The following is a 72,089-nucleotide window of genomic DNA, read 5'->3' as shown; positions in this document are numbered from 1 at the left end:
AAATAATTAGTGCCCAGTTTTATTCAACACACACTGATGCATGACTGATTAAACTTTGGCTGATAATAAATGATTATAACTAAGTCCAAAATGGCGACATTTTCTGATCACTGACAGCTAGAATCTAAAGGAAATGAAGTATGCCACTTGTTATATAATCTCTTTTTGAAGATCTTCCAGGGCTTTGGTGAGCTAAGATAGAAAAATATAGCTCCGGTTCTGCTGAGTTGTTCCCAAGGACTATAATTATACTTTATAGTATTTAGCTCAACCAAATCATTTTCCATTTTAAGTATAATGTAGCAACAATAGCTTGAAACCTTTGAATTTTGCCCCAAATATTACTGTTTTGTCATATATGTCCAAAAGCCCCACCTGTACCACAAAAAAATCCCAATAATATGTTCTTCCTGTAATATAACTCTGAGAAGGGCCTGTCCTGGTAGAATTTCCACTATAGAAATTATATTTTTGTCTTTACTAAAGAAGGAAACATTTTGGACTAGAAATGTTTGGACCATGGAGCCTTTAGGCTCTCTAGCTTCCACTTTTGTCTTTATCTATATCTACTATGTGATATTGGAGAATTCATACCACTTCTCTGAACTTTATTGGCTCTTATATAAAATGAAGGATGGATTTAGACTCTGTAAGATGCCAATGATAATTTTCTGATTCCATGAATACACAGACAACTTACCAATATAGATGATACTTTCCAGCATATATTAGACTTGTCTGGTAAAGAGATCTATAGAAGTGGTAGAAGTCAGAACTATTGGCTTCTGCTTTTGATGTGATTTTATTATTAAAAAAAAAAGTGTCTCTGACAGAATTTTAGGTGACTCACTTCAGCAAAGTGTAGAGAGTTAGAGCAAATAAAGAGAAAATAATTTCCACTGGGTGACTAGAGGAATGAAAGTGTCATTAAAAACAAAATTTAGACTTGGGAGAAAAACCTTTATGTGATCAGGATAAACTTTGAAATGTGACAAAAGAATTATAAAGTAAGAAAGATGTAGGGCTTACAAATTTGGGAAAAGAAGGAAGAAGATGAAAAATATCATTTAGGAAGATGTTATTTTCTACTTGGGGTATGTATATATATGCATTCATTTATATATATGTAAATAAAATGTGTATGTATGTGTATATATACATGAACATACATATATATGTGCATATACATAAATATAAAAATACAGTCTCTTTAATGTGTACACATACTGTGACTATGGAAGATAGAGGGAATAAAAAACTCTTTGTTCCCTGTCACCTGAAGTTGAATTGCCCCCCTTATTCATTAACCCATTTATCTAACTTTGTGCCAGACATGATACTAAGGTGCTTAGTATCTGGCCTAAAAATATGGTTCCTACCTTTAGGAGTTTATAAATTTAACAAGTGAGTATATATACACACCATAATAATGTCAATTGAATGTGATAAATGCTGATATATACACACATACACTATATAGTATTGTATAATATGTATATGTTATATATTCTATTTATAGATTATACACACATGGCCACACAGACACGAAGAATATATTCTTAAATACATTCTCTGCTCCTCGGTCTCTCCTCAGACCCCAGAGAATGAGGGTAGCAATCGATTAAATATTCCTTAAAGTGTTCTCTTATGAGGAAAACATGAACTAGTCAACTAAAATGAAATTGCTAAGGAAACAAGCATATGTGTGGCAAACTGGCATTGGGCAACTTGGCTTTCAGTGAAATGGCCATTTGGTGGATTGGTCATTTGGCGAACTGGCTTAAAACAAATGGGTCTTTGGCAATTTGACCTAGAACCAAATGATTGACAGATACTCTGTGTAAGAACTGTGACAAATGTCATCCAGCCTCAGCTGGACCAACCAATTATAAGAGATTTATTGCAATACAGGGCAATCCAAAACAACTAAAAACATTTGTTTTTAAATAATTGCATTATATATTGCCTCCTTATTTTGGATTTATTAAATTTTGCCTATTGGTCCTTATCTGGCCCTCAGAAACAATATAGAATTTTTCTAGTCTATTCTCTATATGCAAACCTATTACCAGAGGTTAAATGAACTATTGTGTCTTGCCTAAATTTTCTCCAGCCCAAAGAGCTTGAGTTTCTTTAAGTGTCCTTTCTGTGATTTGATTTCTGCATTCCCTTCATCATCTTCGTCACTCTGCCAACATATCTCTTAAGGATCAACATCAGGATAGAACATGATCCCGGTCTGAGTGCTGCTGAGAACATGATCATGAACTTTATTCTGCAAAGTATCGTTCCTGGTATTTTGAACAGGCAAACCTTTGGGATAATCAAAATGGAACGTTCTCTTTTCTTTTCTTTTTAGTCTCTCAGTGTCCCTTTATAATGTTTCAGCAGTGCAAGTTCTCTTCCCTATGAATGAAATATTTGCCAGGTTTCTGAATTTTCTACTCACTCTTAGGTATTATAGAGTTCTTTCGCCTCTGTAATCCACCAAATACCATCTTAATTTGGTAAATAAGATTTTCGTAGTTAAAATAACAACTTTTAGATCTTCATTCAAAGTTAAGATTTGCTTCTCTTCTTCCACTGAGCAAGGGCTTGACTGTAGGCAAGCAGCCTGCTTTCTGCGAAGTAATGTGGTTGGCTATTTGTCTACAGCTCACCTCCTTCCCCAGCAACCCATGAACTGCTCTTTTTTAATCTCTTCAGAGTCTACTAGATGGGGGCAGGTTGGCAGGGCGGAGATAGAAGTAAGAGGGTAGGATATTTCTTACCTGATAGTTTCTCCCACAATGGATGATTTCTGGGTCTGAAATATGGTGAAAATCTTTTTCCATTCTAGATATTTTGATGGATTTTTCGTCTCTCCCTGCTGACCCATCAGAATACCCGTGATTTAAGTTATGCAATAATTTTTCCAACTGATGCTCCAGACCCCAACCTCAGGCTCTGGTTTTCCCAGAGGTCTTTCCATGTAAATACCCAATAGAGGTCTCTTACCTTTTGTGTGATGCTCACTCAGGCAAAATCTCATTTAAAATGACCCCACTTGGTCCCAAATAGAATTTTATTCTTTATCATTTATTTTTTATTTTGATGAAGCACAAGTTATGCATGCAAATCCCAATGCAGCAGCATCTTCCTCCTGGCTCTGCCCTCAGACTCTCACCTCTAGATCCCCAGGCTTTTTCGGCATAAGCACAGCGCACTTCCCAACTCTAGGGGACACACATGAAGCTCTCTGCAGGTCGCCTGAAGTCCTGCTCTCTTGGCTTGGGGCTAAATGAGAAGCACCCCACTTCCTGCTGCAGGGGACACTCACAGTGCAAAAGCAGCTCTTTCCAAAACATCTCTTCACAAATCTATTTACTACTGCTATATCTTTTTATATCTTCCTTATGGAGTTTAAAGTCTTCAAACCTGTCCTAGCTCACTAAGTTAGAACCTTCCACTCTGTGCCCTAACAGCTTACTTTGGAATCTAACATCTTTTCTATGGAGTGACCACAGTTGAAACTTTCAGTTTAACCTCATCTGTATGCTTCTTTTAAATGCATTCCAAGATCAAAGTAATTGTGTTAGCATCCTTATGCCTCTCTATACTTTCTGACTAAAGCACATCACTTTTCTGTCTTGTTGTAACTAAGGGTGTTCCAAAGAAATGATGATTTAAAAATTGAAAATAATAATATGGATTAAGCATGTGTTATATACTTATTAAATACATCCTAAAATCCCCTTTGAAGGGCTTAAGGGCTTACATATCATAAACAGTCTTAAAAATCATGTCTTTTTTTTTTTTTTTCTTTTTTAGCCACTAGTGGGGCATATGTAGGTCCCCAGGCCATCAATCGAATCCGAGTCACAGCTGCAACCTACGCCACAGCTGTGGCAACGTGGGATCCTTAACCCACTGTGCTAGCTGGGAATTGAACCTGTGCCTTCACAGAGACAACGCCAGATCCTTAACCTGCTGTGTCATAGTGGGAACTCCAAAAATCATAGCTTTTTGTGCAGCTTTCCAGCTTTTTAGAGACAGAAAGAAAAGGAAGAAAAGGAACTAAAGGCAAGGAAGGGAATGACTTTAGCCCATGCACCAACAGAGTAAACAAGCCAAGAAAGTATCACCTTGAATCCTAAGAACATATTTCAAAGGCTCTGTGTATAGCCCTGGGACACCAGTTGTTTTCCAAATAAGGTCTATGCACGGTGAAGGACAGAGTGGAACTAGTTCTTAGGAAGTTCAGTCAAATGGAAAATGAATTCTTGGATTTAATCCCATATAAATTATCATTTAATCACATGAGGATATGTTCCTATATCCATATATAATAAAAAATCTTGAACTGAAATAACCCATACCCAGAAGAGAACAAATCCCCAGGAGCCATTTTCCACCAACCTGTTTTTATCTCCTGGAATTCATTCCCTTCCTTTACTAAGAGATTCCTGTGAAAGTATGACTCAGTTCCTCCAGCAGTTCTTGACAAGTATCTCTGAGACAAATTTCAAGACTAATCTTACACGTTTAAAGACCACTTATTCACGCAGCATTTTCTGACATATTTTTCAGTGTTCTGGAAAGTCAACAGCTTCTTCATTCCACTCCCCACTCCTTACTCCTCTGATCCTTTTCCTTTATTTTTAGCCCCTCATTATGAAAGCATTACATATTCATTAAAAAATAAAGTGCAGACAAGAAAAATAACATAAAATACACCCATGATTTAGCTAGAGATATCCACTATGAATGTTTTTTGGAATAGTTTTCTAATTTTCTATATAAATGCATATGTTATTAATCTATGTATAGGAACCACATTTTAACTATTTTAACCAAGTGTAACAGTTTTTCACCATTTGGATTGTTGCAGATTTCCTTACCATAAATATGGAAAAGAATAATTAGATTTAAGTGAATTACATGAATATAGCAAAGACATATGAAACTTTGAATACTCATTTTGAACAAATTTTCATTTTCATCAAATTATTTTGTTCACTGTCATACAAGCTCCTTTCCTAAGTTCAATTTGGTTTGTATTTTTCCATATTTATGCCCATTCTTATACACACATGCACACACTTTTTTTTCTAAACAAACACATATACACACATGACACCTCAGGAACTTACTTCTTTTCACTTAATATCTTTTGGACATTTTTCAGATCAATAAACACAGAGCTATGTAAGTTTTTGAATAGTAGATTGTAAGCTTTGACTTTATTCTTCAAACAATGAAGAACTTAATATTTATTTATTAATCTAGTATACCAGATGGACAAATAAATTCATTGATTTTGTACCATAAGTAGTCTCATAGGAACAACACTTTACTTGTAGATGGAGACATTGCCGGTTAACTCACTGTGGCTGACTATTATTCAAAGGCAAGATGTGCAACACCATTTTATACATCAGTGTTGATTTCTACTTCACAATACCCAAGACCTGAACATAATACATACTTTTCTAAATTATTTTTCTGTAAGTTAAATTTTAGAGCATACAGTAATAATAAAAAAAAATTTAAGGGTGTGCGTTGTTGCATTGCAGTCTTTTTAGAATGAGACAAATAATAAAATTAAATTAATAATAGTATTTAAATAACTCCAAACACAAAAGATTTTTATCTTGGCTCTTCTCTGTGTGTATATGTGTGATTTGTGAATTTTTGCAGTAAAAAGGCAAAATTGCTCTAGTAATTTACCATTTTTTTTACAAATCAAAAAGTGAAAGCTAAAGAAATATTTAAAACTGTTAAGACTTTTCCTTACTTGAGGTTTTATCCAAAAAGCTGATAATGTAACTCCAGTAATCTATTCAAACAAGATGGAAAATGTCTTGTAAGTTAGCAGGTGGCATAGGGAAAAAAAAAGAACACCAAGAACTTTTGAGCAACATGTGCTTTTAAAAATAGTCACAACCAGCTATTTGCTTAAATCAATGATACTTCTTAAATTAGAGTTGATTTACAATGTTGTGCCAATTTCTGCTGTATAGCAAAGTGACCCAGTCATGTATATATGTATACACATATATACATTCCTTTTTTTAATATTATTTTCCATCATGGTCTAACCCAGGAGATTAAATATAGTTTCCTGTGCTATATGGTAGGACCTCATTGCTTATCCATTCTAAATGTAATGGTTTGCATCTACTAATCTCAAACTCCCAGTGCATTCCACTTCCCCATCTCCCAGCAACCACAAGTCTATTCTGTGAGTCTGTTTCTGTTTCATGGTAGGTTCATCTGTGCCATATTTTAGATTCCACATATAAGTGATAGCTTGTGGTTATTTGTCTTTCTCTTTCCGACTTACTTCATTTAGTATGAGAATGTCTAGTTGCATCCATGTTGCTACAAATGACATTCTTTCATTTTTTATGGATGAGTAGTATTCTATTGTGTATATGTACCACATCTCCTTAATCCATTCATCTGCTGATGGACATTAGGTTGCATCCATGTGTTGGCTATTAGAGATAGTGCTGCTATGAACATACGGGTACACTGTATATTTTTGAATTGCAGTTTTGTCTGGATATATGCCCAGGAGTGGGATTACTAGATCATATGGTAGTTCTATATTTAGTTTTCTGAGGACCCTCCATATTGTTTTCCACAATGGTTATACCAATTTACATTCCCACCAACAACATAGAAGAGTTCCCTTTTCTCCACACCCTTTCCAGCATTTGTTATTTGTAGATTTGTTAATGATCCTCATTGTAGTTTAGACTTGAATTTCTCTAATAATTAGTGATGTTGAGCATCTTTTTAGTGCCCACTGGCCAGCCATATGTCTTCTTTGGAGAAATGTCTATTTAGGTTCTGCCCATCTTTCAATAGGGTTGGTTTTTTGTTATTGAGTTGTATGAGTTGTTGTTTACCTTGGAATTAAGTGTTTGTTGGTTGCATCATTTGCAACTATTTTCTCCAATTCTACAGGTTTCCTTCCTTCCTTTCTTCCTTCTTTCTTTCCTTCCTTCCCTCCTTCCTTCTTTCCTTCCTTCCCTCCTTCTTTCCTTCCTTCCTTCCATCTTTCTTTTCTTTCTTTCCTTCTTTCTTTCTTTCTTTCTTTCTTTCTTTCTTTCTTTCTTTCTTTCTTTCTTTCTTTCTTTCTTTCTTTCTTTCTTTCTTTCTCTTTCTCCCTCCTTCCTTCCTTCCTTCCTTCCTTCCCTCCTTCTTTTTTTTTTCCATATGGTTTCCTTTGCTATGCAATAATTCTTATCCTGGGGTGATTTTTACCTCCCCTCAAATATTCAACAATGTCTGGAGTCATTTAAAAGTAACTTAAAAAGTATTATTTCCCCATTCTATAGATTGGGAAACTAAGATTTAATGAAACTATAGTAGTTACAGTAATAGATTTAGCAGACAGTGTAATATGTATATGGTTGCATATACTCTAGGAGGGAGTATAGATAAATCCAGTTGTAGCAATGCTACAGGGTGAATCAGTTTGGCAAAAATTGAAGGTGGAGGTTGCAAAGGTTTAATTTAACTTTGGTTCTTATCCCTCTTCTCATACTTCCACGAAGTATTCTTAAATAAAAATAAATTCAAGTTAATTGTTCTATATCTGCTAAATAAAAGATAAACTACATTAACAGCATGCAGTCCTACATGTTCTTCCATGAGAAAGACATAATACATACAAACTAGAAAAGTATTATAGAAGGTCCTAGAAGTCATGACTTCATGATTAACTTATGGCAATTTGATATGTCTCTTGGGACATGCACATTTCCCCATTCTATGACTGCTAAAATCAAAAGTTAACACCCTTAACTTTTGTTGCTAAAACAAAAAGAAATAGATTAGTTTCATCAGAATAAGACAGTAATAATAAAAACACTGTGTTTTATTTCTAAGGAGTACAGTAATAAGAAGAATACCTTATTTTATTTATAGACAGGGCATTTCCAAGTATCTATTTTGACCTTGTTAAGCATTCATGTTCTGTTGCTATTGATACTGAGTTACCTGGGTTGCCTCTAGACAAAGGGTTAATGATGGGCCTGAACTGATTGGGGAAGAAGCAGAAATTTTTTCTTACATACTGGTGACCACAATGTAACATCTTGCATGTTTGATAGTTTCTGTGCCTGCCCATCAAAATGTCTTCAACTTTCAGACAGGGGTTGGTGTGGATATGGGATATAGCAACTATAATTTCTAATAAGCAAGTTGGATCATAGAATGTAATAAGCACTATTGGCTAGTCTTTTGGCATCATCATAAAGTGAAAAAAATACAGGGTTGGCTGCTGCCTGAAGTTGGCAGGAACAGAAATGAGAAACATGTTAAAGAGGCAGATGTTTTTAGAAACCATACTAAATTAAAGATTTTTCTTTATGTAGCTTTTGTGACTTGTTTCACCAAGTTAGGTTTCAAGTGAGGCCACTTCCTCTTTATTTCCCCAATTAACTTCTTGAGCACTGGTAAGGGAGATTTGGGGGAAATTCTCCCATGAAGCGCTCCTGATGATTTTAACACGGAATGATTTTAATTTGGGGGGAAGAGAAAATATTAAAATTAAAACTATTCCCAAGGCTGAGTAAGCCAAAGATTCTTGTCATCTTCCTATATGATATTTTTACAACCACAAAGAGAGGGAGAGATTTTTTTTAAGCAATTCTGTACCACTTGCCTTCAAAAAGTTAGGGAGATCTGTGTCTGTTTATGGATTTCCTTGAAACTTTCTCCTCTGCGAGGTCTAATGGATTAAACTGGATATTTCATCAATAAACTGAAACCTCGGTTCTCTCAGCTTTGACAGAGGTTAAAAAATAAGGGAAGAGGATATTCCTTTCAGCTACTGTAGTGATAACTCAGAATTCCGGCTAACCTTTAGTCACAGGCTGCTGTGAAAGGTGAAATCAAGGCCTCAGAGGTGTCTACGTCCCAGTCCCCAGACACTGTAACTACGTTATATGGTAAAAAGAGTTTTCAGATGCGACCAAATTAAATCTTGAAGTGGGAAAGTTATCTTGGATGACTCTTGCGGACCCAGTGGAATCAGGAGGGCCATTATAAGGGAGAGAGGGAGATAGGAGAGTAAGAGAGGATATGACAATGGAAACAGAGGTTAGAGTGATGGGATTGTTTGAAAGTTCCCACAGGCCAAAGAATAATTGGTTTTATAAGTATGTAAATTTATATAATTTATATTTATATAATTTATAGCTTTATAAGTGGGCAGTTTATAAAACTAGAACAGTCACGGAAATGAATTCTCTCCTGGAGACTCCAGAAGAAATGCAGCTCTGCTGATACCCTCCTAAGACCCGCTTCAAATTGTGACCTCCAGAATCATAAGACAACAAATTTGTGTTGTTTTAAGACACTAAGTTTATGGTAATTTGTTACAGCAGCAATTTGAAAAAAATTCAGCTGCAGACATAGTTTCCTGTTCCTCTGCCCCCGCCCCCAAAAGCAAGATACACAGGCTTGGGACTTGGGACTTTTCGAGCACTTAAAGATTTCTAACTTCAGACACAGTTGTTCTCAAAGCAATGTAGGTAACATTAACTATCACTGGGCATTGTATTGATTTAAAAAATGCATGCGTGTCAAAGGGCTTAGCTGGTTCCTTTTCCTTTAGTCCTATGATGTGCATTTCTTAGTAATTAGAAGAATCAAAGTTCATATTGGTTATAGAGGGAAACCTCCTCCAATGCTAGGCAGACAAGCACCCACCTACCCTTAGTAACATAAGCACAGCACCTCCCCATTGATCACCACCCCATTCCCATTGTCTAGGAATCCCAGAGACTAGACAGTGAAAGAAGGCGAAGCAGTCGTTTGTGCTACTGACAGCAGAGATGACAAAGAATGGAGAAGAGGACTGCGTCCTTCTGCCTTTGCTGCTTGCTGCCTGCCAGTACAGATAAACCAATGTTCACTTCATCTTGGTTATGCCTTTGTTGGTCCATGTCCTTGCACACGTCAAATCAGTATGCCATTCTTGGATGCCAAGGAGGTTGCACACGTGTTCATTAATTATTCCTTAAACATAGCCAACAGTAAGCTACAGCCCCAATAGCTTTCCGCCTCAGTCACATTACAGCTAGCTTGTTCCTACAAGCTAGGGTGTGTGTGCTGAACTTAGTGCAATAAATTGCTTTCTCCTGTTCCCTTGATGAATTCTCCTTTTGGGGTCAGTCAGCTCAGCTCTTACTTAAAAGTGTCTTTAAATTCGAATCTTGGGACACAAAGGTCAGGATGTGAGTTCCTTCCTTCCCAGAGAGCCTTGGGGTTTTTGTGCTAGTGGATCAGTTTCCTTCCAAAGGACTTGTTTAGTGGGTTTTGTTGGAGGTACCATTAGGGCAATTGGGCAATGGATGCCCAATCTACCTACACTTACAAGTGGGAGACCATTCAAGTAATTTTTTCCAGGAGGAAAAAAAAATGTATCTTCTATGGTGCTCTGACTTCCTTTATGTCAGGAAAACATCATCCTACTACACTGTTTGATCACGGCTTTCCATGGCACTGCATTTAATCTCCATCTTAACAGGAACTCTTATATTTATATTGTGTTGAAATGTGACTCAGAGAAACTTTTTTCCATTAATTCTCATTTTGCCTTTTAAAGCTCTCTGGATGATGGAAGGAATTTGTAATGAATTCTCCTCACGTACCCATGGTGTAAGTCTTTACTTCTCACATCAAACACAGGGCTCAGCTTTCTCTAATCTAGCTATGGAAAGATTAGGTTTGTCATTATCACGGTCATTCTCCTCTGGGCCTATGTTAGTGTGTGCGTTTAACCCATATAAGGCTAAAAATGATAATTTCCTCCCTCCTCCTGAATGTCTTACTGCAGTAAATGCAGCCCAGGGATGAGTTTTTTCTTTTAGAGCAAATTCTCACTGTTAACTCCTTGAGCTCATATCAAGTAAAATTCTCCTTAGGGTGCCTATGTTGCTGTGCAACCTGTGTCTGAGAACTCATTTTATCTTTAATATATTTCTTATTATTTTGCATATAGATTCCAATTCTTTCAATAACATATGTATTTCTGAATTATTTTCAGATTTTATTATAATGCTCTCTCTATTGTCATTCAAATTTTTGAAAGTTAAAGAGGTCAAAGATACTTCAGACCTTTCCTCAGATGGCCATCCCTCTTGTAGTTAACTTTTTTTGTTGGTGTAACAGTGCACATAGATAACCTTTGTTGACAAAGAATGTTAATAAGAATCAGAAAATTTTAGATCCATGTTTTGCTGTTACTAGTATGTGACCTTGAACAAATGCTTCACTCCAATTCTATTACTGGGATCTTTATTGTCCACATTAGATTTTCATTCTGGTATGTGTGCATATGTGTATATATGTACATGCACGTGTATGCATTTGTTATATGCATGTATTATGTGTGTAAATGTGTTTTGTGCATGTGTGTAAATGTGGATGTATTGTGTATATGTGCAACATGTTTATGTACATATGTGTATTGCATGTATATATTAAGTGTATGCACACATGCGTGTGATTATGTGTATACATGTACATGTGCACATGTGTTTATGCATATATAGTCATGATGGTGCATACATGTATGCATACGTGTATAGACATGTGTGTGAAGTGTGCAGTGAACACATGCATGTATATGTGTGTCTTCTGGAACATACTAGATTGTCAGTTCACAGTAGATATTATTATACTTAACAAGGCAAACTGGTTATGACCACAACAAGCATACATAATACTCTACTATATCAGGGTGGTGCCTCACGCAGTACTGGCATAATGAATAATCCCTTCAGCCTCTCTGGGATATGTAGTTCCAAAAGGAAATGATATAATCCCAGCATGAACTGAACTTCATGAACCCGTTCTGGTCCCTAATGATTGCCTCTTTGATTCAGAAGTATTTACCCACCTTTTATACTCTAACATTTTGCTAGGGATTTATCTAATCTTTTTGGCATGCAGTTTAAAGAGTTTAACTTCTTTCACCTTTTTGAAAATGGAAACATTTATTTGCCCTTTTTCTACCCACCAGCAAGACTTCTGTTCCCATGGTTCTTCAAAAAGATGACTATTTACAGTTCACTGATGTCATCTGAGCCTGCTTTTGGTTTTATGGAATGGAATCCAAGTCCTTTGAAAGGTGTATTTTTCAACCTCTTTCCTTGCTTGGACTTTAATTTCCTCCTCCCAATATTTGCTTTCTCCCTTTAAATCTGACAGTTAACCTTCTCAACCAGTGTATTAGTCAGGCCTCTCTTGATTACAAGATATCCAATTTAAACTCTCATGATAAAAAGGAATACTTTAGCTCACATAGCTGGGGGTAAGTGTTGCTTCAGTCACGCTGGGTTTGGGGATTCAGGAGATGTCACTGGAAGCCTAGATTTCTTACTGTATTTGAGCTCTGAGTCCTTTTGTAAATGGGCTCTCTACATGGTAGGGAAGATGGCTCCTGGGTTTGGTATAAACCCAGGAGGGAAAGAAACACTTTCTCATTATCTGTGGAGCAGATCTCGCAGGGATCATATGACTGGCCCTGTTTGATTATGTGTTCATCGCCATGGCCAGAGCAGGCTGGGCACTGTGGCTGACAGGCACTTTACAACCTCATGAGATGTGGGACAAAGAAACAGAGGTCTTCCACAACAGAGAAAAGGCCTGAAAAGTTTTGCTTTTTGACTCTTTTCTGCAGACTTCAAAGTATTATCCCCATATCTGTTTGTTGCTCCTTGCATGCATTTAGAAAAACTATTTTCATCTTTGGTAATTTTCACAAGCTTGCTTTATTCCCTTGTGATTAGTTTTCATTTGTTTGTGGTTACATGTTGATCGTTCCATTCTTTATAAATGACGCCTTTAAAGTGACCGGAAAGCTGGATATTTAAATTACTAGGTATATTTAAAACTGGTTTCATACCTAGAGCTATCTCCTTCACCTTCATAATTACAGAGTCTCAGAACGGGCTGCTTAAAAGCAAAGAGTCTTTCTTTGTGTCTCCAGTCTCTGGCCATGAAATCATGCCTATCATTTTTTCTGAACCTTTGGAAATCTGTCTTCTTTTAGTTTAGGGCAAATATCTAGCCTCACTCAGGATTCAGAGCTTTTGCTATCACAAACCATAAAGTAAAATGACTGGTTTTTGCTTTCCTCCTCAAGGATTCTGTCATTTCCACTTTGCCAACCAGTAGTTTCCCTGCTTATCAGAATTAGATACTAAGCAGAAATTCCTTTCATTACCTTTGCTGACTTCTAAGAGATGGAGATGTCTGCACGAGGTATCCAATGCTATGCTTTTAGGTCACCGACTTCCTGGATATGTCTAGATATGCACAATCCTTCATCACATCTGTCTTGACTCTGCATCTCTCCCAGGTTTGTGATCAGTGTCAGGAAATGATCATCCATTGTTTCCTTCTGCCTGGAATGGCTATTTTAACAACCACCATCCCCTCCAATAGTAATAGCATGTTGATGTTCTTTACTTTTATCCCTGCCCAGATGTTGTTTATCATTCTGCCATCCCTGATTTCGGGATTTTCACAAAGGTATAATCTTCCTGATGCAGAGTGATGCTCCCTTTGCACAATGTTGTGATTCCCATAAGAGTGGCCACTTGCAAATTTTATTTTGCCAAGATGAAATAATGTCTATGAGTGGTATTGGTTTTCTTGCCTGGACATCACGTTATATGTTTGACAGATTGGTGTTCAGAAATCTAGGATTCTAAGTGCTATGTCCTACTGACTCCTGAATTATTTTCTCCACGAATTACTAGGAATATTTAAAACTGGTTTCATACTTAAGAGTTTTATCCTGACCACCCACCACCCACCCCAGACTTTTTTTTTTTTTCAATTTTAAATCCCCTAGAAAAGACTGACAAATTCACCTGTGAACACATTCTTCTCTTTAGAAAAGTTGATCAAATCTTATTACAACAAATGCAAAGTAACAACTCTTATTTTTTTCTTGTCCTATTGGGAGTGTGTGCTATCAAGTAATACCTGACAAGAAGGCCCATAGATTTGGTTTGCAAAATTCCTTCTTTGATAATTATCCTTATAATGGAACCAGAGTGTGTTGGAGTTGTGGCTGATGTTTGGTTTGACCTAAAAACACAATACACTCAAAGCTATTCACAACTACATAGCGTGGAGCTTTTAAGGACTCTCCATTCCCAAGAGTTAAAGCACAGTAATTGGAGAAGTAAAACAGGCTCATTAGTAATAAGGGCAGATCCTTTTGAAGCATAATCAGTATCTGTTAGGTCTGAGGGCTCACGGATACAGCAGCTGCAGAAACCCAGAAGGAGGGCTTCTAGCTCTGCCTTCTTTTGCCTCTGTCTCTGTCGTTTCTCCTGCCTTTTCCCTGCCCTTAATTTTACTCCAGTGCCAGAAATCTTTTGCTCTTATCCCATCTTTGCCCTTTTTAGTGAATCTTGACTTTACTCTGCTTTATGGCTGCATTTGGCCCTGCCTCAAAGTCTTTCCTATTTCCATATCGGCCCCTTCTTTGCAGACAAGGGTCCTGGGGCCAAGGGCATTCTAAATTTGATACAAGAGTTTTAGAGCAGCCTGCCTGAGACAGTCAGTATTAAATATGTAGCAGTTTCCATTGCCCTTCTTGAGGTGGAGGCAGAGAAGAGGAATATTCGTTACCCAACATTTGGAAAATAATTTAAGGGACCTCGAGCTGCTTTAGTTGAATGCATCTCCTGAAATACAAATAAAATCTATTTCAAGGATCTGGCAGGCCATAGAGATGAAAGTCCTATAGTACAGGAATTAAGATTTACAATGAGTAGGGTTCAGACTGTGACTTGGCCAAGCTGCCTAACCTTGGGAAAGTCACCCCTCACATTTGAGCCTTTGTTTCCAAAACTGCAAGCAAGGATGATAATGCCTATTGTGCCAGGTTTAAGAGACTCTTGGGATCAACCCCTATGAAAAGAAGGGGTATAAAATCAGAATCAGTAAAGGGCATAATCAAGCTTGAGTTTGTCCTGCATTGATCTCAAGTGTCTGCACCTTTATACCTGTCTTAGTCAGTTTGGGCTGCCATAACAAAAATGCCATAGACCTATTAGCCTAAAAACAAAGATTTATTTCTCATAAAAATGGAGGATAATGTGAGAAAAAGAATATATATATATATATATATACAAACACATATATATATGACTGGGTCACTTTGCTGTACAGCAGAAATTGATAGAAGATTGTAAATCAACTATAATTTTTAAGAAATCTCAGAGTTCCTGTCATGGCTCAGCAGAAAAGAATCTGACTAGTATCCATGAGGACGCAGGTTCGATCCCTGGCCTCGCTCCATGGGTTAAGGATCAGGCATTACTGTGAGCTGTGGTGTAGGTTGCAGATGCGGCTCGGATCCCACAGTGCTGGGGCTGTGGCATAGGCTGGTGACTACAGCTCCAATTAGACTCCTAGCCTGGGAACATCCATATGCCGTGAATGCGGCCCTAAAAAAATAAAAATAAAAATAAATAAATAAATAAATAACATAAAATAAAATAAAATAAAATATGCCAGCTAATTCAGTGTCCGGGGAGGGCTTGTTTCCTGGTTCAAAGAAAGCTGATTTTGCAGTGCCTTCACATGACAGAAGGGGCCAGGATATTTTACGTGGTCTCTTTTATGAGGGTATTGATCCAACTAATGAGAGCTCCAACTTCATGACCTAAGTACCTCCCAAAGGTACCACCGCCAAATACTATTGCACTGGGGGTTAGCTTTCACCATATGCATGCTGGACAAAAACATTTAGTCTATAGCAATACCCCTGCCTCCATGTGCTATGGTTGTGGGCTATATTTTCAAAGTGTGTCACTGATGTGATTCTATAGGGGCTCTTGATAGCACTTCCAGTAGTGGTAGCAAAAAAATTCATTCCTTGAAGAGGGATCTTGGCCACGTATTTCCATGTGTTTCTCACCTATTTAACAGGGTCTGTGAGAGAAGTTATTTTGCTACCTGTAAAACTTTCAAAAAGGGTTAATTTATAATAAATATCATGATCATCAAACATCTATAAAGGCCTTAATATGATACTTGATATGAATAAAGTGCTCCATTTTTGTAACTGTACATTATTCCTTCCTTTAAAGTGGATAGTCCAGACCCACTGCAGCATGTCTTGCTGAGCCATCTAAGGATCACACTACAGTTCATGCATAAATATTTATTAGATGCTAAGTATGTGCAGGACTTTGAGAAAATAAATCTTGCCTGTCATAAAGTTATTTCTTGGCATTCTAACACTATAAATGGAAGACTATTTATGGAAATCATTAAATGGGATAATTGCTAATTCATTATTTTTAATATGCTGTGACATCACACAATAACAAAATTTACATATTTTAGTTCTTCTTGAAGAACAAAATTAAAAATATTTTAAAGCAGAAATACTTTCCTTGAAGAATACATAAATAGTAGTATAATAACCAAATCTCAGGAAAAAATAAAAGGAAATGCCATTTGATATGTTTTATTATGAATTGGAGAGCCAAAAATAAGTCATACGTAATGGAATTTCATTGTATGGCAGTGGAATTTCCCCCAGAGCTTTATTAAAAGATTTAACGTAGTTTGAACTCCTCAGTGAAGTCAAGGAGCCAGTCCAAGGGCTGAGTCAGCATTTTAAGTAAATATGTTAATTTCTGAGCTCAACAAAGAAATGTTACTTTCAGTGCATTTCTGTTCCAAAAAAATCTTTTTACACTATTATTAATAAACTATAAATGGAATCTAACTGAATATTTTTATTGGTTATGTTTAAATTTATATGTCCTCAACAATCTGAGAGCTGTTTACTTGTTGACTGATCACAGTAGGAAGATTAAATAAGTAGCCCATGAATTAATAAGAGGTATAATAGATACTGATACAAAGTTTAGTATGAATCATAAAAGTATTTATTTTGGATTTACATTTTCAAAAGGATAAACCAAGTACTCCTTGGCTGCTTTTATCAAAATATTATCTCTGCATGCAAATGAAAGCAAAGAATGAAAAACATCCAGAAAATCTACTTTCACACCTTTTCTACCATCACCTTCTCTTCAAATACCGTCTAGAAATAACACAGAATTCTGTGATCTTTCCACTCCAAGTGTGAGCCTTAGACCAATGGAATTGGCATACCCTAGTTGCTTGTTAAATATTCAGAACCTCAGGCCCTACCCCAAACCTATTCAATCAGAATCTGCATTTTAAGAAAATTTCCAGGTGACTTGTGTGCATATTAAAGTTTGAGAAGCATTACCCTACAAATCTGTTCTCTAACAAAATAAAATTAAAATTCCATTAAAAAATTATCCAAATGACTGCTTTGTCCCTTTAGTTGTAGAAATAAATATGAATATAAAGTATTCTGAGGTATAAAACTCAATACAGAAACATGAATTGTTCGATTTAATTTCTGTTTTAGATTCTGACTAATTAAGGTATAGAGTTAGGAAGCTTCTCTTTGAATAAAAATGTTCAACTTTCCTAATTACGAAATGATTAATACACCTAATTTTATTTTTGCTTATCTTTGACTTTTTCCATCAGAATGGTTTCCTAGAATATTCAATAATGGATTTGGGAAGCAAGCAGAAAAAAATTTCCCATCAAATAACATTACTGACCACTGTTTATACTGAACAATCATCTTAGTTTTCTCTGCATTAGTGAAATTTTGAAACAATGCTTTTCTCCCACTTGCTTGATTTCTAGCAGGTAGGATAAGAGGATTTGCAATCCTGTTCGGTTTATGATTCTCATATTATTGACTTTACTCTGCAGGGAGATAAAATAGGGCCTCAAATGCAGTGGATGTTAAGGTTAAAGCTCTTCTTAGGTCATTTAGAGATTGTTTTTAGATTAAGGATCATCTGACCTTGAGTTACAGTGGTTGATTTATTATCTGATCATGGTGCCTCCAATAAGAGGTTGTCCAGTGCTTTCAGCACATTACCTGCCTATGTCATTCTAAAGCTTCTTGCTTCCGAAGATCTCTCAGCAGGGTTAGAAAAAGGTAAAAAGCTTAAATAAGCAAGCTATATTTATCAGCAATAAACAGCAGTCCTTAGAAATGTTCTACCCAGCAAATTAATCTGCAAAGTGATGGCTCTAACTGCACGATAATAGAACTGATTTTATATTTAGAAAAATGATTATTAGTATTATTGTGAGCAGGTAATACTCCACTGCTGATAAGAATAGAGACTTCTATTACAGTCTTATTGTACTCTGTATAAATAGGTCAGAGAAGATGGTGGTATTTCGACATGAAAATAATGCAGCCAGACTAAAACTCCTCATGGTATATATATTCTGAAGTGAGAAAACCATAGAAAAGAGGGCACATGCAAAGCAGCTTGAATAAGATTATATAGATGAAGTTGTACATGATTTGAGACTAAAATAAGAAGAGTTTGATAAGACTCTGAGGTCTTATTTAAGTGGTTCAAGTTAGAGGTAATTTCAACCCCAAACACTGCAACTCTGCAGTCCATCAAGGATGCCATGATTGGTGGCCGGTGATAAGGAGGCAATAGATAATGAAATGGACTTGGACTTGAAGAATCACAATTCCTTGCAGCTGCAGTTATTTTAATAGGTAGGACAATGTTTAGACTACATACTCACAGCTAACCCTAAAATTCAGGTTTCTAAAATAATAGAGCTTGTGTTTTCTTTTTGTAAGTGTCCTCTCCACACTCCACTGCCACTGAGTTACCTAACCCAACGCCTACACATCAGAGATGATTATTTCATACTTGTTAATGGTGATGAATTTTCAAGAATATTTTAGTAAATGATGATCATAACACAGCTTTGGATAGGGGTATCTTAATAGACATAACTGATCTGTTACAGAGTTCTGTAATAAATAAAGCAGAACCACCTAAAGCAGTACCACTTGGTTGTGCCACTTAAGAATATGTGCACAGATCAGCTTCTCTTTCTCTCTCTCAAACACAACTAAGAAATGCCTGCAGCTCCAGCAAGAAGACATAGGCAAAGGTATATCAAAGAAACATCTAGGTATTATATTTTCTCAGCTATTAGTATGGAATGGGGTATCATAATAGAGAACAGTTGGCTGTCTTACAAAAATAGGAAACTATTATATAGATATATATATAGATATATGTATATATATTTGGTCACTATTCAAGACAGTATTTTTAGATATTTTCCATACCACCAAAGGAATTCTGTCTTAACAACCCTGTATGATAATGGACTTAGACAACAGGGTTCATATTATTATAATAAAGTTATACCAGATTCAGCTGGGCTATAAAAGTAAGGACACAAAATAGACTGGTCTTAATATGTGACTCACCCTCAGGAGGGCATGTGCTTTTACGATAGCAGTAATGGGTCTGCTTGGATCCATTTCTACTCTTGCCCAGCAGCAGTCCCTGGGGGTGTATTCTTGTTCACTAGGGATTTGTGACAGGCAGCATCTGATTTACGGGCAGAACTTGGCAGTGGGGGGGAAGGGGGGCAGCTATAATGCCTATTTTTACAGGTGTGAAATGATAGATTATTATAATTAAGATGAATCTTAAATAGATGTTATCTTTATTAAAATACACGGAATGTGGGTCATCATTACTAGGATAATAATTCCAAAGAATATATAGTTGACAATGTAGAATTCTGGAAACAAAGTGGCGTCTCTGTTAACCATATATCATTTATTGCAAATATTAGTTAAAGGAAACAATTAGCCCAGGTGACATATGAGTCTGCCATGAAAAAAATTGGTGGGAAAGGGAGCAAAATGCTAAAGGAAGAAAGTGTTAAGTCAAAAAGAAAAGATGAAATGAAGAGGATAAGACATAATGACAGTGGGAAGAATCTAAAGTTAATATTTGCTGACCTTAAAACTAAATTTTTTTTAACTTAGGCATTATTTATTTATTTGTTTGTTTTACAAAGTGAAAGTACCCTAGCCATTCATTCTACTTATGGGTTAAAAAGGACAGGAAACAGAAGCTGTTTCTATATCTGTTAGACTTGGGTGGGAATGGAAATTAAGTGAATTTATCCAGAGTCACTATTGGTTGAGCATAATCATTGCTCTTTCAGAACTCTGGATAGGAAGGAATCTTATAAAACTTTAAGAAAAGGTTGTCCCTGCTCTGATAGTCCAGTTGGAAACTAAAAGCAAGCATATATGTTCTATCTATATTATAATCATAGGCCAATGCAAACAGGTGCACTTGTAATCATATTTAGGTTAGACAACTGAGAAGTGAACCTATGATAACATTACCACTGATATTTGAAATAGCACTTGTGGTCCAGATGACTCCTCTCACTCTTCTTCAAAGAGCTGCACTTTCCTTTTAGAATAAGTCCTTATTGCTAGGATATGCCTGCTCAGGAGGGAGCTACATCTAGGTGAGGGCTTGTGTTCAGTTCATGCTAATGGAATGTGAGCAGAAGTAATGTCTTTTTTTTTTTTTTTTTTTTTTTTTTCCTCCACTTACTCTTTCACCAACTACTGGTTGGAAGTAAAAGACTTCTAGGCTCCTGAAGATGGTTTGGCTCTGAGATGATAGGAGACTGGGGCCCTGAATCATGGCCTGGAAGGCTACCCCTCTAACACCTGCACTGAACCTATTTGTGAACAAAGAAATAAGTCCCATGTGATAAGCCACTAACCCTTTCTGAGTTGTTCAGTTATAGCAGTAGTTATATCAGAAGAGTGAACTTTCTATATTTGTTTTTATTTGTACTCAGATCATCAGGAAAAATAGAGATGACTTCAGAACACAGGATTTGGTGATCAACTTTCTCAGAATTTCTACTTGAGCAAAAATTCCTTTACTTATCTTAAAGCTGCTAGACTTTCTTTGTCCATCTTCCCCTCTTTGTTTGCTGCTCTCCTCCATGTATCCCACATAAATCACATATAGATGACTGTCCATTTAATTTCCTTGGTAAACAATAATGGTATAATTTACATTTCACTTTTTTTGGTGGACACTTACTTGTGTTAGTATAGGATTTTTCCATGTGAAGAATACGTGTCAGCTGTGGGAATATCTAGATGATCTGAAATGTTCTGATATCTCTTCTTCTTTTTTAAATTGCAAAGCACACAGGTTAACTGCTCTGAAAAAGGCATCTTTGAAATAGATTGAAGACATTACGATAATGGAGAAAGCAAGATTTGAATAGTGTTTCTAAAGTGCTTTTCAAATCATTGGTATAAAAAACTAAATGAGATACAAATATCATTCCTGGCCTATCTATCCAGGTGAGAGTGCCTTTGTAAAGTGAATTAATCTTTTCAAATTTAAGGATCAATCTAATAATCTATTCTTAGACTCAACATTTAAAAAATTTTTAATTATAACAGATGCTTAGTAAAAAAGTAGTGAAAAAAACCAGAAAGTATAACAAAGGGAAAAATACATATACGGCTCAATAAATCAGATATATTTACTTTGGTGAGCCTTTTCCTCATATATATGTGTGTTTACCTTAATGGTTTGTTTTAATTATGTTTATTTAAAAAATTTAATGATATAACCGTTCCCATTGTGGCTCAGAAGGTTAAGAACCAGATATAATATGCATGAGGATAAGGGTTTGACCCCAGCCTTGCTCAGTGGGTTAAGGAGCCAGCATTGCCACAACCTGCAGTATACATCACAGATGTGGCACAGATTTGATGTTGCCATGGCTATGGCGTAGGCCTGCAGCTGTGGCTCTGATCTGACACCTAGCCTGGAAACTTCCAGTGTGGTGGTTTAAAAAAAATGATAAAAATTGCGACATTATAAAAACACAAACAGTAAAAAAGTACATGCAATGTAAAGAGAAAGTCTTCTTTCACTTGCTCTAGACTTACTTCCCTGTCCAGAGTAAACACTGTTTCCAATTTAAAATTTGACCTCCCAGATCTACCTTTTTTGCAGTTAGGCATATTTGTCCATGTACATACTTTCAGATATTTTATACACACACACACACACACACACACACATGTGCATGCACATGCACACACACATACACACGTATGCACATGTGTGATACAGCTGATATATATATATATATATATATATATATATAGGATATTTTTATATACGGATATATATGTGTTATACTTTGACGCAACATATTGAGATTTTCTTATTTAGTGAAAAATATTTAATGAAATCATAATGATCTTCATATAGTTTCCTAATTCATTAGGTTATGACATCTTGGTAGAACAATTATTTAAATATATTAAAATTATAATTAATGCTGTTATGGAAACTATGTATATACACCTGTATATTTTCCTGTATCTTTAAATTATAATTAAATATGTTAAATTTATAAGTAATACTGCTATGGAAACTATGCATATACACCTGTATATTTTCCTGTATCTTTAAAATAAATTCATAAATTAAAATAGGTATATCTAAGGGTACAAACTGTTTCATGGCTATAATATAAATATTATCTTTCTTCTTTTTTAATAAAAATATCCTCCAACTTTATACATCTTTCAGATTTCTTGATTTCATAAGAGTAGAAGTCAGAGAGGGAAGGATATTCCATGCATATACTCCCTTCTGAGAATTTATCAACTGGAAAGAAACATAAGTCAGATATGTTAAGGAATAGTGGGCCCCCAAATTTGCTGCTCTTTGCAGTCATCTAAGGAATCATTAAAAATACTAACATGTGGCTTCCACTCACCAGATAATGTGATTTAATTGGGATGGGTGCAACCTAGGCATTGAGAGTTTTAAAAGCTCTTCAGGTGGGAATTCCCGTCGTGGTACAGTAGAAACGAATCCGACTAGGAACCATGAGGTTCTTAATTCCTGGCCTTGCTCAGGGGGTTAAGGATCTGGTGTTGCCATGAGCTGTGGTGTAGGTTGCAGACGCAGCTCGGATCTCGCGTTGCTACGGCTGTGGTGTAGGCTGGCAGCTGTAGCTCCAATCAGACCCTTAGCCTGGGAACCTCCATGTGCCGTGTGTGTGCGGCCCTAAAAATGACAAAAGAAAAAAACAAACAAACAAAAAGACCCCCAAAACACCTCTTCCAGTGATTCTAATGTGCAACAAATTTTGGGAACAACTGTCATGGAGCAGATATCTAGTCATTGGAAGATGCCCAGGTACACGTGGCCAACAGATCAAGTGAAGGTCGCCAGACTGATTTCTAAGCTTATTTTTCAGAAGAAAAAATACTTCTAGTAGTAAAAACTTTGCTGATAGTATTCAATACTATTAATCATCCTGACTCTCAAATAAAATAAATCCAACTAGAAAAATAAGATCAACCTAACCTAATATTGTAATATTTTCAAGCATTAGATTTGTAAAAGTATCTTTCCCTAGTGACTGCTAGAGTGTTTGGAAAAAGGCTTCCCTTTTTTGCAAATTGATTTTTATCTTGGCTGCACAGTTTGCTTGTTTAGGCATTAATGACTTGATTTGGAAAGAAATAGCTTCCTGTATGGCCTGGATTAAGAAGAATCATCTTACTCCTGCCAGAAACTGTGTACAAATGCTAGCATGTAAGCACTGCATCCCATGACATTTTTTTAAAATACCCAAGCAAGTAAGATGACACACATGACTTAAAGGCCAAAAGAAATGTGAGAGCTGGAATGCGGAGTTGTAGTCGGAAGTGCAAAATTCCCCCTGGGACTGCTAGGAAAGCTTCCTGTTCTTTGTAAATTAGTCTATTCTTGGAATACATTTGCCCACAGTTAATCCTCAAAGTAATTAAATGGAAGGAAGAGATTAAATTATGAAGAAAAAAGTGACTGATGCATCTGAGGGATTCAGACACAGTAAGATTTTCATTACTGTAGGGTAGGCATATACATTAGTTAAGTAGGCATCTTCCAGTTAAGCAAGGCTACTGAATGTGTGGGTGTATGTGTGTGTATGTGTGTGGTGTGTGTAAGCAAACTGTGTAGAAATATAAAATAAATCTCTAGTTAGATTGGTTAAGAGCAGGAATTTTTAAAGCCGCCGATGCTTTGGTAGAGTTATAGTAGATATGTATTGTGTGGTACTCTGCTGGTTTAGTAAAAGCAGGATTATATTTTCTTCTCCCCACTTTTTTTACAAATGAAAAAATCTGTAAAACAGATTCAACAGATCTAAGCTAACAGATCTAACTCAGAGATCCCATAACATCTTAGGTAAATGTTAGTTTTACCATATCACGTCAACTCTTAGTGGACTCAGGAAACTGTTGTTAATCCTACTATTTCTGTAAACTTGGGTAACTTACTTGCTCTTTCTGAATTTCAGCAGAAGAAAGGGATTAGGCTGTATGATCTCAAGGTTTCTTCTAGATTTAAAAGCTACAGATCCAAGGGAAAAAAAATGCAAAAACACAACCAGACAGTATATGGAAATGCTTAAGACTTGAGATATTATGTAAATAAATGTGACTGGAAAATAAAAGGTGCATAATAGAACAGTTTACACACATATCTATAACCTTCACAAAATAAGATTGTATGTTTCTCAAGAGCTTTGTGCATGAGCAGGAATACAAAGCAATGTGAACTAGAATATTCTAAAGATATCCATTTTTCTATGCTTCTCAGCATTTTTCAATGATTTCATGCATTGAAAATGCATTATATTTTCAAGATTTCATGCATTTAAATGAGGTAGTTCTAAATAGCTACCAAAAATTGTCCTCTTAAAGTAATGGTCTCTATTTATAAATAACTTAAAGACAGATGCACAAAATTAGATAATGAGTCTTGTCTTGGTGGCAAGAGGAAAATAAAGTGCCTGCTTGTTGGAGATATAGTGCAGTAGATCTCTTATGCCATCTGTGTATTGTTAAGAACTTCTCCCTTTTAATGTTCTACACAGATAAGAATGGTACTCTCAGTGTAAAATGATCCAATTGTCCCATGGCTGGCTTGATCATTTTGGCTGAGTTAAATATCATGGTAGATTGTTGCATCCTTTACTTGGCAGTGATGATTGCTGAGATGTGGGTAGGGAGAATTATTACTGTTTTTTTTGTCATTTGTCTTTTGAGGGCCGCACCTGCGGCATATGGAGGTTCCCAGGCTAGGGATCTAATTGGAGTTGTTGCCACCGGCCTACACCAGAGCCACAGCAATGCCAGATCCAAGCTGTATCTGTGACCTACACCACAGCTCACAGCAACACGGGATCCTTAACCAACTGAGCAAGGCCAGGGATTGAACCTGTAACCTCATGGTTCCTAGTCGGATTCATTTCTGCTGCACCATGAAGGGAACTGAGAGAATTACTTAATTGACTAGAATACTGTTAGCTTCGTATGCATATATTTAATTTTAATAAACACCAACTAATCTTCCACTATGTTCCGTATTATATACCAGGAAGATCTGTGAACCCAGATTCCCATTCTTTAGTAACCAAAGGTCAAGATGCAGATTAGGGGATAAAAAGAAATATATAAACTATAAAATAATGTTATATTCTACTAGGATTTAAAAAATGCTCTGGGAAAACAGAGGAAGAAGAGACTTTTGATGGAATTTGGATGGAAGTGTTTGGAGGGGATAAGGTTGTGAATGAACAACTTCACAAAAAAAATGCTTGAAAAGAATCTTGAAAATATATTGGGACTTCCAATCATCAATGACGAGCAAAGGCAAAGCTGTCCAATGGCCTAGACCATACATAGAATTGATGAATGTGATGAACAGTAGAGTAGATAGATACAGGAAAGCAGGGTGGGGTCAGACTTTGAAGAGTTAAAGTGAGGTGTGGACTGGTGCTGTTAGCTGCAATTAGTATTACGTGGTAACACTTGGCTGATTTTAAGCAGAGACAGAAGGAAATGGAGAAAGACCAGAGCAGCTTCCTCTAGTATCTGCCTTCACTTGGTGAGCTGACTGGAGACTGGGCTCAACTGTGATGGCTGAGCTGACTAGGTATCTCTCTCCTTGCTATCTTTTATCTTTGAGGAAACTAGATTAAGGCTTTTCAGAACATGATGGTCTCAGGGTTCTGTGAGTGTGAGAGGAAGCTGCAAGGACTCTTGAGACCTCATTTGAAAGGAGGGCAACATGATTTCTGCTGCAGTTTATAGTCACCAAAGTAAATGAGATTGTTCGGTGGGTTGGGAAAATAGAGCCCAATCTTTTTGATAAGAGAAACTTCAATGAATTTGTGACTATATTTGATCTTCCACAAACCCTTAGAAAACTGTGTGGATTATAGTAAATGCTCAATAAATGGTTGCTGAACGCATGCATGAATGGATTGTAGCCCTGAAAAAGAATGATAAAATACTGGCACAGCTGCTATTGGGAATGAGAAAGGGAACCAATCAAGGCTAAGCAAAAGACTTGCTGAGCAGCACTATCAGTCCAGCTGAGCTTGAAAATTATAAATTTGTTTTAGAGCCAATTTTCTCCAACTGCGTTTGGTAGCTTGGGAGCAAGCCCGCAGAAACAGATGGTTGGGTTGATGCAGGTTAGGGACTGGCACTCTGCAAATTAGTAGTAGTGGGAGTTCGAGGTGGCCCATCTTGGTTCTATGCCTCCACAGCTCTGTGCTCACTCAGGGGCTGGTCAATGGCATTGTTAGAGTTCTCTGCATCCTAAATGTCCTTCCTTACTTGGTTCACAGCTTGATATCAACCCTTTACATTGGATTCCAAATTCAACTGAGGCTGTAACTTGTGTGATTCAGACTTAGAGTAAAGCATGTGAGCATGCACACACACTCACAGAGGAATTCCAATTGTATTTCTTGGAAGACATCAATAGGATCCAATATTTGAGATTTTTTTTCTTTCCTTTGCAATTAGATACTGCTGGAGCCTCCTTTTCTTACCTCCACTACTCCCTCTGGTACCCCAGCACTCAAGGGAATCTGTCCCATTCATATTCCTCCTGTTACTTTCTTCCACATATTGACTAGGTTGATTAATTCTTTTCCTTCTCTAGTCTCCCCAAATCTCCCTTTTCATTCCGCATTACACAAATCTAAGAACAGATCTGGCAGAATTAGGCTTATTTCCAAAGGTGGAGCTGAGGGAAAGGTGCATCAAAACTATGGGGTCATGTTAGACAGCTAAGAAGGTGCTAAACAGTGTGACTATTTTTACATTAACATTTTTCTAGATTTACCCACCAGACTGATTTTACCTCCCTTCATTGTACTTGGTATTTCGGATCCATCCTTATTTTTTTGTCCTTCCTTGTCCAAAATAAGTTACCAATTTTTCTTTGTTGCCTGGGTCAAAATTTCTCTCTTGCTCAGGTTTCCTAGCCTAAATCAAACCTCTGTCTCCAACCAATCTCCCTCTTTCCTAATCATTAGCCCACACAGGGGAAAACAGCCGGAAGGGGGCAGGTAAACTGAAAAACTGAGACTCCGGTGCCTAGATACAAGACTCTGGATCAGAGGAGATCAAGGCATTAGAAAGCTAGTGATTTTTTTTTTTTTTTTTTTTTTAGTGTAGGTAGTGGAGTTGCCTAAGATGATGAATAGGGACTATAGGAAAAGAAAAAAAAAAAAAAAAAACTATAAGCCAAGTTTCAATATCCTCAATCAACATAGGGTGGCACACTGGATACTGGTACGTGAAGGATGGAGTGGCTAAAAGAGCAATCTCAATGGATGGAAGGTTTCAAGGAAGAAGTAAATATGGTGGAACAAGGCAGGGAAACTGCTGTGGGGAAGAAGGAAAATGCATTCCTTGGTATGAGAAGGCTGAGTGGTTACAGGGGAACAGCCCTTCCCATGTCAGGATTAGAGAGAAATGACAGAATCCTCAAAGAGTTTAGTTGATGTGGAGCCAGAATTCCGGTTACATGGTTTTCCCCTTAGTTTCTACATTGTCAATGCACACAGCCAACTGTGGTGCTCTCAGGCATTGTGCTGTCTCTGAGGGCAGTCATGGAAATCTCAGAGTTGCTACGTTTAGGCTGTGGATTTCAGGATAACAGTTAAGAAGATACATTTTTCTTGGTTCTAAGAAAGTCATGCATTTTGTGACTCCACAGGGACTCTTTTAGTATAATTCCTTAATTTATTAAATAATTATTGACCACGAACAGAAGGGGGTACTAGGAATATAAGGAGAAATAAAATAAGATTTTTGCCATTAACCAGCTCATAAGTCTTATTAATGTTAAAAAAAAGGTAATTAAAAACAAACTGTCAGTCATTTGGTAGAGATTAGCATATGGTACTATGGGAAAATACAGGACAAGGATCTAATCAGAGCTGAGGGCATGAGATAGGGTCAAAAAAGACTTCAAAGGAAGGAGACATTCAAGTTTGAAGGGTGTGTGTGTACGTGTGCGTGTCTGCATGTGTGTGTGTGTGTGTGTGTGTGTGTGTGTGTGTGTTATGGAGGGGGAGGTGATTTAGGTCCAGGGGCCAGAGGGAACACATTAGTCAAATTAACTATATTTCAAGTCCACTTTATTCTGGGTAGTCATGGCCTAAATATTTGAATCAAGTTTAAGTGAATCGCCAATGTGACAATATTTTCCATTCTTTTCTTTTATAAAAGAAATGGAGCCCAGCACAAATTCACATTTTGGCATCTGATCCTGTGCAAACTGTGCTGCTCCCTGGCCCTGAAGACACTCGCGCTGTAGACTTGATTTGATCATAGGACAGCTTGAAGCAAACCGGTTATCAGCCTACTTCTCTTTGGGCAGTCAGACATAGCTTTTCTATTTTCTTTATTTGGATGGGTCTTATGTTTTAAATCTTAGGACAGGCTAGTTTGAGAATTACCTGATTATTATGTAAATTAATAAGTCTCACAAACACAAACAGGAATCTTGGTTCACTTCTCTATTTTAGTGCTAACCACATGTGGACAGCAAATAATAGCAGCATTATATAGTGAGACATTTTGAGGGAAATGAAGAGCACAAGATGGGGCTTGGCTGGTCATGGCGCTCTGGTCAACCTGGATTGCTGAGAAGCTAATTTGTGTTTTCTAGTTATACTACTGAAACTGCAAGAATGTTCTCCCCCATTCAAACTTTCAAGATGTATTGTGTTGCTTGTAGTGGGGAGCCTTGCTTGTGCTGGGTTATTTATGGCTTCTGAAAATAGAGAACAGGAGATGGCAAACCTTTTATCTTATGTGCACTATAATTTGGACAATTGCAGAGTAGTTTTAGTTCTTGGTCTACAGCATTTGGTGGGACACTAGAGTTGATTTGTGTCATCACACTACTTTAAAAGAAAGAGGGAAAATGGATAAGAATTTGATAAAGAATAAGATTTTTAGTTGTTAGGATTTTCCTTTTTATAGATGAAGAAAGATAAAACCATATGGTTTGAAAGAATTTTATCTACTACAGGCTTGGTTAGGAGAGAATTTTAGTTGAAATTAAGATATAGAAAAGCAAGGAATTTTAATGAAAAAACTAGGCAGATATGAGTCAAGGCAGTTCTATGCACTAGAAACTGTTGAAGTAATCATTTCCTTTGGGACTTAAAAAAATGACTATTGACATTAACTGTTCTCTGAGTAGTTTTGTAGTAGTTACAGAGGACTGCCAGCTTCTCAGAAGAACTATAATATTGTTAGTTTTCCAGGAAGAAGCTGTAATATAATAACTTTAAAAGTTTCTCTAAAATCTGTAGGATTTATTCCAACAGCGAATCTTTTTTTTTTTTTTTTTTTTTTTTTTTTTTTTAGTGAGTCCCTACTGTTTGTGCTTTCTTGTTAGGAGCAGATAGAGTTATGAATGAGAAGCATAAGGTATCCATTCTTATGGAAATCTGAGGCACACAGGGGAAAATTTAGCACTCCAACAATGACTTAATTCCAATTATTAACATGTCCTGTGAAGGAGAAGTACAGAGAGATAGAAGCATGTGCAATAAAGGAAGAGTGGGGGTGGGGGTGAGAAATAAGAGCATATTTTAAGTAAAGATGGTCTGCACCTGCAAAGGGCCTGGGGTAGGAAGGCGTTTAGCTCTTTGGAAGGTTGAATGAAGGCTTGTGTGGTTAGAAAAAGGAAAACGGGGGAAGAATGGCCCAAAATATGTTTGAAGACATAGGAAGGGGATAAATGCTTGACATCACAGTCTTGTCAGAAAGGAAAGAAACTCTTTGAGAAACTTTGTGGAAGGAAGTGACAACATAAACAGTGCAACTTAAGGAATTTTGATAAAACATACTATTGTTGATTGTGAAAGTAATTTTCCTTCCTAGGGTTTCGTCCCCTACTAAAGACATATCTTTTCAATTTAATTTTTATTCTGATTTATTTTGCAGATAATAAAGGAGATAATTTATATGTAATTAAAGGACCATATTCTTTTTAACCATTAATGTAACCCGTTGTGATAGGTAAGAATTTATAAATAGCAAATCTTCTACTGGATTTAGTTGCCTATCATTGTGGGATTTAGAGCTGGAAGATCTCTTAGCAGTGACCAAACATCAAATACCAGGAATGAAACTCAAGAAATTTTTATTTAAAAAAGTCTAATCACCTATTATGGAGCCTGATAATGCGAGAAAAAAGAATGTATACATGTATGTGTAACTGGGCCACCATGATGTTCAGTAAAATTGACAGAACACTGAAACCAGCTATAATGGAAAAAAAAATCATTCTATTAAAAAAATTAAAAAAAATAACAAATAATTACATTACTGAAAAAAAAAAAAGATAGGTAGCTGGGATGAAACTGAGGGGGAAACAACAAAATATATCTTCAAATGCCTACAAAACCCAAAAACCATGTATCACAGACCTGAAGGAAGAAGTGAAATTTCCAAAGGCTGATTATGCTTCCTGGAGACCTTGGTGAGTTCAATATAAATGGGGACTTAAAACCATTAGACAGAGAGGCCCCAAAGAAAGGCTCTTCTTACTAGATTTAATATTAACTCATTAGCATAAACAGTCCAAACTCTAATCTATATGAACAGCTTTCCAAGATTTGTTCACCTAGGTAGTAACCCCAAAATCTAGATTTTCTAGGACAATTTTGTTGTAAATATTCTCTTGCGTGTGAGGTACACTGATGCTTTTTAGACAATGAAACGACTTACTCTTATTTTAAGAAACAGCCTTTATGTCTAGTGGCATCAGGGATTCTCCTTTCCTCTCTGCTATTTACTAGCTATAATTTCTTCTATCTCATTCTAAAAACCTGAATTCAGATCCCTAGAACCCTGATTTATTAATGCCCAATACAACTTGTCCCTAATTTTTTTTTTTTTTTTTTGCCCTTTGAAAGTGACTCTTTCTTTAGGCTTTTAGTCCTTCTAAGCCCAGCTATACACATTCAGGAATGGCTAAGATTGTGTTTGGGGGCTCCCAAATACCAAAAACATGAAAACCAGTTCAATATGTCTAAGTCATTTCATCCCTGATTTTAGTATTACAACTGATCAAATGTCTTTAAAAGTCAATCATGCCATGAATCCAATGTGGGGTTACAAAAGAAGGGGGGAAGCTATTAAATATGTTTCATTTTGTGATGGTTCAGGGAAGAAACGTCACTCTTGAAGAGCAATAGGCTGGACAATCCTTAAAAAGGAGGAGGAAAATGATGATGATAGTAATCAAATAGCTACCATATTAGAAAGCTGATTTTGTACCATCCCTGCACTAAGTGCTTTATAGACATTATCTGATTGAATCTTTCCAACAATTGTGTAAGTCCGTATTAATATTTATGCTTATATTAGAGATGAGGAAATTGATATTTAAAGAGGTTAAAGCCACTTTTCTAAAGTCATTCCATTAGTAAATTGAAGAATCAGAATTGTATGTCTAACTAACCTGACTCCAGAGTTTATATAGTGCTCACTCAGTATCTGTGGGAATTTGGTTTCAGGATCCTCCTGGGATACCCAAATCCATGGTGCTCAATTTCCTTATATAAAATGGCATGGCATTTTCTTATAAGCTACACATTTTCCTGCATACTTTAAATCATCTCTAGATTACTTATAATACCTAATACAATGCAAATGCTATGTAAACAGTTGCTGGGGTACAGAAAATTCATGTTTTGTTTTTTGGAATTTTCTGGAATTAAAAAAAAATTTAACTGGGAGTTTGAGGGTAGTAGATGCTACATTTAGAATGGATGGGCAATGGGGTCCTGCTGTACAGCACAGGGAACTGTGTCCAGCTTCTTAAGATCAAATATGATGGGGAATGGAGAAAAATAATGTATATATATATATATGTGTGTGTGTGTGTGTGTGTGTGTGTGACTCTATCACTTTGCTGTATAGCAGAAATTGGCACAATGTTGTAAATCAACTATACTTTAATAAATATATATATATATATATTTTTTTTTTTTTTCCTGGTATGCAGTTGGTTGAATCCATGGATGTGGTACCCATGGTACAGAGGGAGGGGGTGACTGTACTGTGAACCACTAACTATCAAGGGGATAAAAGGTAAACTAATTCATGGTTAACAAATGTCACTGGAGGTTACTTGAATGGCCTTACTCCTAGGGGCATCGTATCTGTTGTCCTCTACTTTATTTCCATCCCTCTCTGTCTCTTTTCACTGAAGCTAAGCTTTCTGTGGTCTGAAAAATACAATGCGTTACAATGGTTTCTTTGGCAGGGCCTATGGTTTTAGAGCTGCAGTGAGCAGAGTGTACAAATAAAACATGGGCCATCCTACTGAGACCCAAGTAGAAGCAATGCTATTGCAAAGAGCCAACAAAGCAAAATGGTTCCTGGCACCGGCAGGAAAGAGGCTGGGCATGTAGGGAAGTAGCTTTTCAACAACGCTCTTGGGCAGATGTAAGATGGGGAAGCGCTGGGCCAGCATCCAGATGACAGATAATCATCCCTTTGACAGAGTGTGTGGAGGACTCATGTGCTTCAGGTGTCACACCAGGAAACAGAATTGTATGCAACATGAATGACACAGACCTTAAATGCTATTTCTACAAGGACCAGGAACTTTGGTCCTGACTATAGCTGATGTCAGAGTCCACTGTAAGAGGAACTGAGGTCTGTGAAGTGCCTCTCAGTGCTTGAACAGTCAGGATCTGAATTATCAGTTCCTCTTCCCACCAATCCATGATGGTAAAGGAAGTTTCCTAAGACCCAAAGCTCCTGATTTCAGATCAATACATTTCTGTGTGCATGAGGCAGAAGATGAGATCACCAAATGTTAGTTCCTTCACCTTTATGATAGTTCGTGAACCCTGCCTGTCGTGCCATAAATAATAATTTCAGGACTTTGGGAGAGCTCTTAGCTGAACTTGTAGTTTAGTTGTCCTTTGCCCTGCCCCCTCCTACAAGAAAATTTAAACCAAACAACTGCTTTTGCTTGAATGACCCAGGTACCAGCCTACTTTAGCTTGAACTGTTTAGATATTTCAGCTAAAAATGGCTTATTTCCATGAGTTCACCTGGATAATTGCCTTACCCTGCTGGCCCACTTAGCAGGTGTTAAGTGCAAGTGTCACTAAAACCTCATTGTTTTTGACTCTACAGAGAACACTGTGACAGTTTTTTAGAGTCTGGAGAAGTATATCTTAGATTCACTTTTAGCCTTTGAACCTTTTTCCTTGGATGGATCATCTATGTCATACGACAGAAAAGCATGTAGAACAATTTTCTCACGTGTGTGTGTCATTTTGTGGTTTTGAAAAAGTAATAAATCAGCAAGAGTTTCTTAAATATTTACAAGCTGAGCACTGTGGAGGATACAGAGGGAAAGACAAGATTTCTTTCACAAAATGTGGCAACTTATGGAGACGGCATATGAACTATTATGAAACATTAAAAAATGTTGTCTACTGTTGACCTGCTTACAAGTGTAATCAGAGTTAAAGAAGGACAAATCATATTTGGAGAACAAAATAGTTGGAGAAATTTCTAGGAGGGCTTAACTTTAATTACCTGAGGTATAGGTAAACTTGTCTTTTTCTTTCCTTTCTCTCTCACATGCAAATGTATTATATTGCTTACTTTTACAAAATGAAGCCAATTATTTCAGGATGGCACCACTTAAGAGAAAGCTGTCTGTCTTATTTAGAGGCTAACTCAGATTCACGGTTCCATAAAGAAAAGACAAAAAATGGCTTTGGCTATAATAACACTTGAGGTATTTAGAAAAAAAAAATCACTATATTTTTACTTTTATGACTGAGTTTTTCAGATGCTTTTAAAGACACAAAATAAATGGAAAATACATATGGGGAAAAAAAAAAACTGCCTCATGTGGGATGGTCAACAATGGAAAACTAAATCTTATATGATTTTTCTTGAAAAACATATATTTGTTTTATTTGGTTGCCCTAGCATTCAATGTTAAATTTCAGTTTTCAATTTTATAATTTGATGGCATGAAATAACAAAGCAAAACAAAACAGTATTTTCTGTCCTGCCCTCCCCTCATCCCCAACCCTGGCCAGGATTTAAAAATTAAGTGACAAAGTGTGTTTTTTTGTTTTTGTTTTTGTTTTTTAATAGCATTTGGACTTTGATGTAAGAGCTTGCTATTTCTACCCTTACACAGTTTAAATTTTCTGGCATAAAACATTAAGCTTGAGATAAATGTCATGAACATGATTTTGAAGGTCAGGCTGGTAAACCACCAAAACTGTCTGACAGCTCCAAGAGGGAATATTTACATCTGGCGAATGGCACGGTGTTCTGCCATAATGAAGTCAGGTCGAGTAAGTGGAGCAGTGGGAACTGAACCTCGATAGGATGTGGCATTTGACCCTAGAGACCTTTATGTCTCTTTTTATCTTCTGACCCTCCTGCCTCCCACCATGAGGGAAGAACAACCATAAAAATCCACTGACTTTCTGCAGGAACACTTGGCCTGGTTTTCCTGTAATACCTGTTTATACATCAACCCAAAATTAACTTAGGAGACAGCAGGATATTCCTGACCTTGTAAATTCTAGTATGAAGTGCACTAGAATATATGATTAACCAGACTTCTTGTTAAAAGAGTTATTCTGTTTAGTTGGATTTCTGGTTAAAAGCAAATTCCTTGACTGCACTTTCAGTCTTTTAAGTCTTTCCGTCTTACTGAATAGGTACTGTAAAATATATTAGCTAGCTTTTTTCACTAGATGCATGGTTTTTTTTTTTTTGTTTTTTTGGTTTTTTTTTTCCACCATTTCTTGGGCCGCTCCCACGGCATATGGAGGTTCCCAGGCTAGGGGTCGAAACAGAGCTGTAGCTGACGGCCTACACCACAGCCACAGCAACTCGGGATCAGAGCCGTGTCTGCAACCTACACCACAGCTCACGGCAACGCCAGATCGTTAACCCACTGAGCAAGGGCAGGGACCGAACCCACAACCTCATGGTTCCTAGTCGGATTCATTAACCACTGAGCCACGATGGGAACTCTGGATGCATGGTTATTAAATGCTACCTGAATTCTTAATGATTTTGATCTTACAACGTCTTTGGATCATCATTCCAAACATCAATAATCTAAATATAATAATGGTATAATATAGTAGCATTAATGGAGAAGGACAACAGTTGCTGAGGGTAACACTGAGGTGCATGGAATAGGATGATCTGAGTAGGGAGTAGTTTTTTTTTTTTTTTTTTTTTTTTTAGTTAACTGGGGTTATACTTCAGGGTAATTTTCTGATAACTGACCACAAAGCTCTCAGTAATGAATGCTGTTATCATTTAAGATAGATTTCAATAGAAAACCAAAAGAATTTGTCATAGTTCACCTTTTTAATAAAGTAGAATAAGTCCCTTTGTTACTAACTTATTCTGATAAAAGGAAAACATGCAAAGTAGGTGAAGAGAGTCTAGAAAATGATGATAAAATCATTAATTGCATATCTGGGGCACATACAGACCTTTCCTAAAAGTAGAAAATGCCGAAGCTTCTTAAAACCACATTTTGTTGGATGAAGGCAGAAAAGATTAAGGAATTTGCAATCTGAGTTACCCTCTTTTCACTAACCTTTGGTTTGTAGATTGAAAGAAGCATTAAAATAAATGAAGTTGCTGAACTGGGATCTTTCAGCAGAAATGCGTAGCTTCAGAGAATAGCAAAATGGATGCAGGGGGTTCTTAAGAGATTACTTGTAAATCCAGATATATGTCAGACTATTAGAATAATTAAACCTTAGTTAACCAGGGAGAGAAAAAGGGAAGACACTGTTTGCATTTTTAAAAAACATGGTCTATAACTCTTTGCAGTTTTTGACGTCATTTAGCAAGGGATCCCAAAGTGTCTACACTGGGAATGAATGTAATTTTTTTTCTTTAAATTGAGATTCCTATCTGTGTCTTCTGTAACACAGCCATTTCTTTGGTCTGTTAATTATAGGAAACAGCCCTCACCTTTTCTGAATGCCAAGCTTTCTTAAAAGACACTGAAAAATCATATGAAGTTATGAAGATTTAGGGCATTTTTTTACCTAAATCAAGTGCAGATTGGCAAGATGGAGTTTATACAGAGATAAAGTACTGGAAGAATAAAGAGAAGGAGTGTGACAGAGGGGTCAGAGCATTAATGTTGGAAACACACAGACCTGAGATTAAAAATCAATGCCACTATTTTCTTACCATGAGACTTTGGGCTAGTTACATAATTTTAGTGAATTTCAGTATTCTCCCAAAGAGATTGGGGGTTGCTGTAATGACTAAATCATATCTATTTATTATGTGTATATTTGTAGTTCTATATCTATTTTAAAATACCTGGTACAGTATAAGAACCCAATATTTCCCTTACTTTTTAAACTATGTGTTCTTTTCTTAATTGAGGTATAATAGACAAATACAATTGTAAGATATTTAAAGTGGGCAATGTAATGATTTCATATACATATGCACTGTGAAAAGATTATCCCCTGGGAGTTCCCGTCGCGGCACAGTGGTTAACGAATCCGACTAGGAACCATGAGGTTGCAGGTTCGATCCCTGCCCTTGCTCAGTGGGTTAAGGGTCCGGCGTTGCCGTGAGCTGTGGTGTAGGTTGCAGACACGGCTCGGATCCCGATCCCGCGCTGCTGCGGCTCTGGCGTAGGCCGGCGGCTACAGCTCCAATTTGACCCCTATCCTGGGAACCTCCATATGCCATGGGAGCGGCCCAAGAAATGGCAACAAAGACAAAAAAAAAAAAAAAGAGAGAGAGATTATCCTCGCTAGATCACTTAACACATCCTTTACCTCTATATTGAGCTTTTTTGTAGTTGTTTTTGAGAATATTTAAGTTCTAATTTTTAAGCACATACCTATTATACAATACAGTGTCATCAGCTATAATCACCATATTACACATTAGATTCTCAGATCTTATTCATGCTATAATTGAAAATTTGTACCTCTGCCTATTTCCCCCACCCCAAGCCTCTGGCAACTACTTTACTTTTCTACTGTTTCTATGAGATCACCGTTTTTTGTTTTTTTTTTTGTTTGTTTGTTTGTTTTTTTAGTTTCTACATATAAGTATTACCACACAGTGTTTGTCTGTCTGGCTTATTTCCCTTAGCATAATGTCCTCCAGGTTCATCCATGTTGTTTCAAATGTCAGGATTTCCTCCTTTTTTAAGGCTGAATAATATTCTCTTGTGTATATCTGCATTTTCTTTATCCATTCATCTATTGTTTCTATACCTTGGCTATTGTGAATAATCCTGTGGTGAACGTGGTACACAGATATCTCTTAGAGAAAATGGTTTTATTTCATTTGAATTAATTCTCTTAATTTTAAGATCATAGATTACAATACCCTTATTATATAGATGCGGAACCAAGTTTCCAAAATACTGTCTGATCTGTTATAGGTGGATTAATAAATTGTAACATTCATTCACTCAGTTACCAATTCAGCCATCAGATCATGAATATGGCAGTTGCTTACAGAGATTGCTAGAGTATTAAGAATAGACAGAACCAGAATTTAACGACATCTTTTTTTTCGTCTTTTTAGGGCAGCACCTGGGCACAGATGGAAGTTCCCAGGCTAAGGACTGAATTGAAGCTGCAGCTGCTGGCCTATGCCAAAGCACAGCAATGCCAGATCGAACCTGCGTCTGTGACCTACACCACAGCCCACGACATCGCTGGATCCTTAATCCACTGAAGGAGGCCATGGATTGATTGAACCTACATCCTCATGGATACCAGTCAGGTTCATTACTCCTGAGCCATAACAGGAATGCCTTAACTGACATCTTAACTACACTTTTTCACTGTATTCTCAATAATAAAAAATTTCTAAGGCTGGGGATAAAAGGAGAAGAAATTTAGAAATTTAGGAATTTTTAAAATACATAATTAGGAATGAAAGGTGAAGATTTTCTCATAGCACAATCTCATAAAATTGGTGCCGATCAGAATAATTATTTGCTGAGAAAGCATAATTTGGATAAAAAAACTCTGAGACTATAAGACATAAACAAAATGTGAATATAAAAATAGGAAACAGGTTGTGGTCACAAAATTTTAGCAAGATTTGTCCTTGTATATATGTTATACCAAAAAAGATGCTATAACTGGCATTCAGGCCATGAATATCTATTGAATCTGCACATGTTTTAGGTGCAGTGACTATGGTAGGATAGTGGCAACAGAAAAAGTAGTAATAAGAAGTAGCAGCACAAGCAGAGCACCTCTAGGCTATGACTTGGAGGAGCTTATCATCTAATTGAGATAGTAAAACATTTGCAAAAGTAACTGGAGACCATTTCCAAAGCTTTTGGTTAATTATAAATGGATAAAGCATTAGATATAAAGGAGGTGGATAATCCGGGAGTCAATAAGCAGTTCATTTGTCCATTATGTGCTGGGAAGTCATTGAGGTTGCTAGACTTCAATCTCCCCATTTAGAAATGGGTGAGAGGAGCATGTTTTATCACTTTTATGGCTTGAGACACACCTTTCACGATACCACTTCTAAATTCTACAGTGACCACCTGTCATTTTCTTTCCCTCACCTTCAGTTCCTAACACACACACACACACACACACACCATATTTGAATATCACACAACATACCCCATATGTGAAAATGAACAACCATATTAACCAACAGTGAGTTACTGCCACCTTTATGTTGAAGCCCAACGGAACTGAGATCCCCCAATTTCCTTTGATTGTCCTTTCTGCCATCACATTTAGAATAAACTAGGATCTACTGGTGAGGAGCACAACAAGAGAGAAGGAGCAGTGACAAAGGATTTTCAAATATTAGTTTTGCTAAAGGGCTGATTTGATTAGAGACAATGATTAGACTGAACTCTTGCCAGTAAAAGATAGCTTTCTGAGCCATATTTAGCCATTCTTTTAAATATTCAAGAAATCCCATTTTGCGTTATAAGGTGGTGCTTAGGATTAGCAAAACAATGGGTGGAAATGTGACTTGCTCAGAACAATTCTCTTTTGAGATTGCCAGCTCTGCTTTGACACTGGACTTCACATAACCATCCAAGCTCCATCTTGGAGGCCCCTTGAGGTTTACTTGTCTGCAGCTGTTTATTAGTTATTAGTTATAAACTGGTAACATGCCAGGCATATAGAAAAAATGGGGTTGCTTTCCTGATAATACATTAAAGCAAACTCTGTTAAATTCAAAGAAACAGGCATGAGAGTTATTTATTGTGGACTATTTCCTTTAAAATATTAAAGGAACAGGTGGGTTATGGATATTGAAAACTAATTGTGTGTGGGTGCATGTGTGCATGTGTGTGTGTGTGTGTGTGTGTGGGTGACTAGTTCTCCCATCATCTGCTGTTTTTCTCATCAGATACCTTCTTCCACTCCTCTTGACTTCAGTATCACCACACCTTTTCCCTGGGAACAGAAACATACACAGACCCATAAAATCTCACCATTTTTCACCCCCTGTCAAAACCTAAGCATCGTCTTTCCTGAGCTGAGTAACCATTTATGTGAGATGATTTATTAATGAGTTCTGTAATTTGGGAATAGCATTTGACTTTTTCCCCTTGGTTTATTTATTAATGGAAGTTGTTGAATTAGATAATATTTAAGCAGGGTCAGCACTCTATGTTTGCACAAAATGACAAATTTTGAAGTTACTCATTTTGATGTGCCATAAATAGTGTAGAAGTGGACCACTATGAGAGTGACAATTAAGGTACTGTGCCCAGACTAATTATGTCCCTTGGTCTGTCATCACTGTCATTGGTGGGCAGAGAACAGGTATTCAGTTTCTTTCATATATTCCTTTGGTCTTAAACTCTAGTTATCTAGAAATTTTATTAGCATAGACTCTTAACTGCAGACTGTATTAAATCTGAAAAATCTGATTGAGTCAACTTTTTGAGTAGTGGAGTAAGGATTGTTTTTCCAATGGTTTTAATCTATGAATCTGGATTTTGCATGTACTATCATTAGAACTGTCATAGGATTAAAAATATACATATCTTTTTCTTCTAACAATATTGCAGAGGGTGATGGGTGACGGTGATTTTGAAACTTGCCCAAAGTCATAGAGCTGCTAAGTGTAAGGCCCAGCTTTGGCCTCTAAGCCTATGATGTTGACACTTTCTGAAGCCTTCTATGACTGCATCATGGAAGGTTTCACTCTTTTTCTCCGTATTCCCATGGTATTTTATTCTTACTGCTAGGACAGCATTTCTGGTATTACATTGAGTTTTGCATACTAAGCTCCTAGTTTGATGCCTGAGACATAGTACTTACTCAAAAAATAGTTTGTCAATTGATTATTTGAAAAAAAAAAGTATACAGACACATGCGTATCTACCTACTCCCAGGGGGCTATAAGCTTCTTAAAGAATGAAGTGAATTGCGTATGTTGTTATCTCTAGGTCTTCCAGCAGCATCTGTCGCTTGATTGATTCTCAACAAATATTGGTTAAATTGAATTAGATTCTTACCCAATGTAGTTCAGGGTTGTTTGCCTCTCATCATACTTATCACATTCTTTCTTTTACTTCTATGTCCTTTCTACTAGTTCTCCTTTTCCTTCCTCTTCTTCTCTATCTTCCTTTTCCTTTTTCTACTTGTTGACTTTTAATGATTTATATAATTTCTTTCCCATGGCTCTTCTATTTCCTTGTTATCCCAAGGGTCTGGTGAAAATGTCTGTAGACAAATCTCATGGTAGCAAGTTATAAAGTTGCTGTGAGGTGAGATAAGCTAAGCTTTAATGCCAAACTCACCCATTTTACATATGTTATGTATAGTGTTACTTAGGCAGCAAGGGGGTATAATGGCTTACAAACTTGATCTCAAGGGATGAGGACCAAGGTTGACTTCTAAATGCCTTTTGATGTTTGATTCCTGGCGGAGAAAGCAAAATTCACAGGAAGCATTCAAAACACCATATGCTGTTTATTAGTGACTCAACATTAATGTCCATGACTAAGGTACAAACATTCCAAAGTCCAGGTCAACTTTAGACTCATTTTGTATGAATAAGCCTCATGGACTGTTCTGGCTATTTTTTTAACTAATGAGATTGTATTTGATTATGCCTAAAAGCCCAATTATTGTTTTATTGGGAATAAAGGAGACTGAAATGTTTATGAAGAGTTCTGCCCCATCATTAAGCAACTGAATATAGTGCCACGGCATAACTCTTAAGCTTGCAGTAAATTTGAAACTATAAAAATTGCATAGTGCAACATTCCTCTCAGTTTGTCTAGGCTCTTCTTCAGTACTTAAAACCAGAATTTTTCTTTCTCTCTCTCATGGGCTCAGTCAGTTCGCCTGGAGGCATTAATTTACCGTTTTCCAAATTATAAATCTACATGGAGTTCTGTCTCACTTATCTTTAGCTTATCTGTTCTTTTTCCCCATTCTCTTCTTCCTTGGACTGCTCTGCCAAGTATGCAAAAACGTTCTATTCATCTCAGCAGACTCTCTTATTACTAGGTCCCAGCTTCTGCTTCTCTCTCCTTAAACATTCAGCTCCGTTTCATAGCTGTATCAATTTAGTAGCTGTCTAAAACTCTATGCTAGAGGAATCTTCCTGGGAAGAAAAAGCATATAGGCTGCACAGTAATTCCAAAAATAATAAGCATCATAATTTTACATAATTTTTTATTGCAATGGCTTATATATTATATAAGATCACTAACTGGAATCGACTTTCAGTTCTTCCTGTCTTCTCTAATTCATCACATACAATAGAGCTAGAGTGATTACCTCACTCACTCGCTGGATTCTAATAGTGGACTTACTACAACATGGGAAGACTTTGGATTCGATTATTCATTAAATATACATCAAGATTCTAACTACTTACTAGATGAGATCTATGTAATTAATGACTGACTTAAGTCACAAACTCCCTTACCCATTTTCAAATCTTTTGGAAACATTTAACAGAAATTTCTTTGTATAAAAGTGAAGAATGATTTGGAAGGGACCTCAGGAATAATTTAGTCTTAGCTCTTTGCTTTACTGATAAGAGCCTGAGTGGAAAAAAATTTATATAAAGTTATCTAGCGGCTGAGGAGCAGAGGCTATAGTTGTTCTCAATGTTTGTTGTGAATTAGAGTCGTCTATAAAGCTTAAAAAATGCTCTGGAGTCCCACCCCAGAGAATTTGATTTAGTTCACTCGAGGTGGGCCTGGACATTGACATTTAAAAGATCTTTGTGTGTGAATTGAATTCTAATGGGCAGTAGCCTAAGGGTTCAGAGTTTAGGACTGGAAGGCAGAAAGATCTAACTTATCCTATCTAAGCCTCATTTCACGCATCTTTAAATTGGGATACTCTGATATCTACCTGAAAGCTTTAGAGTGGTAGTTGAACCACTTAATGCACTGCAGGGCTAATCACAGGGGCTAACACACTGGCTTTGCAATTGTTTACAGTTATAAGACCCAGTGCCTAGATCTCTCAACTCTTAGGCTAGTGCATTTTTATGTTGCTTCCACAATTCTTTCTGATCCTTTCCTTTCTAACCCAATGGTCCTCTGCTTCCTTCTCTCCTTGTGAATTCCTTGACTTCATTTCCTGTGATTTGGGAACTGTAGAACCAAAAATGGGACAGGACTTTTCTTGTGCACAGTGTAGGCCCACTTTAGTTTTCTACAGATGCTGGTCAGAATCTTGTACTCAGGCCTACTTCTTCTAGTTCCCAGCACTCGGAGATATTCTTGCATGCTTTCACATGGCTAATTCCACTTCTGGTGATGATATCTTACAAGTCTTTTTGCATGCCCCTTTGCTCTCCTTCTTAGACTAGACTAGGTTCTTATCCTATGTGTTCTTGTCACTCTGGAATATGCTCTATTACTATGCAGTACCCTCTGGAGTGATATAATACTATCATTTATATTGTTGCTGATTTGATTGTCTCTCTCTCTCTCATAAAATATGTTCTAGGACAGGGCCGGTGTAGATTCTGCTCACCACTGGGTTCTTGAAGACTAGTACAATGATGATCACATAGGAGATACACAGCCAATATTTGAAAAACGTGAAAAGAAGTTGTAAAATGCTAGGAATTGTGTTTTATCTTTTTTTATTTTTATTGGTAGCAATCAGCTGGAAAAAAAAAAATGAGTGGAAGCTCTTGAACAACCAGCCTTTGGACCCACAAACAGAGAAGTCCCCATTATTATAGAAATGTTTGACTAAAATGTGCCATAGGGATAGGGAACTGGTGTACAGGAGATGTACAGAGTAAAACAGACTTTAATTTTGTTTTTACTATTATAATAGCTGGCTCTAGTCTGTGTCACTAAGGAATATTTAGAATTTGTCTTTTGCTGTGCATTTCTAAGGGAATCAGAAACAACAGGTAGAAAAGTGATTAGGTAAAGAGTTGTTATTCTTAACTTACTAACATAAATGAAGTCCAAATGCTGTAGAGTTAAGTCATATAACTTGAAAAGGGATTTTGAAATTAGTCTTTTGTTTCTGGAGAAACAGAAGTATTTGCCATTTACCAATCTCAAATTCTAATTCATAAGGGGCAAATGAACAGATAACACTCTGTTTTCCTTTATTAAAACTTTGAGAAGGAAATTGAAATATGATGAATTTGAAAATAAAATAGACCCAGAGAAAAAGTGAAAATGGATAAAAATATTTTAATGAATTATAAGGGAAATTATTACAGTAATAATCTCACTGGGATTAAAAGAAAAGTTCTTATATATTAATAAAAAGTTATATTAGAACACCTTGAAGTGATGAAATGTCTGTGGTATAGTCTCATTAAGGTGGAGCCGGAAATCTCTGTGTATATGCCTTTTCTGTTTTCAAAAATATTTGTGTTTTATTTATCTTTGTTTATTTATCTTTAGGCTACTGTTGTGAACTAAGAGTAAACTTTATTTTTTAACACTTGATGTGTACTGAATTTTCTTTTGACCTAGTGAAGAAATGGAGGGGAAAATGTGCTTAATTTTGTTGGCAAAATCTTTTTGCTATGAAAATATGCATATACTAGAAGCTAGAGAAGAGTTGGAGCTTTGAGTTCTATTTCTTACTCTACCAGGATTTCACTAGGTTTAGACTTAACTTTCATCTCCCTTGACTGCTTTTAAGATGTGCAAAATTACTTTGAAGACATTCGATGAAAATAAGACTCCCTAGAAGATACATCTAAAAGTAGAAGACCATGATATTTAACAACTTAGTAACCCAGCATTGGATAATATTAACCAATTGGGACAGGCTAGGTTATGTTGCAGTAAAAAGCAACCCTCAAATATCACTCACTTAAAACAAAGGTTTATAGCTATACACTCAGAGTTGACTGTGGTCTTTGTTCCTGCATTGTTGTCCTTTCTTGGTGACTCAGCCTCTCCTCTGAAACACTGCCATTTATTGTGGGAGAGGCACTAGAGCTTGTGACAATATGCTAGGTGTCTCTTAAAGCTTCTGATTAGAAATGACATTCATAACATCCGTTCACTGGCCAAAGAAAAGCCACATGGCCACACTTGAGTTCATCAGGATGATGAAGTAACATTCTAATAGTAATTGAAAGGAGTATGGAAATAAATATTTGTTAATAGTCCTCAGACCTCAGGTACCCATGAAAGTCATCCGCTCTCAATTCCGAATCTACTATCAAATGTAATTATTAAAATATATTTATTAGCCTTTGTTCTGCGTTAACCTGGAAGGCCTAGATTTACAGAAGTGTTTATTTTATAAGGCTTGCTTGCTCAACCAGCATGTGGTGCTTTGCCAGACCCTGTCTCCAGGGCAGTGATTACCCCTCTTGATGGTGCGTGCAATCCTAGAAGTATGGACAGAGTAGGACTGTCAACCAGAAAATCCAGGCAAGAAATGAGCCAGCAGAATTGGTGGATGGATATCCTAAGCCAGCTTAGTCGTGATGAAGAGATGAATTCAATTGGTGGAAGAGAATTGGACATTTTATAAATAAAGACTCAAATTGACTGGATGTAATTTCTAATTATGAAAAGCCACAAAAATCTCAGACAGGAAAAGAGAAGTCAGATTTATTAAAGACTGCCCTAAATGGGAGTTTACTATTTCTCTTCAAAACTGACATTGTCCCTCCCAATTCACCGGTCCTCATGCCACTGTACATCCTTCCCCCTCCCCGCTCATTCTTCAGCAGTTTGCAACCAGTAATCCTGCTTCTATTTTTAGGGTTTTAAATCCTGGCTTCAAAGGTACTCAGGCAGTAGACTGAGAAGACTGTAGGAGTGTGGAGGATTAGCCTCAGGCGGCTGTGTGACAAAGCCGTCTCTTCACTCCACATGAAGTGAAGGAGGCTGAGACGTATAATTCATTTCACATACATTTCTCTTCTCGACCCTCTGTGACTATAAAGGGCGGATCGCTAAGTCCTTCTTCCCCACTCCCACCCTCCCATCCCCAACGCCTGCATTCTATCAGTTGTTTTGATTTCTGCCCTTGGTAAGTAGAGAGCCACTACTGAGCGCTAGTGATCCTGACATGGTCCACTCCAAGCACTTGCATTGCTGGAACTTTGCTTATGCTGCATCATAACCCAGCCTCACCCGGTGATGCATCAGCCATACAGCACTGTACCCACACCTAGTGGATGAGGGAGTAATTTGCACATCCTTTAGTACCTTGGGAAACATCCTCAATTTCTTGACACAGCACAGAGAAATGACTCAGAAGAGACACTTTTACTTTATCAGCATACTTCAAAGACCTAACTATAGTTCTCTGGCTTTCTGCTTTGAGTGTCCAAATGCAAGACACTGTGCCTTGACTGACTGAAAGGCAAGCCCTATCTTGGGTGCAGAATTTGCTGTTTATCTGATTTAAATTCATATCAATCCTCTGCTGGGATTTCTTCTCTTCCTGGGCACTGATTTGGCAAGGAGGACAGCGGGGCTTCAATATGCCCTGTCTAAGGGGACTCTGGATTATGTACCTAGACTGAGTAATATTGAATCCTTCCATATTTAATTTCTTTAAAGGAGCAAATTAACCAGTATACCAACCTTTTTTGACCCTAAAATTTAATCAGGGGAACAGAGTGGAACACATTTTCTTGGTCTCAGCTAGTGATGGCAGAAAAGATAAATTAATTAGTAAACAAATAATCTAAAATTAAGATAATCATGAAAACAAGCAGTCAAACTGTTTAATATGGATAACATGGCTTATTTGTAATTGAGAGGAACTTAAAGCTTAAATACTCTAAACCTTAATTGGTCAATCACACACTTTTCACAGTGTGATAAAGGTATGTTTAGCCATCTTCATCTCTTACTAGCTTATAAATTCACAAGGGTACAAATTTTATTAGTGTTTTTATACTAAGTATTATCATTGTGTCATCCTTAATAAATGTTTGATGAGGAAACATTTCCTCCAAAAATACTCTTCTAGGGAAGACACACAGTACTGAATATACTCTTAGTCTTAGTCTTCAGCTTATATCCCATGTGAAAATGCATATTTTAAAGACACCTAATTAGGACTTCCATTCTATCAGTTACATCACTAAAGTTCAGACATCATGACCATAAGGTTCTCTCTCCCTCCATATACATTTTTTTCAGGAAAAAATCCTATCTACATTGAAAGTTAAGTCTAAAATAAAAATATGATCATAGTAAAATCCTACACAAAATTTTAGTATGATTAGAAATATTCCTATACTCTGACAAATAGCCTGCTCATTGAAATGACATATGACAATAAAAACAGCTAACACTTATGGAATGCTTCTGATGAATTAGGTACGATTCCATATTTTAACTTATTAATCTTCATAACATTTTTATTATATAGTTACTACAATATCCTTCTTTACAAACTAAAGCAAAGTCTGGTTACTTTGACTACGGTCACGGCTGGTGATTGGCAGTTCAGAAATTAAAAGCCAGCAGGGTGAATTCTTATATGCTAACATTGTTCTACCTCTTCATTACCACATTCTAGAACAATCAAATAAACAGATAAATCTTTGACACTCATTAAACGTCAGTCACTTTTGATTTCCCTCATTAACATTTGAATTTAGATTTTTTTTTTAATGTCTTTTTGCCAGATTCTTTTTTTTTTTTTTTCTTTTTTATGGCTACAAATGGAAGTTCCCTGGCCAGGGACTGAATGTGAGCTGCAGCTGAAATCTACGCCACCACAGCTGTAGCAAGACTGAATTCTTAATCCACTGCACTGTGTTGGGAATCAAAGCCACACTATCACAGAGACAATCCTGGATCCTTAACCCACTGTGCCACAGTGGGAAATCCCGAATTTAGATTGTTGAGGATTAAGATTCTGAAATGTTAAGTTTGCGCTTAAAACAAGAATGTATAAAATACAAGTTATCTTTTTGCCTTTCTGAGGCAGAGCTCAGTGTAAGTGACATTGGGTAATTTTTTTGTGGACATGGAGGGCCTCGAACATCATTTTACTGTGAAAATGTCTTTGCAGACCACCAACATGGCAAGGAAAATTCCTGATATATAGGTAGAGACATTCGAAGTTGATGATATCCAGTTCAAAATGATTCCTTGAGGGTTCCTATTGTGGTGCAATGGAAACAAATCCGACTAGTATCCATGAGGATGTGGGCTCCTACCCTGGCCTCGCTTGGTGGTTGGGGATCTGGCATCGCCACAAGCCGAGGTGTAGGTCACAGACTTGACTCAGATCCTGCACGGCTATGGCTGTGGTGTAGGCCAGCAGCTGCAGCTCAAATTTGACCCCTAGCCTGGGAACTTCCATATGCCTCGAAGGTGGTCCTAAAAAGCAAAACAATAAAAATAATTAAAAAAAAAAAATGACTCCTTGGTTTGTATCTTGACTTTACTAGTAATTCCAGTGCAAGTTTCCTCAATTTTTTGAGCGCAAGGGCTCAATTTTCATGACTGAAATATTTTAGGGCATATTACATATGATAGACAATAACTGAGCTTTCAAATTATCTGTACATTAAAAGACACAAAAGCACATAATATATGCAATTTCTAGAAAAGTTAAATATTAATTTATGGAGATCAAAATGATTATGGAGTCAAAAAACTGATTTTATGGGGACTCCAGAGAGAAAGCTAGAAGAACTAGGGTACTGTGATCAAGGTTAGGTGATTTCAATGCAGGCATAGGCTAGGCTGCTGCTGATTTCCAGAGTGGCCACTGGAGAATGTGGTTAGGTTACAGAAAAATCACTGAAAAGAAACAGGGATGGACTGAGGTCTTGTGGGGTCTGGAGGTTACACCATTGAGGGATGATCCTCTTTAAAAAACAGAAAACAAATTACAAATACAAATGGCAAAGTGGATCCTAAGGTCTTGGACAGGACATATGCAAATGACAGGTGACCCCGAAGCTTCAACTTTATTAGTTCAATATAAATACACCCCTGGAGATCAAGAGCTTGGAAATGAGGCCCTGAGGATGTCAGAGTCATCTGTGATGACTCCAGGCCTTGAAGTAGAAAGGCCGCCTGAGAGCCATGTGCCAAAGCCTTCTGTGAACGAGCAGGAATGAGGGAATGTGAGATCTCTAGACGGAAAGAACAAGGAGGGGAAAGAGGACAGTAAGAGCTAATGTTTATTTTTTGCTTAGTATGCGTCAGAGACCACGCTAAACACTTTATTTAATCTTCATAATCTATAATGTGAAGATGCTTTTATTGTACATATCAGAAACAAGTAAGGAATGAGTTTTGTAACCAGTCCACGGCTACACAGGTAGGAAAATGATGAGCCTTCTGGGTTCTCTCCTTAACAACCCTGCACATCGACCATAATAACAACTGAATGGACAAGCCAAGAAGAATACTGACTCTGAAGGAAGGGGACTAAACTTTTGTAGATTGCAATGGCAAGCAAGAGGAAAGTTATCTTAAAATAGGTCAGAGTAAAAGTAAGAGTAATTTCCTTAGTCTACTCTGATGTTCACACCCCTTCACAGCACAGATCATAACTTATTTGTCTGTCTATTCATTCATTCATTCATTTTGGCATTGCACAAAGTTGTTTTTTACCTGCTTTGTTTTGGGAGTGAAAAGCTAAAGAGTCACCTTAGATGTCTTTGGATGGGTTAGTAATTTCTGAGGCACTGGAAAATCTCATTTTCCCAAGACAGAAATGTAGAGAGAAGTAGATTTTCCCTAGAATGTAAATATTGTATCTACAATCAATAAAGATAGGCAGGCAGGTCTATTGTTGGGGAAGTGGATAATGATTTTCTGCCTTCTGTGTTTTGAGGGGATCCTGAGATGGGGAGATTATTTTGCATCATCCAAGTGGGCCATAAATGCTATCACAGGTATTTTTCTAAGAGGGATCCAGAGGGAGATTTCTCTCTTTCTCTTTCTCCGCTCCCCGCCACACGCGTGCACACACACACACACACACACACACACACACACACACGAGGAAGAGACAATATGACCCCAGAAGCAGATGTTGGAGTAAAACAGCCACAAGCTAAAATATTGGCAGCCACCAGAAGCTGGAAAAAACGAGACATGGATTCTCCCTTAGAGATTCTGTGATTTCTGTGCAATGAAATTGGCTTCAGACTTCTGGCCTCCAGAACTGTGAGAAAATAAGGTTCTTTTGTTTTCAGCCACCAAGTTTGTGGTAATTGGTTATAGCATCCGCGGGAAATTAATACATCCTTTCTATGAGAGTCATTCTGTCAGGTATCCACAGTGGCCGGTTTAGAGACCTGGATCTGTGAGGGTTTGTCTTATCTATCATTCTAATAGAACTACTTGTCAATAGCCTTAACTGTCCAGTTCATAGGGCTACTTGTCCAAAGTTGTCCTGTGGGGCCACAACAAAAAAAAGCGTGAGTAGAAGTAAAATCAATCAGACCCCTTGCTGTGACTGCTTGGCTTTGGAAACTGGGCCAGGCCGTCTTGACTGTAACTGTGTGATCGTGGGAACATTACCTAATCCTTCTACGCTTCTTCAGATCACACAAACAACTGAGGAGGATATGGAACCAATTCGGCTTTTTCCTGCTATACGATGCTGGTTTTCTAGTGCCCTTTTTGTCAATACAACAGGTGAAAGCTTATGTTGGTTAATCGGAACTAAAAGGTACACGATGTATTTGCACTTCAAGTTTATAGAGACCTTCCTAAGTGTTCCATTTGTAATTCTAATTTTGGCTCAAGTGGTGAAAACAATTTCCTCAAAAAGATTATTTACATGTTGGGGGTTGAATAGTACTATGATTTTTTTGCTTAGTGCCTTGCCCTGCTTTTCATTTTCCATTACTAAGGAAATATAGATGCTCTGTTTCTTTCTTAAATTTCTCCGTTAGTCAAAGAAGTGTGTTCAAATAACTCCCTTCGCTAACAATTAACATCAACTGTGACTCAGCATCATCCAAGTGGGCCATAAATGCTATCACAGGTATTTTTCTAAGAGGGATCCAGAGGGAGACTTCTCTCTTTCTCTTTCTCTGCCCCCTCCCCCACCACACACACACACACACACACACACACACACACACACACACACACACGAGGAAGAGACACTGGCTTCCTGTTTTAACTTGTCCTCTCTGTCCCTCAACCAAATACTCTTTCTGGAGGTCACTTAGTGTCCTTTTAATTATTTCTGTTCCCATTAATGCTATGGAGTAGAAACATACTGATCTGTCTAGTGGGCATTTTGGTTTATGTACATTTGGGAATATATTTGGATAAAATAAGATACTGGCTGAGACTCAAGGTAAACATTTTGCTGATGCTGGAACCTCAGAACCAAAAAAGTTTATACTCCCTGGTTTCCCTAGGGAGTGGGGATTCAGAAAACCACAGAAAATAGCTATTCTTAGAAACTTCGCTGCCAGGCAAATGCCATAGGGTGAGGTGAGGGCCCAGAGAAGCTAGTTTCTCCTCCCATCGTTAAAGGGTGAGCTTGTTCTGACTGGAACTGCTTGGTCAGGTTTTAGAATCCTCAAGGCTGACTGAGAGGGTGAAGGGGAGGTTGGGCAAGGAGGAAAATGACCGGAATGACTCTGGGAATTCAATCCCAGAAGAGCTGCCTGGTTTAGGTCTCCTCTGGAACACAGTTGGCTTCCTGGAAGCTGTCTCTGCATCTGATGCTTGGTTCTTCTTCTTGTGTACCCTTTTCTACCAGGAAATACAGAGACCAGCTGAAGACTCTATTTGTCCTGGAGTTTCTGCCTGAAACAGTCTCTGCTGGTTGGGGATTAATGACAGTTCTTTATCTCAGTTAACTCAGGAGCTGGGATAAAAGCTGAAGTGTTACAATTTAATGAAATATGTATGAATATATTACTGAAAATATTAAGGAAGTATGGTGTAATTCTCAGTAAGTACAAAGACAAGTTTCCTTTAGAGCCCAGGGTGATTCAATGGTCATTTTCATTGTCTTTGGCCTGTCTCAGAGGCATTTACATACAGATTTATGTTCTGATGAGGAAAAACTATAATTTATTAGGCTGCTATATTTGCTATTTGATGGTCACACTAAAAGTCTCATGTTCATACATGTCATGAGGAAAGGGGATGAAGGCAAAAATCGTGATTTTTTTTTTTTTTTTTGTCTTTTTGCCTTTTCTAGGGCTGCTCCCGTGGCATATGGAGGTTCCCAGGCTAGAGGTCTAATCGGAGCTGTAGCCGCCAGCCTACACCAGAGCCACAGCAACCTGGGATCTGAGCCGCGTCTGCGACCTACACCACAGCTCATGGCAACACAGGATCCTCAACCCACTGAGCAAGGCCAGGGACCGAACCCGCAATCTCATGGTTCCTAGTCAGATTCGTTAACCACTGTGCCACAACGGGAACTCCGTGATTGTTAAATGTACTATTTCTGACAACCTAGAGTGGAACAAAAAGGTCTAGTACCTAAGTTCAAATCTCCATTGGAATGGAATTGCTATTAAAGGGCAACAGATTGCTTGAGAATGGACAATGACTTCCCAGGCAGAGGAGTAAGTTGTAGATAGTGAATTGCCTACCACTGAAAAACTTCTCCAACATATTAGGTGTAGATAGGTTAGCATTTCATACCCAATATGCAGCTTCACACACACACACACACACACACACACACACACAGCAAATACACATTACCACATTACCCTTAGCCATTTATTTTTGAATTACCACATCCCAAATCCAGTATCTGATGCTTTAGAAATGTTTAGATTACACCATAAAATAATCTCACTTGATATATATTTAAAATGTTTCTTTTAGGGAGTTCCCGTCAGGGCGCAGTGGTTAACGAATCAGACTAGGAACCATGAGGTTGCGGGTTCGGTCCCTGCCCTTGCTCGGTGGGTTAATGATCTGGCATTGCCACGAGCTGTGGTGTAGGTTGCAGATGCGGCTCGGATCCAGCGTTGCTGTGGCTCTGGCGTAGGCCGGTGGCTGCAGCTCCGATTCAACCCCTAGCCTGGGAACCTCCATATGCCGCAGGAGCGGCCCAAGAAATAGCAAAAAAAAAAAAAAGACAAAAAAAAAAAGTTTCTTTTAATGTACTCTACTGTTTGGAGTTTTCCTTGATTCCTTTCCAAAGTGGACAAGTTTTCAAAGGCCTTGGTGTATAGCTGCAGTGGATGGGAACATGCCTAAGTGTTTTTAGATAAAAAGGGATTGGACTGGGAGGATGAAAAGGAAGAGAGATCATTAAAGAAGCTACCTAGTTAGCCATGGAAGGTCAAAAAATTTGGTCCAGAAAAAATAAGTTAAAAGCCAAGCTGAGTGGAACCTTATAGCAAAAGGAACCATAACCATGCATCTCAAGGTCAGTAACACAAGTGGGAAGAAGACAAGGAATGGCTGAATGGATTTGTTTTAAATAATGAGTATAATTTGGAGTTCCCATCATAGCGCAGTGGAAACGAATCTGAGACTAGGAACCATGAGGTTGTGGGTTTGATTCCTGGCCTTGCTCAGTGGGCTAAGGATCTGGTGTTGCCATGACCTGTGGCATAGGTCACAGACGCGGCTCAGATCCCGAATTGCTGGGCTGTGGCGTAGGCTGGAAGCTGTAGCTCCAATTGGACCCCTAGCCTGGGAACTTCCATATGCCACGGGTATGGCCCTAAAAAGAAGAAAAATAAAAATAAATAAATAAATAAATAAATAATGAGTATAATTAAATAGTAATGGTAGAATGGATAAGGATGGAAAAATGAATGAGATAATATATTATATGTATCAATGTGCTGCCGGGAGGCATTATGGAATATTTAATGTTGTGTGTGAGCTTTCTGGGATAGAATACTAAAAGCATGTGGTATTACAACAAGTCAGAAGTACAAATGAAGGGGAATTAAAAGGAATCATTGTGTCCATCAGTTTCTCTTTGAAGTACAGAAACTATGATCAGGTTTATGACAGGAGAGGGCATCTCTGCTAACTGCACCAGTCTTGTGACTCTGCGACGTCACATATTAGATGGGGAAATCTAAAATAAAAAGAGTAGCATCACTAGACACACACTCTCCTTTCCAGAGAATTCCTGAAACAAGGTGGCACAAACTGCTCAGTAGAAGTGAAAGATGGGAAGATGGGGCCCTTGGTTGGTGACATTTTTTTTTTTTTTTTATATAGAGGGGAAATTCTTAAGTGGTTGCACATAGATAACCTTCAGGATGTGAAGTGATTTATGGGAGCTACATATATATCTACTAGTAGCCAGGGCCTGGGGAAATACTACTGTCAAATTCATCTCAAGCCACCCACAATTACCTGAAGCCCTTTCCTGCTTAATATCAGGAAGGAGTTACCTAGGGCCCCTGACGATCCATAATCCCTAATCCGGGTCCTGAGAGACTCCCTGAGACAGGGAAACAGGAATTCTGCTAATTTCAAATCTGATAGTTTTAATAGACAAAGGGAGATGCATATAAGTAGAAGCCTGAGAAAAGCTAAAGACTGGCAGGACAGATGCAGAGCTAGGAATATGCTTGACCTCTTTCCCCACCCATATGGCCTGGCTGCTGTTTTAATCACTACTTGACTTGACTAAATGGTAGAAAGCAATTACGGTAAGTGCTCGATGTAATCACTTTGCATCCACACACAGACCCCCGGGGCTTTTCTTACGTATTTCATCACGCAAAGTATCCACAGTTCCCTGCCTTGCAGAAATATATGTTTCCTGCAAGGATATGTAGATGGTTTTATAGCTCAGTTTCTGGATGGTTAAATTCACTTCTGTTGCTCCATATTTCTTCCGTTGGCTTTTAAAAACGGGGATGGCCAGCTCAAGTTTTTCATGCTATAGGAAGTTTGTTTTGTCCATTTGGGAAATCAGGACTACATCTTTATGGACTACAAGTTATGGGGAACTCATTTGCTCCAACTCTCATTCTTATGGTCTCATTTCAGTGATTGTAAAAAATCATCATCATCATCCAGACTTTTACTGTGCTGATGTTCAGTGGCTGCACTTTTGCCCAGCTCCAGACTGTGCAAATTCACACAACTGCCCTAAAGGACAGAATAACTGATGACTCAGTATAAACCTATCGCCACTCCTAGAAAATTTAATCATTCACGAATGCATTCCTTATTCAAATTTAGTAGCATTTTATAGGGAGGAGATCAGCTTATTATCTGAGAAAAGATTCATGCCACATTTTGTTTAAAAATCTGTTTCATTATTTTACGGTCACACTTCAGTAGGCCAGGCTATATAATAGTTTCTTCTTGGCTCTTGAAATGACTTCTTTGCTTCTGCTTTATAGAAAATTCAGAATGAATTATTCACAGATCCCTGGGAGTATTATGAAAAAAATGGTCCTATTCTTGAGTAAAGCTGGTGTCACCTTCTTAGTCACACCTGCAGGAAGAGCATATGCTCATTCTTTTCCCAGAAATGCTTTTCTCAACCTACTCTTCTCAAAGATTCATCCAGTCAAAATTTCTCATTCTTGGGTTTCAACTGACGTATCCGGAGGAGTTCCCTCTCTCCTTCTCATACCCAGTACTAAGTCACATGATCCTATTTTATTCTATAGAGTTCTGGGTTATTCCTCCCCATCTCGTTTACCATTCGGTATTGTAATCATCTGATTACTTATTTGCACTTTATTTATAAGTTACAGGAGAAGAGTTTCCATTTAATCTTTATCCTCCAAACTAATGCTTAAAAATAAATATAAGTGGTCTAAGGAAATCTGGAACAAGTAATAGGTATCATTAAAAAATTACTATATGCCAGTTACTGTTTTAGATGTTTCACATTAATTGAGTCATTTCAACCTTATAGTTAACTCCATCATTTTACAGATGGGGGAAACTAAAGCACTATGAAATTTTCTAATGTGTCTAAAGTCTCCTAGCTAGTAAATGCATAGAGCAAGATCAGGCTGTCAAAGGAAAGGGCACAGAGTAGAAAAAAAGCAGCAGGTGTGCATTACATATTCAATAGAACACAAACGGATTATTCAAATTATCTTAATTAAGACTTGGAGATCCTGAAAGGTATGTCTATATGAAATGCTCATAATACATTCTACTGCAAAAACTAAAGATTTGAATTGGTATTTGGAATTTTATGCATTATCACACTTACATATTAAGTTCTTCATATTTCCCCATGCAAATAAAGCCAATCAACCAAACTATTTTCTTCCCAGTTCAGCCTTAAATCAGCAATTATAAAAACCTTTAAATGTTAGAATATGTTATTTTTTGAGAAGTGATATGACATGTCCTAGATTTTAAAAGTAGATGCTGGAAAGAACTAAATGAATTTTTGAAGAAAAAATCCACAAATAGTACATAAACATTAAGAAAGACGAGAAAGGGGCACAGACATCTGATGAGAATCAGATCTGTACTACTGCCACCTAGTGACTTGAGTCAACTATCTGCCCCCCACAGTCCCTACCCCCGCCCCCCCCCGCCCCCACCGCAACACACACTCAGAGAAACATATTCATTAGAATAAACGTTTGCTGTGGCTTTTTTCCCTCTAAATATCGTAGTAACAAATTGTTCCTGTAGTATTTTAAGGCTACCCACCCATATATATATATATTTTTAATAATAATAAATAAGACAGATGGGTAGAATTGGGATAGAGAAAAGGGGAAAAAACAGAAGAAATCAATAGAAGACAGACACACCAGAACAGTCTGTAAATGAGATGGAGAGAAGTAAAGAGCAGATCAAAAGCAGTGGAAATTAAAAATGATGCATAATAAAAGAAAATAGAAAATTGATACAAAGATAAGACAGCATGAAGAAAAACATTTAAACAAGAAATTGAAGACAATAAACTTTGAACTATTTGTGAACTAGTGAAACCACCAAACATAAAAGGACAGAGGTAAAACACTGGTAGAGATAAAGAATCGCAATTTTAAAAAGCAGATGAACTAAGAGATCAGTCTTGGAATAGTGGGGTCAAGTGTTTTTTAATAATAAAATCAGAGTGCTATATTATTTTATGTAGGATAATCAAGGGAAAATAAGGTTGGAATTTTTTTTATATTTAATATAATTGGGAATATCCAGTATCCTAGATGTGCAACTCATTTCTCTCTTCTCATTTTTTTCCTCCTATGTAATACCAATGGTCTTTTTCAATATTTCTTTGTTTCTTCATTAAAACAGTTTGAATTATCTCTGCTGCCTTGAGATGCTTTTGGCTTTGTACCTGGAATTGTGTGGATGTAGTGTGTCCCAAACTGAATATTTGTTTAGAAATTTTCAGTATTGCAGCATTCTTTGTGACCATATTGAGAAGCAACACGTAGGGATGTATATTAAGGTTATTACTGATATACAGGTATCCTCATAGTTCAAACTAGAGTTCCAAGATATAAAACAATAATAAAAGTAGAAACAGCAATAACAACACCTAACATGTATCTTATTTCATGTTTCTTTAAGTTGAATATGGTTTACTTACAATATTACATTAGTTTCAGATATATAACACAATGATTCGAATATTTTTAGATTATACGCCATATAAAGTTATTACAAAATATTGGCTATATTCCCTATGTTGTGCATTATATCCTTGTAACTTATTCACTTTATACCTAGTAGTCCGTACTCTTAATCTTCTTTACTCGTTTTGTCTCCCCCTTCTTTCCTCTCCTCGCTGGTAACCACCAGTTTATTTCTGTATCTGTGAGTTGGTTTCTGTTTAGTTATACTCATTCATTTGTTTTATTTTATAGGTTCCATATATAAGTGAAAACATATAATATTTGTCTTTTTCTGACTTATTACACCAGGCGTAATACCCTTCAGATCTATCCCTCTTCTGGCAAATGGCAAAATTTCATTTTCTATGGCTGAGTAATATTCCAATATATACAACATCTTTATCCATTTCTTTTTTTTTAAAAGCACTTCAACATACAGGATCATCTTTTGTTGTCTAAACAGTGGTTTTTGGAAACTAGGGTGGTGTTATCAACCCATTTGATAGATATGGCGTTTGAGCTCTGGTACGTGTATGAACTTCCTCAAGGCTGTTAGTGAATACCTTGCTATCTGACTCCAATTCTGGCAAACATCTTTTCACCAGCAATCTTCCTATTCTCTTTGAGAGAAGGAAGGGCTACTTTTCCAAAGTTTAGCAATGGGAGTGAAAAGTTTGAAGACAGCATGGACAAAGCTTGGAAGTTGATACTACCTCCCTTCTTAATGGGAATTCCTTCAGAGAGGGACTGTTTGCTTTTCCCTAAGTGACTTCACACATTTAAACATTTTCTGGTCAGGTTGTAAAGTAATGTGTTGAGAAGTCCTTACCTTAAAGGCTTTCCAAATTCTTCTATGGCTTCTTCGTCCATTTCCAGATTCCATTATGTATTGCCATGCAGAGAGCATTACTTCCTTTGCTGATATACATGAATGCACCTATAAATTTTTGAAAAATTAAGAACTTCAATCCTTTTAAATGCTTCATCTGTTCAAAACACTTCACTAAGTCTTTGATGGGTATATAAAGATAGGCAGGATACTACCCTTGCTCTCAAGAAGCTTTCCATTTATAAGTATCATCAAGATTGGATTTGCACTTTGGAAAGACATCCAAGACATCATTTATCTATTCAATAAATAATTATCTAGTGTGAACTATGGGTCAGACACTATCTTGCTCTTGTAGGGTTTATACTTAGGAGGAATGTACCATGAATATTACTTTTGCTTTTATACTATGGCCATTGCCCATAATTGGCTATGGGTAATTCCAACTACTTATTAGATTTAACTTTCTTCTATTTAAGATAAAAGCACTCTTATAGAAAGCAGCCCCTTTGATTGTGTACATCTCTGTAACTTCTACATCTGAAATCTGGGACATTTACTTTCGGTTTTCAAAAAGCAGTATAGCTTGGCTTCTAACAATATGTTTTTAACCTAAACTGGAAAAAACTGACCTAGTTCATCAGATTTACCTAAGATGGAAGGAAACAGTGATATAAATTGTAGGAAAAATGTCTTGACAGTTCAACTTGATTTTCATGGACTCAATGGCTTTTAGAGCTGCAATATTTAGTCCACTGTTCAAAATCTATAGATCAGAAAATTGTTGGGTAGATGGAAGATATGGGGAGAGGCAAAGACACAAATTAGGAGGACTTTTCAGCAATCCAGGCAAGAGTAATTAACGGCTCACTCTAGAGGGCAGCTGTGATATTAACGAAGGAGATAAAAACAAGAGAGATTATGGAGGTAAAATCCGCAGTAATAAGAATTGGTTATGAGAAACAAAAAAGAAGACATGAGATTACTCTGAGTTTTTTTGAGCCAGGTGCCATTACCAGAAATTTGGCCACAGAATGAAAAGTTACTTGAAATTATAGGTAGATAGGAATAGCATTGCTGTAGGACTCTTCAACATCTTCAAAATAATAAAAATAAACCAAGAGGATTTCCTGAATGACTCTAAGCAGGGGTTGGGATTACAGGGCCAGGGACTCTGTTCTCTGCCCATCTGAGGCCCATAGACAAATGCTGATATGAGCTTTGGGGGGTTTTGGCTGAAGAGGAAGGAGATGCTGGTGAAAGTGCACTTGAAAAAGAGAAATGGAGGATGTGATGGGGTTTTTTATTCAGTCTTGTTCCTGGGCTAAGTCAGTTATTGAGAGGGTCAACTAAAGTCATAAATAAACAGAAGTAGGAAGAGGAGAGATAAAAACAAAAAAATATTCATTACAGCAGAAATATGGATTCAGTACATGTGAGACTGGCCCTGGGGACTCTCAGAATATTTGGGTGAGTAGAGGAGATCTTTTGAGAGATGGAGGTTTTTCATTAGTGGATGGGGACAGGAACTAGGAAATGTAAATTATTATTACTATTATAGCTTTTTTCTTTTTCTTTTCAACTGCGCCTGCAGCCTGTAGAAGTTCCTGGGCTAAGGATGGAATCTGTGCCATAGCAGCGACCCAAGATGCAGCACTGACAATGCTGGGCCCTTTACCTGCTGTGGCAAAGAGGAACTCCTCTTATTATTAATAAGTAGATGAGGCCTGGAGATATCTGAGTTATAGATAACAAGAGCCTCTTAAACTATTTCAATATACAATGTATCAGAATAGAGATATAAAAAAATGGATTCCCTGACTGATTGGATTGAGATATAACTTTATCTAAAGAAATAGGTTAATGAAAAAAGAGACTGACCATCATGGAAGCCTGGAAAGGGGTACAATAACTTCCAATTGTGCTTATAACATGAGAAAGTGTGCTAAATATTTTATACAATTATTTTATTAATACCTATAACAGTCCTCAAAGGTAGATAAGGATATTTCCTTTTTTTTCTTTTCAAACTCCAATCTCTTATTCCTAAGGACTGTGCAAGGAAGAAGAAGTCTAAGTCAACATATTTCAAGTATTGTGGCCCCATATTAAAATCATCCCTATTATGAAGAAGGATATATTAGCATACTTGGGCCTGGATACACTAAACAATGAATCATGACTATACCCTCTTGTTCTGATTCTGTGGTCATCTAGCAACTTTCTGAATGTAATTTGACTTCTCATGTCAGTCTCTTAGCCGTTGACTTGCTGATACAACTCTTTCATGTACTTATGGTGTTTGTATCTGTCTTTGAAAATCATTTGGTGTATGAAGATGGTAAAGAAGGGAGCTGATTCCTCCTGGGAGCACAAACCATGTGTAGTCTGTTTAAAAAATCAGGGAATACGGAGTTCCTGTTGTGGCTCAGCAGTTAATGACTCTGACCAGCATCCATGAGGACACAGGTTTGATCCCTGTGCTTGGTCAGTGGGTTAAGGATCTGGCACTGTCGTAAGCTGTGGTATACATCACAGACGCAGCTCAGATCCTGTGTTGCTGTGGCTGTGGCGTAGGCTGGCAGCTGCAGTTCTGATTTGACCCCTAGACTGGGAACCTCCATACGCTGTGGGTGCAGCCCTAAAAGCAAAAAAAAAAAAAAAAAAAAAAAAAAAAAATCAGGGAATACACTGCAGACCAAGGAAATGTCACTCCATGAAGACTTTGGGAAGTGAACTAAATGACATTTTTATTCAGTCATTCATTTGTCCATTCATTTGCTTTGTTATTCTGAATGACTACTATGTGAATCACTGGAGATACAGTGCAAATGACAGGACAGATATCTTTCTTGTCCTCAAGATCTAGTAGCTAGTAGGAAGCACAAACATTGAACAAATCATTGTACAGTTAAGACAAGTAAAACATTTACAATTGTGTGCCTTATGAATAATTTCAGGGAATAATGAAGGTGTGTAATAAGTGAGCATACCTGATGAGGGGAGTTAGAATTTCCTACTAAAATTCTCTGAATTGCATTTTGAATTGTGTTCTTAGATGTCACTAGATTTTTGGAGATGTCGTTTTTAATTGGTGGTAGAGTCAGTTAAAAATGACCGGCATGTGGTCTAAAATATGTTGCTGGAAGATGAAAGAGATAACTAGAAAATACTCTTGATTGGGAGTTACAGTTGTGGTGCAGTAACCACAACTGACTAGTATCTGACTAGTAACCATAAGGATGCAAGTTCAATTCCTGTCCTTGCTCAGTGGACTAAGGATCCAGCATTTCCAAGAGCTGTGGTGTAGGTTGCAGATGTGGCTTGGATCCCACATTGCTGTGGCTGTGGCTGTGGCCAGCAGCTATAGCTCTGATTAGACCCCTAGCCTGGGAACTTCAATATACTGTGGGTACAGCCCTAAAAAAAAAAAAAAAAAAAAAGTGTTGATTGGTAAAATGGTATGAGTGGATGAAAGCAGGTACCAAGAGGAAAAGACAACCCTTGGATACATATCTTAGAGGGTAGGAAGAAATTGAGCAATTGAGGAAAATAAAAGAGAAAAGTAAACAGAAAGGAAGTCGTGTAAGCAATAAGCATAGTTCCATATCAATAATCAAGGGTTGGGTAAGATTTAAAAGAGGCAGGAAAAAATGTCAGAATCAAAAGCTGTGGCAAACTATTGCCCTTGGAATGGATTTGCAATGAGATTCTGCTGTGTAGCATTGGGAACTATGTCTAGTCACTTATGGTGGAGCATGATAATGTGAGAAAATAGAATGTATACATGTATGTGTAACTGGGTCACCATGCTGTACAGTAGGAAAAAAAATAGTATTGGAGAAATAACGAAAAATTCTAAAAAAATTTAAAAAAATTTTTAAAAAAGCTATGGACAAATGAAATAGATTGAGGGTAGGAACTAAAGGTTATAGCAGAGACTGTTAATGAGCTATACAATATCATTCTGTCATGTTTTATAGATGAATGGATTCCTGATTCTTACTTGGAATTGTTCAGTTAAGGGATTATATATTCTGATCCTTTTTGCTTCTCGGTGTGATCATTTGACTAGATCTGACCAATGAAAGAAATTGTCAATGGAGCCTCTGGTAAGTATTCTTAAAGGAGAGGTAGCAGTACTTTCTTATCCTCTTGATTTACCTATTCGCTTGGGATGTTGGTATGATACTTAGAAGACAGCAATCATGTTGAGCCCTAGAAGCTGGAGGCCCTCTCATAGGCGGCCACATTTTAGGTGTTACAGGGAGCATGAAGAGGTCCTACGTCTCCTCCCTATTTTCCCCATTCTAAGTGAAGGAGTTAGTTTTAGATAGAAGAAAGGATAGAATCTTTGAGATGTAAGTAACGGTACAATACTGTGGAAGATAATGACAGCTATTCCTCCCATCTTCCTGACCAAATAATGGTAACACTTTCTGTCTTCTTTGATTTCAGGAAAGCTAATAAATATCATTTAAAAATAGATTTATTCTTTTTTTTCTTTTTATTTCCCCAATACATTATTTTTTTCCCTACTGTACAGCATGGTGACCCAGTTACACATACATGTATACATTCTTTTTCCTCACATTATCATGCTCCATCATAAGTGATGAGACATAGTTCCCCATGCTACACAGCAGGATCCCATTGCCAATCCATTCCAAAGGCAACAGTCTGCATGTATTAATCTCAAGCTTCCATCCATCCCACTCTCTCTCCCCTACCGGCAACCACAGTCTAATTCTTGTTCTGAAGTTTATTATTAAGTTTTTGAAAGTTAGGTTTCCACTTTTCTCATCTCATTTCTCCATAGTGTGTCTAGCAGAGGCCATATCAGATGGCATAAACTCATGTGTATTCCAAATGACCATGACTTCTGAGCCATAGTTGAACAGACCACATACAGACACTGACCCAAGTTGGTGCAATCTTAGTGACTCTTTCAGGTTCTGGGAACTGGGATTCAGAGATTCCTGTTACCTGAATGAGTGAACTTGGGAGGTGTAGGACAACTGTTCTGTACACATAGACAAGCAAAGACAACAGACCTGGAGACAGAAAATGATAAAGCAGCCATGCAGAAGAAAGACCACATGTTCCTTGCAATAAAGGCCGGGGGCGGGGATGGGGAGGAGACAGAGAGAGAGAGACAGATTGAGAGAGGAGGAGAGAGGGAGAGAGAATGATGAGAATGGGAAACTGGCAAAGTAACTGCTTTGCTTTTTGACAGCTTTTGTAATCTGGCTTCTTCAGGCCCTGAGAGCTTCCTGCACTTCCAGACTCCCGCTCTCAAGATATGTTGAAGAGTCTCCAACTTGCTCAACAAAAAAGATCTTTATCCAGGATAATTATCCCCTACCATTCCACAGAGATATTCCAAGGGAAAACAATAAGCCTACTTAACCCAATCTCAGAGTGCTCTGATTTTTGTTTTATAACATTTGATAGGGGTCCAGAGGAATGTTTAGAAGATTCTAGGAGAGACAGAGAGATGGAGGACTATGCAAATAGTTGACACTTGACCATGTGCCTGGGGCTAAAATTAGAGGTGATGATGGAAGTGGTGAGAATGGACAAGACGATCAATTCCTAATTTTTCTAAGCGCAAACTCCCAAATAATCAAAGCATTGTAAAAAGAAAAAACAAGATGGGTACATTCCTAACTTTCAAATAATTATACTCCAGGCAGAGAGAAGTAAAATACACATATGAACACTTAGGTTAAAACCCAGGGCAATTACAGAAGAGCTAAGGGAGTGTTGTAGATTATACGCATTATAAGATTCAAAGGAGATAGCTATTTAGTCCTGGCTTATTGTTTTCAGGTATTAAGGAGGTCAGTTTTGATTTGGGCTGGGGAGGACAAGCTGGCATTCATCATGGAAAGTGCAGCCGACCTGAGGTCAGCTTTTCCATTGAGTAGTTATGTGATCATGAGCATTCACTTCACATTTCCACCTGCACTGCAGTTTCCTCCTGTATAAAATGAAGGCTTTGTATTGAATTCATTAATTCTTTCAGAACATCCATTTTAAGTGTCTGCTATAATGCACAGAGCCAGGAATATTAAGTAAATAAAAGACCCAGTCCTTATTCTCAGGGAATTTACAGCTTAGGAGGGGAGATTTAAGTGCAAATAAACAACAGTGTTCTAAAAAGATAATCACTATGATGTAGCTATGAACAGAGAACTGTGGGAGGTGCCTCAGCTGCCTACAGGTAAAGAAACACTCCACTGAAACTGTGATTGGAAAACAGGAGTTGCTAGATGAATCAGGTTATGATGCAGCCTTCCAGAGTGGGGAAAATACCTATATCTTTGGTAACGTCTCTGGTGGCATTATTATTTTATATTTTTTTATCTCTGCCCTGTTTGGAAAAATAGGAAGGAAGTGAACAAATGTAGGGTGGGAGTATGGGTATGAGTTTATTAGAGAAGATGGAAGGAAGTTAACTTCTTGGACTTCTTCAAACTCCTAAGATGTACTCAAAGTGAATTCCATGAAGAAGAACACACAAGAATACACAAGAAACTGGTAATTAAAACTGTTGCCACCTCTAAATTTCTGTCAGGCACAGAGTCTGAGATGCTGCAAAAATACTATAGCAGTGGACATTTATGACTCCCATCCAGAAGCAGTACGCGTGGTGTTTAAGAACTTCAGCTTTGAAGACAGATCACTCAGGTTCATTTCTCAATATCCCCACTTATTAGATGTAAGATTCTAAAAAAAGTTCTACTCTTTGGGGCCTTAGTTTTTTCACCTGTAAAATGAAAATAATAACAATAGCTACTTCCTGTTGTGAGAATTAAATGGGTGAAATACATCAAGTGCTGAGAACCAGGCCAGCACATCAAAGCATCAAAGTGTTAGCTATTACTACCTATTATTCCATAGTGTCCATCCCTCAGGATGAGGTGAGGCATCAGAGATCTGCCTCCTTGGTGAGTAACCTGATGATATTTCCCTGTGTATGCCTTCAATGAGGACAGCTTAAGATGCATTTATTTTGTCATGACGCAAAGCGTATTAAATAAAGCCCTATTCTAGGCACTGTGGATCATATAAAAGGAAAAATAAGCCATGCAGTGCAATATTTCTACAACCAGACAGTGCATGTTAAATATCAAATGAATGCTTAGGTGTGCAGAGGAGGCAGATGCTACTTCTGCCTAGAATATCCAGGGAATATTTCCTGGGTAGCACTGGAAATGACTGATGACAGACACCACGACATGGATGGAAGTTAGGATTTGCCTCAGCTGGTCTGTGCACTCCTTTTGAATTCACAAGCCTTTCTTCCTTCCCCTCTGTGCTTCTGGAGCAAAGTCTGAGCCAACCGACCCAGGATATTGGAGGAGAGTCAAGGCTGGGAAGGTACCGTGGACTGTGTTAGCAATCAACAGAAAAGATATTTTTACACAAAAGCGGTTTCCCAAGCTTCCATGAAAAGAAACAAAAGGCTTTTCTAAAATGAATCTTGGTTAGAAACCGTTCTTCTTGTTCTATGACTTTTATGTCACTGGGATAAGTCAGCACTTAGAAACAGTTATTTTCCTGTCGACATGCCTGCATAGAAATAGTTCTCCTTAGAATGACATAATAGCATTAACGTTCAATGCCATGCAGGCTCCCCCTCCAATGGCAGTGACTTGCAAAAGCAATAAAGATATCTCCAGTGGGTCTCGCTCTCTCTTGATTATACTGCAGGCACAACCTGTGTGGGGAAACAATCTCCTGGATCGTACTGAAGGTTCGCACAGATGGAACATTAGTGGGAGGAGCTGCCAGCTACTTCCCTGCCAACTTGTTAGTGCTGGAGACATTACCCTCTGTTTTGCCAGTTTAATAGAGGATCAGTCGTAAAGATTCTCTGTAGGCTCAGCAACATAATTATTATCTATGGTCTCTGCATTAACTGTGAGGAAACATCATGGTCTGGATCTGCCTAATTTCAAATGCCAAACTGTGCCCACATTCAGCCCACAACCGAACCTGGAAACTCAATACACCCTTAGTATTGCTACCGCTGTCATCATGGCGGGTGTTAAGTATACCTTTGCCTAAGTCAAGATGTTTAACCCTTTCTCTACTGCTTCTGCATGTAAGGGTTGCTTCCTCTGTTTCTCAGACATTGCCGACACCAGTGTCCTTGCAATTTCTAAATTATTAAAAAGGTAAAAATCTACGTCACACTCAGTTTTGATACTTGGTCCAGAAGTGCCAAGCCCTTGCAAATTTGGAAAACAAACTCCTTAACAGATGGGCCACATAAAGTTTACAACATGTGCAGTGTGGGAGGTAGTGTTTCTGGGCAAGAAATAAGAGGACTGGAAATTTGGGAGCTCAGAGTTTTTGAATTTGCTCTTGTTTTTGCTTGTAGGCAGATCACATAAGCTTATAGTTTTCATTTTTCTCACATGACCTGATGTCTTAACCTTTTAAGTGAGTAATGAAAATCAAGCAATTTTTTTCCTAATATGACATAGCATCAAAATGTTTATTGCTACTACTAGGATTATGTGCAGCTAGTTTCAAATATTAATAAAATGTGGCTACAGGATCTGGAAAAATCCACCATGAAATTTTAGTTCTAAGATGTACTTCTCTATCATTGAGGACAGGTATATAACTGGTGAGTTAGTGTCACTGGAGAAAAGAATGTTGCCAGCCTTAGATAAATCATTGGCAATTGTCTGGCTTATGATTTCTAAGGCTGAATTTCCAACATGCCTCTTAAGCAGCCTCTGGAAACCTAAGAGATGGTAGAAGACTTTTAGAACCAAGTTATTATAATATGAATTTAATAATACTCTAAAAACAGAGATTCTCAAATATGGATGATTGTCAGTTTTGTTCAGGGGACCTATTCAAAAATATAAATGTCTAAGACCACCGTACTCTTGGTGATTGGGAATTTTTTGGAGCAGAGCTAAGAAATCTTTATTTTGAAAAAATTCCTAAATAATTCTAATGGCCACTCATACTTCAACTCTGTCACAATTCATAAAAGCACATGAATCAATAAAAATTTTTTGACTAAATTGAGGTTGACTGAAATTACCAAGGTAAGAGAGAAATACAGGAGCTGACATTTACGAGGACAGAGGGTTGGCTTAGGAGAGGTGGAAAAGAGAGACAGGGATGTCACAAAGAGGAATCCATGGCTCAGCTAGAGAGGAGGTAAAAAGAAAGTCATTGAGAGTAACAGACCTGAAAGTGAAGGCAAAAAGAGAAATTTATCAGTGTAAGCAGAGAAGGATCTCTTCAGAGTTTAAATGTATTTGCCACCTCTTATAGAACTTCTTACATCTTGCTTCTATTTGTGCAATGTCTTCTCTCTCTCTCTCTCTCTCTTTTTTTTTTTTTTTTTTTTTTTGCTTTTTAGGGCCGCACCCATGGCATATGGAGATTCCCAGGCTAGGGGTCGAATCAGAGCTACAGCTGCTGGCCTACACCACAGCCACAGCAACGCAGGATCTGAGCCGTGTCTGCAACCTACACCACAGCTCACAGCAATGCTGGATCCTTAACCCACTGAGCAGGGCCAGGGATGAACCCACATCCTCATAGTTCCTAGTCGGATTTGCTCTGCTGCACCACAAAGGGAACTCCAGTGTCTTCTCTTTCTAATCTATTTTGTAATCTGAATTTAGAGTGCTCTTTTAAGAATTCAAATTTGAATAATGATCCTGCCCTGTTTAAAGCACCTCAGCAGCACTCCATTTCTTTCAGGGTTAAACGTCAAGCATTGTCCTGAAAAGCTGATTTTGGTATACTTCTCCAAAGCCTTTCACCTGATTGCTGATTACTTTGCAGGCATATTGACCTTCTGTCATTCTTGAGATGCTTTAAATTCCTTCCTACTTTGGGGCCTTCACACATATTGTCCTTTTCCTGGCAAAATGTCCCCCTTTCTCTCACTACCACTATTCACCTGGCAGATTCCCGGTCACCCTTTACATGACAGATTATCAGGGAAGAATCCTCTGACCATTCAGCTTATATTAGTTCCCCTAATTATACTGATGTGGTGCCCTGTATTTTCTTGATAGCACTAATCATAATCTATAACTTTATATTTACTTGCTTGATTACTTAATTCTACAATAGAGATTCACATGGGCAGTCTGTTCCGTTCATCACTAAGCATATGGTGTCAACCACAGTGCCTAAAATATAATACATGCTCAATAAAAAAAAAAAATGCTGAAATAATAAATGAGTGCATCACCAATGTTCAGAGACCCAAGAAATTAAGTCAAAGGAAGAAAGGCTTTCTGTATTAGGTCTTTCAGTGTGCCATGTATACTATGTCACACAAATATCTAATAGTATCAGTCTAAGTTCTATAGAAGACACAAAGATGAATCACATGGTTGGAAAAGGCAGATATGTAAGCAAAAGTATATAATAATTGGCAGAATAAAATGAGTTGTATGACAGAAGCACAACACTCAGAAGGAGTAACTAAATTTGTTTCATAGACCTGGGCAAGACTGGCCTATGAGGTGCATTTAAACTGGGCCTGAATGCTATATAAGATTTCCGTAGTAGGACATAGTAAATATTGAAGTTTCTGACTTAGCTCATAGCCTCTTTCTGTTAAACTGATTTCCTCACTTTAAGGTCAGTCAAGACACTTATTAAGGGAAAACAAAATAAAACAAAATAGATCTCGGCTTTAGCCCACCAACCACAGCTAATTGGATTTGAATTGATATCCTGATCCAAGAGGGTCAATCAAGTTTTCCTTGCCTGAGATTTGTTATTGAGACTTAAAAACTCCTGGCAGTTAATGGCAGGTGCTGGACCTATTAGAACATGTTCACTTAGACCCTAAGATGACTATATTACCATTTTGTCTTGAGCACAGAGAGGCAGAAAAGGCTGTTCTAGGTGTAAGGACAAGAGTGAAGAATATGTAAGAAGCAAAGATTGGGGGGTGTGGGTGTAAGGAGAGAGAGAGAGAGAGAGAGAGAGAGAGAGAGAGAGAGCGCGCGCTGCGGCTATGTTTCTTTATGATTTTCCAGATTCTATTTTCAGTGCCTTGCAGGATCCCATTTCCTTTCATTAAACTAATGTGCCTCGATTATTACAATTATAGAGTCTTTTAAAAATTTATTTATTTTTATTGAATTTTTTCTTTTTCTTTTTCTTTTAGGGCTGCAACCTGTGGCATATGGAAGTTCCTGGGCTAGGGGTTGAATCGCAGCTGCAGTTGCCAGCCTATGCCACAGCACAGCAATACCAGATCCAAACTGCATCTACAACCTATGCCAGTTTGTGGCAATGCTGGATCCTTAATCCACTGAGTGAGGCTAGGGATCAAACCTGGGTCGTCATGAAGACTATGTCAGGTTCTTTAACCCGCTGAGCCACAATGGGAACTCCTTTATTTTTTATTAAACATAGTTGACTTACAATGTTGTACCAACTTCCACTGCACAGCAAGTGATTCTTTAAATTATTATTCTGCACCATGGTCTGTCTATCCCAAGAAATTGGACATAATTCCCTATGCTATAGAGGAGGATCTTATTGTTTATCCACCTAAATATTGAGAATTTTAAGACAAATGAAAAGGTTGGGAAGGAAATTATAAAAAGAAGAAAAAGCGATGAGCAAATTTGTCGAAGAAAGCATAACATATATGAAGATATTAATCTACATGTTTTCTTTTTTCATTGATCCCATTTTGGATACCAAGAAGATAAATAAGTTATTGATAAAAATCTGGTGACTAAACTACAATGATGGAAAAATAAAAATTTAAACATAAAATAATGTGTGAATTATATTTCCTAGCAATAATCTGTATGAAAGGGTGGAGAAAGCTCTAAAATTAAAGTTATACCCATCAGTTGGGTTGTAGTCTTTGCTTTGCCACTGACAAGTTACACAATGCTTGAAAAGTTACTTGATCTTTAAGCTTTGGCTGATAAAGGACAAAAGTATGTGGGATCTATGGGCCCATCTAAGTTAAAAGAAATAATGGATACAACCAAAAGAATTTTTATTGTCTGGCAGTTTCTAGTTTCTTCACTTTCTTTTGTACTCTGAAGTTGATGGTGTGCTCAGATTTCAGGTCTGAATTTAGGGGCAAAATGCATAAATCATGATTCTGATTCTTGAACTTATCGCAGAAATAAATAAATGGTATAAAAGAGTCATAGAAATAAATGATGATGCAGAAAGATTTTTTTTTTTTTTCTTTTTAGGCCTGCAACCGCAGCATATGGAGGTTCCCAGGTAGGGGTTGAATTGGAGCTGTAGCTGACGGCCTACCCCACAGCCACAGCAACATGAGATCCAAGCCACATCTGTGACCTACACCACAACTCGAGGCAACGCTGGATCCTTAACTCACTGAGCAAAGCCAGGGATTGAACCTGCATCCTCGTGGATGCTACTCAGATTCATTTACTCTCAGCCACAATGGGTTCTCCTGGAAAGATGTTTTTAATAATGACATGAACAACATTCCAAGGAATTATTTGTGATGGTGAGAAAAGGCTTTAGAGAGGAGGTAACATCTGAATTGGACCATAAGAGAAGGGCTTTCCAAGCTGAGGAAAAAGTATAGGACTGTTCCAGTTATCAAGTAGCCTTCGGGGTCCAAACTCACCCTTCCTTCACTGCCTCCAACAATGGAGATGACCTCTTTGCTAATTGTTTGATGCTAAGTTTTATCAGTGGTATGTACTGGGGAGACACTGGAGACATTGTAAGAGGTAAAGGGTTTGGCTTCCTCATTTCAGCATGCTTGCTGAACAGGTGCTCTTGTGGCTTTTTCAGCTTTTGGCTCTTGTAGTGCAGGCAGCTCCCCTAGCACCTGACTCCTGCAGTGAACCACAGGTAGCAGCACTCAGAAGCCAGGACCTGCTATGGGTTATTTTACAGCAAAGAGTCTCTGATGAGACACCTCCACATGAATGGTTTCCCTGGTAAGTTCCAGACAGCGAATTTCCAGCAAGTTCCTCCAGTGACCTCCATCTTCAATGAGCCATGGCCATGTCCTTTCCAGTGAGGCCTAGATCTCAGCCTTGGGAGCAGGGGCTTGTTGCTTGTATGCTATATCTCAGCCCTGGAGGGGATGACTGCTTTTTATAGCTACTATTCCTACGCCATTTTGAGTTCACTTTACATTTTCCTAGCCAATTCTTCATCACTGAAATCCCCTGTGATAGTTGGTAATTCTTTATATTAAACTCGCCCTGTTTCTCTTATTGATGGGACACTTCCTGATGCAAGACAGAAGCAGAAGAGCTTCAGAACAAGCAGCACATTCAGGAAAGGATGAAGAACAGTCCTAGTGAAATGCTTCTGGTGCGTAGATGAGCAGGATCCACTCCTGGGAAGGTAGCCTGGAGCTGGAGAATGAAGAGATATGACTGCCATGGTAAGATACTCAAGCTGGGAATGGATGGTTTACTCCTCTGCTTCCGAAGTACCTCAAAGCAGTGTAGAGGATGAATTTTGAAGAGAGCAGAGACTGGAAGCAAAATAATCCTTTTTTGGGGGTGGTGGAGGTATTTCTACAATTTAGGAAACATGAGAAGGGCCTGAATGAAAGCCCTGACAGTGACAAATGGAGAAAGAGGATAGAATTAATAAAACTTGATAGGTAGATGGAGAATTTTCTTTTTTTAAATTTCTGTTGACTTTCTAGATTTGAGATTTCTAGTTTGGATGACCGAAGGGATGTTGATTTCATAATTGAGATAGTAAGTTAATAGGACCGAAAGTTTTGTGGGCACAGGAAAGCAATACCTTTTTGTTTGTTTGGGGGTACACTGATTTTAAAGAGACCACTATATTTGAGACAAGAACAAAACAATGGGTATCACTCTGTCTTCTTCAAAAATACTGAACAACAATTCCTCTGTTCAGCTAAGCTGAGTAGCAATTCATCCAGTTTCTAAAAGTTTAAAAGATTTATGTGAGGTTTTTGTCCTTGAA

General features: G+C 37.6%; 1 long non-coding RNA gene across 2 annotated transcripts; it reads left to right on the top strand.

The window, feature by feature from the left end:
• Positions 40,003-63,532, top strand: LOC110260799. Of its 2 annotated transcripts, none has more exons than XR_002344262.1 (3): positions 40,003-40,078; positions 62,102-62,230; positions 63,355-63,532. It is a non-coding gene; the product is annotated as an uncharacterized LOC110260799 (long non-coding RNA). The 2 variants fall into 2 exon arrangements; XR_002344263.1 differs by having other exon boundaries at positions 40,017-40,143.

This window comes from Sus scrofa, chromosome 5, assembly GCF_000003025.6.
Source record: "Sus scrofa isolate TJ Tabasco breed Duroc chromosome 5, Sscrofa11.1, whole genome shotgun sequence".
Lineage (NCBI taxonomy): Eukaryota > Metazoa > Chordata > Mammalia > Artiodactyla > Suidae > Sus > Sus scrofa.
The sequence above is the reverse complement of the archived record's forward strand: the minus strand, read 5'-3'. Positions and strand labels throughout refer to the sequence as shown.